The sequence below is a fragment of the Henckelia pumila genome, chromosome 4 (genome assembly GCF_033568475.1).
Source record: "Henckelia pumila isolate YLH828 chromosome 4, ASM3356847v2, whole genome shotgun sequence".
Lineage (NCBI taxonomy): Eukaryota > Viridiplantae > Streptophyta > Magnoliopsida > Lamiales > Gesneriaceae > Henckelia > Henckelia pumila.
In genome coordinates, this window is record NC_133123.1 from 126,807,122 (window position 1) to 126,879,210 (window position 72,089).

Sequence of the window (72,089 nt, forward strand, 5' to 3'; positions counted from 1 at the left end):
CGAGGAAATAGTTAAGTTCCCCCATCATGCTCATCTCAAAGTGTTTCTGCATCAACTTAGAGAATTCTTGACAAAGAGTTTCATTAGTAGAACCAAAAATTATGTCATCAACATAAATTTACACAATCAATAATTCATCTTTGACATGTTTGGTAAACAAAGTAATATCAATCTTTCCTCTTGAAAAATAATTTGAAATAAGAAAAGTTGATAGTTTTTCATACCAAGCTCGAGGAGCTTGTTTCAAACCATACAATGCTTTGTTTAGTCTATAAACATGATCAGGCAATAATGCATCAACAAAGCCACCAGGTTGTTCAATATAAACTTCTTCTTTCAATTCACCATTCAGAAATGCACTCTTAACATCCATTTGAAACAACTTAAAATTTCTAGAGCAAGAAAAAGCAAGTAGCATGCGAATGGATTCTAGTCTAGCAACAGGCGCATAAGTTTCATCATAATTTATGCCTTCTTCTTGACTATATCCTTTCGCTACAAGCCTAGCTTTATTTCTAGTGATTGTTCCATGCTCGTCAAGTTTATTCCTAAAGACCCATTTAGTTCCAATAATAGATCTATCATGCGGCCTAGGAACAAGAAACCAAACATCATTGCGTTTGAATTCATTCAATTCATCTTGCATAGCAATAATCCATGCATCATCTAACAAGGCATCATCAATGCATTTAGGTTCAACATTAGAAACAAAAGCAAGATGATTGCAAATATTATTAAGAGAAGATTGAGTGGTTACTCCATTCGAAGGACTTCCGATAATAAGATCCATTGGGTGATCTTTGTGAAGTGTCCAATCCTTTGGAAGTGGTGTTTTCTCAATAGAAACATCTATATCATTTAAGCTTGAGGAGGCCATCTCTTCTTCGAGTAATTCTACATTATCGTTAGTAGTACGAGAAACTATAGACATAGATTCATCAAATACAACATGCATAGATTCTTCAACTAATAAAGTACGTTTATTAAATACTCTAAAAGTATTATTTGAAGTAGAATATACGAGAAAGATACCTTTGTCGGATTTGGCATCAAATTTGCCAAGGTTGTCCTTACCATTGTTGTGTATGTAGCATTTTGATCCGAAAGATCGAAAGTAAGAAATGTTAGGCTTTATCCCTCTCCATAATTCATATGGAGTTTTCTTGAGAATTGGCCTTATTGATACCCGATTGATAATGTAACAGGCAGTGTTCATTGCTTCAGCCCAAAAATATTTTGGTAGAGAATGCTCACATATCATGGTCCTCGAAATCTCCACAAGTGTCCTATTTTTCCTCTCAACGACCCCGTTTTGTTGAGGAGTCCTAGGACAAGAAAAATTGTGACCGATGCCTTTATCTTCACAAAAATTTGTAAAACTCTCATTTTGAAATTCAGTTCCGTGGTCACTACGGATCTGTTTTATTGAAAGATTTTTCTCATTCTCAACTCGTTTGACAAAAGTTTTAAAATAATCAAAGGCATCATTTTTGTAGGCTAAAAACAATGTTCACGTGAAACGTGAAAAATCATCCACAATGACAAATGCATAAAGCTTCCCTCCTAGGCTAGAGTTCCTCAAGGGACCACATAGATCTAGGTGAAGAAGTTCAAGGGGCATAGAAGTTGATACAAAATTTTTGCTTTTAAAAGATTTCCTTGTGTGTTTGCCGAGTTGACACGCATCACAAACAGAATCTAATTTTAAATTGAGTTTTGGCATACCAACAACTAGATCAAGTTTAAAAAGTTTTTCTATGGTACTAGAACCAACATGACCTAATCGTATATGCCAAAGAATGTTATCATCAACATTCACGGATACAAGACTTTTGATATTTGATAAAGATAAATTATTTAAAAAAACCTTGTATACATTTTCACTTCTATATCCTTTGAAATTTATGGATTTATCAGATGTGAGTGATATAGTGCAGTGTTGGGGAGTGAATTTGACTTCATAACCTCTATCGCACAATTGAATTATGCTTAGTAAGTTATGCTTAAGTCCTTTCACAAGGAGTACATCATCAATCAAGCAGGATTCAGAAATACCTATTGAGCCGATTCCTTCGATGACTCCTTTGTTGTTGTCTCCAAAGGTGACAGTTCCCTTCTCCTTTGGTTTGATCGATTGGAGTAACTCTTTGTTCCCCGTCATATGTCTAGAGCATCCACTGTCTAGATACCATATGCTAGGGAGAACAGTTTTCCTATTTCCCTACAAGAATAGATTTTGGTACCCTTTAGTTCTTTTGGGTCCACAGTGTTAGAAAAGAGAAATACAAAACAGATTTCTAAGAGTTCAGTCTCTCATAGCAACATCATCGCCAATTTCTAAGAGTGCTCCCAGTAGTAGGTAGGACATATGACCTCTTTAAAAACCTATTTTCTTGGACAGAGCAGCATTCATCAGTGAGACCAGTCACAAGTCAAGGCAATTTAAACCGGTCTATGATGAACTCCCTTAGATCATGATCTCATAATGCCGACTGATGAGTTGTTAAGTACTCTTAAGCCTCAATTTCATATAGCTCTTTTGAACATATTGATATTTCAAAGATCTACATTTATGTCTAGCATGACCTATTTTACAGCACTAAGAAAATGTAGGGGGTGATCTCATTTTTGCTTTAACAATTAGGCTAGTAAAGTCTATTGATTTCTTACCATACCCTATTCCACCCTTATCAAAACCACATTTCTGCAAGCTTAATAGATTCTTCAACCTATTTCTACTAACATTGAATTTATCAAATGATTTTTCTAAGTGAGCTATGTCATCTTTTAATCTTAGGTTTTCATGCTCCTTAGTCTCTAATTCATTTTTGAGGTATTTGTTTTCCTTTCTAAGTGACTTAGCCATATCAAACATTTGTTTATATGCATGCAATAATTCATCATAGGAAGATACCTCGTCATCGTCGTCGGAGACGATGTCATCATCCTTAGCCATGAGGCAATTGTTGGCTTCCTCCTCATTGTTATCTTCATGGGCTTCCATCTCAAATGTCTCATGTTTGAGCTCTAGGAGGTCAATATTTGTTTTCTTGACGTTGTTGGTTTCCTCGTGGTCCATCTCTAATTTATCCCATATCTCTTTTGCGGAGGAGCACATCGTCCATTCCCTTAGGAACTTCAACCCCATCAACTATTTTCATAGGTGTATAGGGACCTTTCACCATCACTTTCCAAAGATCATAATCTATGGATTGGATATATAGGGACATTCTATTTTTTCAATATCCATAGTTTATGCTGTTGAAAAGAGGAGGACGATTGATTGATTGCCCTTGAGCATAGTCGCTCGCTAGATTTGCCATAGAGCCTTTTTGAAAATATTTTAAAAAAAAGGTGGCTTTGATACCACTTGTTAGAACCTAATGGGGGGGATTTAGGTTCTATTGGCAATTTTAGCAATTTAAAGCAATTATGCAAATACGCAAGCGGAAGACTTAAAGCAATCATAAATAAATGCGGTAAAAAATGCGTAAAAGAAATAAAGCGATAAATGAGATAGAATATGTTTATGGAAGTTCGACGATAAATCGTCTACGTCTCCCCTTCTTGGTTAAGTCGATGAACCAAGGATCCACTAGCACTTCGAACGTCTTGGCCTTGATGGCTCCAAGGATAGCCTTACAACTTGACACGATCACCGCACCGATACAACTCAACACTCTTGGTCTTAAGGGCTCCAAGGATAGCCTCAACACAACACTTGGCTTCACACTCAAGTGCTTACAATGATAGCACAACACACTTGGCTTCACACTCAAGTGTTTACAACAATAGCACAACCAACTCACAAACTATTTTTACAAACAACTCTCAAATGTTGATTGAACACTTTGATATATAGAAGATAGCTTGCAAATGAGAGAAGAAATGAGTTGGGATGTCTTGGGATATCTCAAAATAATCTTGGATGGTCTCTATTTATAGTTGGGAAAGATTTTAATCTGATTTTGGTGCTTGGAGCGTGTGTTGGGAAGACAAGGAGTAGACAAAAAGTGTTCGGCGCCGCTGTCCCCTTCAAAACAGCACTGAGCGGATTTTGTGGAAAAATCATATCTCTCAATCTAACCGTTGGATTGATCTGAAATATGGCTGAAGCTTTAACACATCATAATATTTAATCAGGACGGTGAAGATTTGATTTGAAAGAATCAATCATGCCCAGTATTTTCCGGAAATTACTTCATCATGTTTTCGAACTTGTTCTATGCAACAACTTTGAAAAATTCATATCTCTTAATCCATCCGTTGGATTGATCTGAAATTTGGACATAAGTTTTATAACATCCTAAAATAAAATATGGTTGGTGTAGATTGGATTTGGTGTACTCAAACATTCACAGTTATTTTCGGAAGTTGAATCTTCATTGTTTTGTTCCTTGCAGAAGTGGGTACTGTGCAGCATATTTGAAAAAATCATATCTCCCATTATAGCCGTTGGATTGCTCTCAAATTTGGACAACAGGTTAAGAACATCGTCATCTACATTATGATTGGTGGAGATTGTATTTCATTGCCTAGAAAATTCTCAGTAATTTTCGGAAGTTTCTGCTCCATACTTTGGCTTCTTCTTGTCCTTTTCTTCATATCCTCATAACAATGTTCCATATCATCCACATAACATTGTGTTCATTATATGAGCAATATGAGACTTCATAAATACATTTATAGCTTCAAAATAGCTTTCAAGAATTTATTTGTCAATAAATCTAATCTGCAAAATCTCACTTTAAATGGTTAGTAACAATTAACCGAGTTTTGTAATCATCAAAACATAATATTATGAGACTTGTTAATGCATTAAAAACATTAATCTCATAACAAGAGATTTGTATGTATTTAAGGCGTAACAATAACTTACAATAGTAACACACTATTAAAGTAAACTTTTGCGAAAGTCTAGCATAGGTCGGAGGGATTTTCTATGCCCGCATCGCAGTCCACTCGATTGTTCTGCCCCTCGATCTCATCAATAATCAAACCTCTGCACCAAGCAAGCGTAGTGAGTCTAATGACTTAACAAGTATAAACTTTTTAATAACAATGGTTAAAAGTACCAGCAGGAATATTTAAAGTACTGTACATATATTACCTTGAAACTTAAACTTATTTGAGAATTATTTGAATTACATGATTTTGTGATTTAAATTGTAAAGCATGAATTATCTGAAGTACGGACTTTAATTGTTCCTGTTTTAAATTCGTATGCTTCTGAGATTGAATGAATATGAGAAAAGAGGTTGAAGGACACCTGATAAGTGTGTTTAGTTTGCATTATTTTATAACATTTTATGTTTAGTTTACATGCATTTAAGTTATTTTCGTAAGTTTTATAATGTTTTATGTTATATGTTTGCATTAGACTCACCTGGTTGAATTTTGTAGGAATTTAAGCTAAAAATGGGAATTCTGTGCATCGAGGGGCTCGCGCGCGCGCAGAAGGAAAGTCCCGAGGCCAGCAAAAAGACGTGCGCGCGGGCGAGCTAATGCCCCGCGCGTGCGTAGAAGAGATGTCCCGAGAGATGCAGGGAAGCCGCGCGTGCGCGCGAGGCATTTGGTGTGCACTGTTTATTAAATCTGCGCGCGCGAGCTATCCTCCTCTCGCGCGCGCGTGTCCGTGTGACCTAAGTTTTGAGATTTTTAATTTTAAAGGGATTCCAATTTTGCGCGGCCCTATAAATAGAATATTTATGCCCTCTTTGCGGATTTTTGAAGAATTTTGAGTACGGGCAAATCTTACGACGGCTAGAGAGCGAAGTTCTTCATATTTTCTTCTATTATAGTATTTTTATTTTTATGATTTTAAACTTGAATTATTGAATCATGTTTATTAGTGAGTAGTAGTTTTCTTTTGATCAAGGCTACGTGATTGTGCCAGACAGTTTATGTAAAAACTTGATTTATTTATTTGAGATTGTCAGACTTAATTGATTTTATTGATTATCAAATTTATCTTCGTCTTACAAATTTCTTGGCCAGTTATTTGTTTGCTTGTTAATCAATTCCAAGTCGACAGAGGAGGTCTCGAATTCGATCACTTTGATTTTTAACATAGTGTAAAACTGACTAAAAATAGAATTCGGTTTCATTATGCGGTTTAGGTGTTAACTGAATTTTCACAGTGATTATGCATTCAAATTTGATTAGAATTACGAAAGATTAGTTCATCAATATTTGAATAGGTTTGATTGTTCTAGAAATAGTCCTTCGAACAAATTAGGAAAATTCCCGTGAATTATGATTAAGTCTGATATCTTAGATCGATTGTTTGTTGCATGAATTGTCTGGTACCTACGTGTGTCCTTGATCGAATTTTTCCCATATTTGAATTAATCCAAAGTTTTCTGCTGCGTTTTAATTAATTTTATTGTAATTGCAATTAATTATTAGTTTAAAAATCTGAAATCCTTATTTTTAATTAGTTTAGATTAGGTAGAAATAAATATATTTTGGTAATCATTTTTTATACAGTCCCTGTGGGTTCGACACTTGGACCTTTGTCCACTATATTATTACTTGACCTGGTACTCTTTCCAGTTGAACTTATTCACACCGATTAACGTGGTCAACACCAAATTGTTGATTTGAGGTATATGTGCCCTAATCTCTTGAATATCAGATATGAAATCTCGACGGGTTTTAAACCGGGAACGACCGACAGTTACTCCTCCTAACAAAGAGGCTAGTACCAAAATTGATCAGATGGATGTCAAAGAGATGCCAATGGAAACCTTATTGAAGAATTTTTCATCTTTCAGAACGCCAAACTTGAAAGGTACCGAGAATGCAATTGACTGTGAGAGTTGGTTGGAGGAAATTGATCAGTTGCTCGATTCTTGACTATTCATATGACCGCCGAATCAGGTTAGTAATTCATCAGCTTCAGGGTGTTGCAAAGAGCTGGTGGATTTTGATGAAGAAGGCTATAGAGAATCGAGGTACAATTATCATTTGGAGTTAGTTTAAAACTGAATTCTATAAGAGGTTCTTCCTAGTGTCTTATAGAAAAGATAAAGGGACCGAATTTGATACCTTGAGGCAAGGGAATTTGAATTGAGGAATGCGTGGCCAAATTTGATAGCTTGTTGAAATTTGCACTGCACATTGCCGAAAACAAGAAAGAAAAAGCCGATAAGTTCATAAATGGCTTGAACCCCAATATATTTACGTTGGTAAATACTGGTAGGCCCAATAATTTTTTCGATGCTATGAACCAAACCAAAGGACCCAAAGCAGGGTTAATGATACAACAAGGATCTCAGTTTGTAACTCAGCAGCCGAGACAGTTTTAAAATCAGCCATCTCAGTTTCAAGTCAGTCTCTGAGATCTGAGGGATGTAGCAGTGGAGGTAACAGAAGGGATTAATTTCGTTCGAAGGGGAAAAAGTTCAAGAAGCCAGGGAGCAGTTCTTCTAGTTACAGTGGATCGAAAAAATTTGGTTTAGGACAGAGTTCTGGATCATCTGGTATGTCTTGCAGCAAGTGTGGGGGGTCGAAACCCCAGTGATCAGTGTAGAGGAATCTATGGGAGCCATCATATCTGTCTCCAGACCGAACACTTTTCCATAGCGTGTCCTCAATGTGGTTCTGAGCGAGCACAAAGTGGGAGTTATCTGAGACAGTCAGCTCAGCTTGAGAGGCAAGCTTCTGTAGTTCACTCTTTCCAGCCGCAACAACAAAACCAACATGGAGCTAATCAGAATGCAAATCAGCCTCCGAGGCAATAGGCGAGAGTGTTTGCTCTTACTAAGGATCAGGCTCAGGTAGCACCTGATGATGTTATAGGAGGTAACTGTTTGATCTTTGGTTACTCTGCTCATGTTTTGATACATAAAGATGCATCTCATTCATTTATATTTGAGAAATTTGTTTTGATGCATTCATTGCCTTTAGAGCAATTTCCTATTGTAGTTGCTATTACTTCACCTTTGGGTGGAGGAATTGTTTCTGTAAAATTGGTTCAAAATTGTGAACTTTGTTTTGAAGGAAATTTGATCGAAATGGATTGTATTGTGCTTGGGTTATCTGATTTTGACTGCATTGTTGGTATACATTCTTTAACTAAGTGCAGGGCTACAATTGATTGCTTCCAGAAAATAGTTTGATTCAGGCCTGAGATGGCAGAGGAGTGGAAATTTTTCGGTAAAGGTTCTCGATCCAAGATTCCTTTGATATCTGTTTTGTCGATGACTCGTTTGTTACAGAAAGTAGCAGAGTGATTCTTGATTTATCCGGTTGATGCCCTGAAATCTAGCCCCAAATTGGTTGATATACCAGTGGTTAGAGAATTTTCTGACGTCTTCCAGATGAGATTCCTGGATTGCCGCCTATTTGTGAGGTTGAATTCAGCATTGAATTAATGTCAGGTACTCAACCGATTTCTAAAGCACCTTATCGAATGGAACCTGCAAAATTGAAGGAATTGAAAGAACAGCTTTAAGACTTTATTGCCAAGTGATACATTAGACCTAATGTGTCGCCTTGGGGCGCTCCTGTTCTCTTCATGCAAAAGAAAGATGGATCTATGCGACTCTGTATTGATTACCGCTAATTTAACCAAGCTACGGTAAAGAACAAGTATCCATTACCTTGAATAAATGATCTTTTTGATCAATTTCAGGGTTCTTCTGTTTATTTAAAGATTGATCTGAGATTGGGATATCATCAACCGAGGGTTCGTGAACAAGATGTGCCTAAGATTGATTTCAGAACGATTTGACGAATTCTCCAGCAGTTTTTATGGGTCTTATGAACCAAATCTTTCAAAAGTATTTGGATGAGTTTGTGATTATTTTCATTGATGATATTATTATCTATTCAAAGAGTCGTGCTAATCATGCAGAGCATTTGAGAGTTGTTTTGCAGACTTTGCGTGTCAAGCAGTTGTTTGCTAAGCTGTTAAAGTGCGAGTTTTGGTTGTATTGGGTTGTCTTTATAGGTCATATTATTTTTGGAGATGGGATTTTTGTTGATCTCAGCAAGATCGAAGCAGTTATGAATTGGCCTAGACCGACATCTATGCCTGAAGTTCGAAGTTTTATGTTTAGCGGGTTACTATCGCAGGTTCATCGAGGGATTCTCATCTATTGCGAAGCCGATTACTTAGCTGACTGAGAAGAATGCGTCTTTTTGTCTGGACTGAAGAGTGTGAGGCCAGTTTTATTGACCTGAAGAAGAGATTGACAAGTGCTTCGATTCTATCTATTCCTTCAGATACTGGTGGTTTTTCAGTTTATTGTGATGCTTCTCACCGAGGCTTGGGATGTGTTCTTATGCAAATAAAGCACATTATAGCTTATTCTTTGAGGCAGTTGAAACCGCACGAGACGCGATATCCGATTCATGATCTTGAGCTTGCAGCGATCGTATTTGTTTTGAAGATTTGGTGACACTACCTTTATGGTGATACATTCGAAATATTTTCTGATCATAAAAGCCTGAAGTATCTGTTTTTGCAGTCCGAACTGAATATGAGACAGAGAAGATGGTTGGATTTGCTGAAGGATTTTGACTGTAAAATCAAGTATTACCCGGGGAAAATCGAATGCACCAGTTGATGCATTGAGCCAAAATCTTTGTTCGCTATCTCTATCGACTATTGGTGTTTCTCAGTTGAAAGATTATTGCTGCATTTTTGGTTTAGAGTTTGAGATATATAGGAGATATATCAGAGTGTTTGCTATTCAGGCCAAACCAGAGTTAATCGAGATGATCAAAGAAGCACAAAAATCTGATCCAAACATCCAAAGTTCGATAAAGAAAGTCATATCAGGACAACAGTCTGAGTTTTAGGTCAGTGATGATGCTTTGTTTGTGAGTAATTGTATTTTTGTGCCCGATATTTCTGAGTTGAGAAAGCGTATCTTGTGAGAGGCACATTTCAGTCGATTCAGTATTCATCCATGTGGCCGAAAAATGTATAATGATTTAAAAAATTAGTTTTGGTGGAAGAAGATGAATAGTGATGCCACGAGATTTGTGTCCCGATGTTTGAACTGTCAGCAGGTGAAAGCAGAGAGGAAGCAACCGGGGGGGGGGGGGGGAGGTCTATTGCACAGTTTACCTGTTCCAAAGTGGAAATAGGATCACATTTTGATGGATTTCGTCACGAAGCTACCGCGTTTAGTCCGAGGTTGCGATGCTATCTGGGTAGTTATTGACCGGTTGGAGAAATTTTCCTGCTTTATTTCGTACAGGATGACGTATCGACATGATCAGATGGTTGAGATTTATGTTTGAGACGTTGTGAGATTGCATGGTGTGCCAAAGTCAATTGTTTCAGACTGAGACCCTCGGTTTACTTCTCACTTTTGGCACAGTCTTCAAGAGGAACTTGGTATTCGATTGCATCTGAGTACAACATATCATTCTCAGACCAACGAGCAGTCAGAGAGGACGATTCAGACTTTAAAGGATATGCTGCCAGCCGTAGTGCTTGACTTTGGAACTAGTTGGCAGGATTTGTTACCTCTTGTTGAGTTTTTGTACAAAAACAACTATCAGATTAGTATCGGGATGACACTTTTTGAAGCATTGTACGAAAAGAAATGCAGATATCCTTTGTACTGGGATGAGATATTTGAGTCACCTGATGTGGGATCGGATATGATTCGAGATATGGCTGAGCAGGTGAAGATTATTCATTTGAGAATGAGGACGACACATGATAAACAGACGAAGTATGCGAATATCAGACGCAAAACTCTATATTTTGATTAGGGAGACTGAGTATTTCTGAAGATTTCTCCTTTCAGAGGCACAATCAGATTTGGGAAGAGAGGAAATTTGTCTCCGCGTTTCATTGGTCCGTATGAGATTCTGAATAAGATGGGAGATCTTGCCTACAGACTTGCACTTACTCCATCTCTATTTGGTATTCACGACGTCTTTCACGTCTATATGTTGCGGAAATATCAACCAGATCTTTCTCATGTTCTTTAGCCAGATAAGGCCAAACTGGTTGAGACGTTCAGCTATTTTGAGCGACCAATTCAGATTCTTGACAAAAAAGAAAAGCAACTCAGGAACAAGTCGATTCCATTAGTGAAAGTTCAGTGGAGCCGACACGAAGTCAAAGAAGCAACTTGGGAGACAGAGTCCGATGTGAGACAACGATTTCCAGAGTTATTTATATGACGTGAGTTCTTATTTAAGTTTTTGGTTCTTTATTCTCTATCTTATGTGATTGAATCGTATTTGATTTTGAGGACGAAACCAGTTCTTAGAGGGAGATAATTGTAAAGCCCCAAATTTAGCTTAATTGAAATAATCGAAGATTATAAAATTCGAGGGCTAAATTGATATTTGATTAGGGACTGTGATAACGGTGTTTTATATGTGATATTTTGTGTGAATTTTGCATGCATTATTATTTTTTTATTGTGTTTTTGTTAGGTTTTATTTAGTTTTTATTTATAGTGGTTGCATTTTACGCCCCGTTTTATTTTTGTAGGCATTTTAAAAATTTTATGGAAGAAAAAGAAATTAAAAGTGGTGTTCTGGAAAAGGAATCGCGCCCCAGCGAGTTTACATCTTGATCCAGCGCGAGAGGAGAAATCAGTGGCCAAATAAAGGAGGAGCGCTCAAGCGAGATCACCGTTCGCTCGAGCGGGAGTGCCAAAATAGAGATCTTTACATAGAAGACGCGCTCGAGCGAGATTCTAACTTGCTCGAGCGAGATTCTAACTCGCTCGAGCGGAGGAGAGAAAACAAAGATATGCCTATAGAAGGCGCGCTCGAGCGAGATCCCAGTTCGCTCGAGCGCATATCGCCGTTCAAGAAAAATAAAAAGGGTTCCGCTCGAGAGAGAATCCTACTCGCTAGAGCGCGTGTGGTGGAATCAGTTTTAGTTCGAGAGTCCTGATTTGAATAGGAATTTAATTGGTGCGGGATCCAAACTCTATAAATAAAAGTGTTTAATTATTTTTGAGGATTGAATCTTTTTGATGCAGAAAACGGCTACGCGTACGCTTGGAGTGAAGAATTTTAAAAACTTTTCTTCTTTTTCTTAGTTTTATTTTTTAAAACTCTGTTTAGAATTATGTCTATTTGTGAGTAGTTTTTCCATTTCGATCAAGGCCACGTGATTGGGCCAGACGATTTATGTAAAAAACTTGGATGTTTATTTGAGTTTTTTTAGACTTGATTTTATTTTATTGATTATGAATTTATATTTGTCTTGTGAATTAGTTGGCCAGTTATTTTTTTGCATGTTAATTGATTACAAGTCGACATAGGAGGTTTTGATTTTGATCACTTTGATAATCAACATATTGTAAAATCGAATAGAAATAGAATTCGGTTTCAGTGTGCGGTTCGGGTGTTAACTGAATTTTTACTGTTCGTCATGCATTCAAATTTGATTAGAATTACGAAAGATTAATATGTCAATATTTGAATAGGTTTGATTGTTCTAGAAATAGTTATTTGAACAAATTATGAGAATTCCCGTGAATTAAGATTAATTCTGAGTCTTGAATCAACTACTTGTTACATAAATTCTAGTACCTACGTGAGTTCTTGATCGAGTTTTTCCACAATTGAATTTAATCCAAAAATTCGCGTTTTCATTGAGTTAAAGTTGAAGTTTATTTTCAATTTAATTTTTTAGTTTAAAATATGAAATCACTCTTTTTGATTAGTCTAGATTAAGTAGAAGTAATTATATTCTGGTAGTCATATTTATACAGTTCCTGTGGGTTTGACATCTGGACCTTTGTTCACTTTACTATTACTTGACCTGGTGCGCTTGCCAGTAGAATTTATTCACACCGAATTAAGCGGTCAAGTTTTTGGCGCCGTTGCCGGGGACTGTTTGATATCAAAATTTTTATTTCACTTGAGTTTAAACATTATTTATTTTCTTAAATTCTGACTCTTATTTCTTAATGATTTTCAGGTACCTTCTGTTGTGCATGCATAACATTAGATCTATGGAATTATTACCACTTGATTTGGAGATCGAACGCACGCTCAGCAGGATCCGAAAAGCCAAGAAATCTATCAATCTTGAATTAGAGTCAGAATCTGAATCAGAAGTTGAGATGGCGGACAACAAAAATGTTCTAGACATCATTCGTCCACCTACTGAAGGCTATGGATCTAGCATCGTTCACCCCACTGTCAAGGCAAATAGTTTCAAGTTGAAGCCTTTTATCATTCAGATGATCCAGATTCAGGCATGTTTTGGGGAAACATCTATGGAAGACCCCTACGATCATCTTGAGTGATTCTTGTCGACCTGCGACACGTTCAAGTTCAATGGGGTAACATCTGATACAGTGCGACTGCGGTTATTCCCATTCTCTCTACAATGAAAAGCTATGGAATGGCTTGATGAATTGCCTGCGGGTTCCATCACTACATGGACCCGACTTGTTAAAACTTTTTTGAACAAGTATTTCCCTCCTACGAAGATGGCAAAATTATTTTCTGACATCATCTCATTCAAGAAAAAGAAAGCCAAATCTCTACATGCGGCATGAACCAGATTTAAAAAGATGTTAAGGGTGTGTCCTCAACATAATCTTACTCAGAGCCAGCAGACTCATACTTTCTACAATGTGGCTGATCAATCTGTTCGATCCATGTTGGATGCTGCTGCTAATGGAAGCCTATTCAGGAAAACATCAGCGGAGGCATGGGAAATCATTGGAAACATGGCTGAAAGCAACATTGGATGACCAGATGTTAAGAAGGAGAAAAAGGCTGGAGTACTAAAAGTTGATGCATTAACATCACTGAATTCCATAATCGATGCTCTTACTCATCATATGGCAATCATGCAGATAGCTCCAGCCAATCAAGTGCAAGCTCAGCAGCCCAAGGAAAAACAAGTATTTGAGATTGATGCAGCCAACTTCATGGGAAACCAAGGGAGATAGCCATATAATCCTTACATCAATACCTATAATCCAGGCTGGAAGAATCATCCGAACTTTGCTTAGAAGCCTGAAGATCCTACTGCAAACACATCCAAGCCTGTGGATAAAAAGCCCTCCTTTGAAGAAATCATGATGAAGTATGTAGCGGGTACTGAGAATCGCCTGCAGAATCAGGAGGAAATGTTGCAAAAGCTAGAAACACAGATGAGCCAGATAGCTACTCACACAACTGTCAACTAGGCCAGCAGGATCGTTGCCTAGTAATACTGAGAATAATACAAGGGATGTCAATGCTATTCTGGCGGTTACTAGAGCACAAGAAGATACTGCGGAGAAGAAGACTGAGGATGAGGAAGAAAGTGAGCTAATCAAGGATAAAGGGCTAGAGGAAGCACCAAAGCAGTCAGACTCGACACCTATGGGCAAGAAAGGTAAGTCCTCTAATCCAATTATTAATAAAAATATTGATTTGAGTAAACTTCCCTTTCCCCAAAGAGAAAAACAACTGCAATTGGATAATCAATTTGCAAAATTTTTAGAGATTTTCAAAAAGCTTCATATTAATATTCCTTTTGCAGATGCTTTGGCTCAAATGCCAGTTATGCAAAATTTTTGAAAGAGATTTTTTCTAACAAAAGAAAACTGGTGTATTTTTAAACTGTGAAGTTATCGGAGGAATGTTCTGCTATTTTACAAAATAAACTCCCTCCAAAACTTAAGGATCCCGGTAGCTTTTCAATTCCATGCACCATTGGAAAATCATTTTTTAACAAGGCTTTATGTGATTTAGGTGCAAGTATTAATCTCATGCCTTATTCATGTTTTGAAAAGCTAGGAATTGGTGAAGTTAAGCCAACTACTATCTCCTTGCAATTAGTTGACAGATCCATAAAATATCAAGGGGGATTGTAGAGGATGTATTGGATAAGGTTGATAAGTTCATATTTCCAGTGGACTTTTTTGTGCTTGTTATGGAAGAGGATCGTGAGATACCTATTATTTTGGGTAGACCGTTTTTAGCCACTGGAAAAGCATTAATTGATGTTCATAAGGGAGAATTGATATTGCGTATGAATGATGAGAAAGTGATATTTAATGTTTTTCAGGGCATTCGATATTCTGCAGACAATTCTGATTGTTTCAGAATTGATATTACTGATGATTTGGTTGAGTGTTACCTGCAGGAACAGTTGTCTGTGGATCCATTAGAAATATGTTTGACAGGTACAACTGATGATGAGCATGTTAGTAAGGAAGTTCATGAAGTGACACGATATTTGGATTGGAGTCTGCCCTTTGACAGACTCATCAATACCAAGATGGGGGAGCTTGACAATAATCCAAAACCAATGAAGCCATCAACCGAGGATCCCCCTACTCTTGAGCTTAAACCACTCCCTTCTCACTTGAAATATTTATATTTAATAATGAATGATAAACTTCCAGTAATCTGTTCATCTTATTTGACAGGTTGTGAGGACGAAAAACTATTGCGGGTGATTAGAGAACACATAAGAGACATAGGATGGAGCTTGGCTGACATCAAGGGGATTATTCCAACCATGTGCATGCACAAAATATTGATGGAAGCGGAGCACAAGACTTCTACTCAATGACAGAGGCGACTCAACCCGGCTATGCAAGAGGTAATGAAAAAGGTGAGTCCAATTCAAGTAGTGCTTAAAAAGGGAGGGATGACAATTATTAAGAATGAGAATAATGAATTAATCCCTACTAAAACTGTTACGGGTTGGTGGGTTTGTATTGATTATAGAAAATTGAATGATGCCACTCGTAAGGATCAATTTTTCCTTTCTTTTATTGATCAGATGGTTGAGAAACTAGCAGGGCATGCGTTTTATTGTTTTTTAGACGACTATTTTGGATATATGAAAATTCCTATAGCACCTGAGGACCAACACAAAACCACTTTTACTTGTACTTATGACAATTTTGCATATAAACGGATGCCATTTGGTCTTTGTAATGCCCATGCCACTTTTCAGCGATGTATGTTGGCAATTTTTCATGACATGGTTGAAAACTTTATTGAAGTGTTCATGGATGATTTTTTTGTGGTTGGGTCATCTTTTGATGCATGCCTATTTAATTTGAAAAAAATATTGCAGAGGTGTGAGGAGAGTAATCTTGTGCTTAATTGGGAAAATGCCACTTTATGGTGAGAGAGAGCATTGTGTTAGGACATAAGGTTTCCGAGGTAGGTGTGGAGGTGGACCGGGAAAAACTTGAAGTAATTGAAAAACTTCCACCTCCCACAAATTTGAAAGGATTCGGAGTTTTCTTGGGCATGCGGGTTTTTATAGGAGATTTATTAAAAAAAATTCTTCTATTGCTAAACCCCTTACTAATTTTCTAATCAAAGAGGTGCCTCTTAATTTTTATTCTGAGTGCTTACAGGTTTTTCAGATCTTGAAGCAGAAATTGAAAACCGCACATGTGATAGTAGCGCCTGACTGGAATCTGCCGTTTGAATTGATGTGTGATGCGAGTGACACTGAGTTGGGAGCCGTGCTTGGAAAAAAAGGGGACAAAGTTCTTCATGTGATTTACTACGCCAGTATCACCCTGTCAGCCGCTCAACTGAATTATGAAACTACGAAAAAAGAACTTCTTGCGGTAGTGTTTGCCTTGGATAAATTCAGGTCATATTTGGTGGGAAGCAAAGTCATCGTTCACACGGATCATTCGGCATTGAAGTATTTGATGAGCAAGAAGGATGCTAAACCCAGGTTAATTCGTTGGGTATTGTTATTGCAAGAATTTGATTTGAAAATTATTGACAGGAAGGGCTCGGAGAATCAAGTCGCGTATCATCTTTCCCGTTTTGAAAATCAAGGAGCTGAAACGCAAGTAATTCATGATGATTTTCTAGACGAACAACTGTTTGAGGTAACGAATTTACCATGGTATGCAGACATCATTAACTATCTCTCCAGTAAGTTTCTTCCCTCGCATTTAACTTATCAACAGAAAAAGAAATTTTTCTCAGAGTTGAAATAATTTTTGTGGGAAGATCCTTTTCTGTTTAAGATCTGTGCAGATGGTATAATTCGTAGGTGTATTCCAACAAAAGAGGTAAGTCCTATACTCTCACACTGTCACGCAGGTCCGACTGGAAGTTACTTTGGTGCGGGTCATACCGCTGCTAAAGTACTTCAGTCGGGATTTTATTGGCCTTTGTTGTTTAAGGATGCATATGCATATGTGCTTGCTTGTAATGCTTGTCAGAAAGTTGGTAATATTTCAAGGAGACATAAGATTCTCTTAAATAATATTTTTGTGTGTGAAGTTTTTGATGTGTGGGGTATAGATTTCATGGGATCGTTTCCTGCGTGTGAAGAGAACAAATATATTTTGGTTGCGGTCGATTATGTGTCTAAGTGGGTTGAAGCACTTGCATGTAGGACAAATGACTCTAGGATGATTGTGAAATTTTTGAAAAAATTCATATTTGCTGGATATGGTACACCTAGAGCCATAATTAGTGATGGAGGAACCCACTTTTGTAATCAGCAATTTGATACACTTTTGACAAAATATGGGGTAACTCACAAGGTGGCAAAAACTTATCATCCCCAAACTAGTGATCAAGTTGAGATTTCGAATAGGGAGTTGAAGAGAATTTTAGAGAAAACTGTGAATTAAAATAGAAAGGAGTGGTCAAATAAATCGGATGACGTGTTATGGGCATATCGTACTGCTTTTAAAACACCTATAGGAACTTCTCCCTTTAGGTTGTTATATGGTAAAGCGTGTCATCTTCCTGTTGAACTTGAGCATAAAGCATTATGGGCTACTAAATTCTGAATTTTGATGTGCAGGATATGGATGAAGCACGTTTGCTACAGTTAAATGAACTTGAGGAGCTTAGGTTGGATGCCTATGAGAATGCCCGGATTTACAAAGAAAAAACAAAGAAATGGCATGATCAACGCATCGTTTCACGTGAGTTCGAGGTAGACCAATCTGCTTTATTATATAACTCACGCACTACAAGAAAAATGCACAAACACAACACTTAAAAGACAACGCTTTTAGTGAAAAGTGTTGTATTTTTTTAAAAGACAACGCTTTTAGTGAAAAGCGTTGTGGTTATATGTTTTTTATTCATCAAAGACAACGCTTTTTTTAAAACGCGTTGTCAATAAGCGTTTTTTTTGATCAAAGACAACGCTTTTAAAAGTGTTGTCTATGAGCGTGTTTTTCCTATGTACAACAACACTTTTTAAAAAGTGTTGTAAAAAATATTATTTTTATTTAAAATAAAACTTAAAATAAATATTTAAAATAAAACTTAACAAAATATACCCAAAATCCCCAAACCCCTTCTCGGTCACCTTATCGGCTTCTCCAATCCCTTTAGCCTTTTTCTCTCTTTCAAATCAAAATCTGCTTGTCCATGTCGATTTTTGCTCGTGTTGCTCGATTCATCAACGATTTTTCATGTGAGCTCCGAGAAGCCCATCTTAAGATAAAAAAAATCATTCTCTCGTGCTCTCACGATACCACAAATACCCAACCCTAGCCACCCATTTCTTGTTGTCGATTCGCTGCGATGGGCATCGAAAATCTGTTATTGGAGCTAGAATTCGGTTAGAGCTCATCCTAAGCCTCGTTTTGATGCCAATCTAGCAAGAAATTGTGACCTGAAGCTTCGAAGACCATACTTGTGCGAGAAAAGCCTTACAACTGCAAGAAAAGCAGTGAAAAAGAATTGTTTCCAGAAGCATCGAATTAGTGTTCTAATAACAGGGTGCTTCGAGTTTTCCTCAGGCTTAGGCCAATTTCTCGCAAAAAGCTCCGACATTCGTTCGGATCTGTGTTCCAGTGAAAGGGAAGGTATGTACTTGTAATCACCAGTGATGTAACCAGGTACCATTATCAATTATTTCCTAATAACAACCTATGTATTGTGATGCTATTTGATGGATTCTAGGAATGAGGTAGAACAAGAGATAATTGGGTTGGAAGCAATCTGAGTCATAGATGTTTCTGTTGTGGCTGATTTTTGTGCCCGTCATGCCATTTGAAAATTGCAAGTTACTGAATTATATTTGGAGGAAATCCTGGCTGACACTATGAATCAAATGAAAATGAGGATTTCTTACTTATTAATGCACGATTAGAGTTCCAACAATTTATATATTTTAGATGGAGTATCCAATCTCCTTATTTTTACAGCTAAGATCCCAAAATTTTGGGAACAAATTTTTTAAAAAAGATAATGTTATAATTGAGGAGGTAATCCAAATTCCTTAAATATTGTACAAAAATGTTCACTCATTCTATGGTCGAGGGACTAATTTTATATTTCATACCAAGCCAAAAAAGTTGTCCCAACGGAGTTAAGTTTGAGCGGTGAATTGTCTTAAGCATTTCATCTTCAAAACAACAATTTAACTGTTTGCACCTTAAATTTGGTATAACATTAATGTTTTCCTCTTTGGATGATATGATAGATCATATGTATTTGTTTTAAACTTCAGTTTCTTCGCTTCAACTAATAACCTTTCTGATTTAAGTTTTAACCGATGTTTGCTAAACATCTTGAATTAGCTTTCAGAGAGAAGTTTGGGGATATAGCAAGCACTTCAATTGATCAGGTTAATGGTCTCATGCCATCTTATCTTTAGTCACATGCCACTTTCTCGCAGCCCTATTGAGTATTGTGGCAGATAGTTTCATTGGCGACTAAAGATAAATGGGGTTTATTATTAAGAGGCTTCTTTCTTAAATATACTGTAAATGATTCTCCATGTGCATAACCAAAACTGATCTCTACATTCGTGTTACTTGTACACTTGTAAAGGACATAATTATTTATGATTTCTTTGCTGATTCCTAACATGGCCCCCAAAAGTGGTACTGGAGCATATTTTGCAAAATTTTGTGGTTGATTTTTGGTGGCAATACCTTGTTGCGATGTCTTCAATTCTCTTGTCATGGATTTTCCAAAGAAGTTGTTAATGGCTATTGATGAATTATGATAGATTGATCTTTACCACATTCATGTTCTATTACTGGATAGACTTCATAATGAATGTTGTGAGAGGCCACGAGTCACTTTATAAGAATGGGAACAATACAAAACGTCTGTCGTCTGTATGTAATCTTGGAATATAAATTCGAAAGTACTGTGTGTGTATATGTAATCGACCTGCCTTTCTATATTTGTGGTATAGACTATTCTTGTATAAATTTAAGACCGAACGGCTTAACATTTGATGTGAGGTGGAGTTCTGAATTACTTATACACCGAATCATGCTAATCAATTCTGTTCTAGGCCCAGTACGAAATCTTATTTTTCAACCATGTTCTTGTTTGTGTCTATTAGGTAGGATTAGCTGCTAGTGCATCTGTCTTCACACATTTTCTTGATATTTTCTATTTAGGATCTGATATAAATATTAGTGAGTGTTACTGTTTAAGGCGATTTTTTTAATTGTTAGCCAAATAATCCATTCTATTATGTGCTGATGATGTTTGGTGTTCCTGGAATAATTGATTATTGTCAAACTTTTTACCAGCTACTTCTTCCACTGCACTACATATGGTTGGGCTGTGGAAAGAAATCTCCTATTTTTGCAAAATTGTTGAATGAGCATCTTAAAACTCTATGAACATTGTTATTATCCGCACCAGTGTATAGTCGCTCTGTGCCATTTTTATTTTATGTTATTTTGATATTCTTGTGCATTCTCATCTCTAAATCTCTCATTTTTACTTCCTCCAGGACGCGTGTCTCAAGATATGCAAACACATTCTCATTTGGGTGGAGGAGCAAACATATTGGATAGCTTTGCGTTTCCTCATGCTTGGCTTTGAGTTGGAGCTATATTCTCCGAATGAATATTGCATGGTGTATTGGTACATTAATGTTATCCTTATCAAACTTGCTGAGAAAACACATCTCAAAATGATGTTGGGAAATGACTCTGGTGAGTGTCCGTTGTTTTTTTTTTTGGTTTTTTTTGAAACTATCCGTTGTTTATTTATTAAAGTATTTGTGGGTGGGGGAGTGGCATTTGCATTTGAACTCATGCTATCTGCAGGTGGCCTATGTTTTCCTTTTCTAACTGCATTAAAAACAATCTTAATTTTTGTCCCCTGTACCTCACAATTCTTCTCGCTCGACGAAGAGTAAATGAGAGAGTATCTAATTTTTGAAAATAAATGACCAATGTTTTTTGTTGTGAAGTGGGTATCTTCGCATGACCTACATTTAAATAACCAAAACAAAATCTATAAATAGTAAACATATACTACTATGCTTAAACTAGTTGTTTTGCACAAACCTGTTTTACAAAATTATCTACCAAGTGCTGCAGACAATATGCATGATGACTTCTTGGAAATATTAACTCAACCGCCTTGATTATCTCGGGATGCCTATCGGAGAAAAAGGTAAACTCATAGAAAACCATACAGTGATGTGAAACTAGAGCACCTTTCAGTTGGAAACAAAACCATCCCCAATTACAATCATTTTCAGCATCCACAACTACATATGCTAACGTAAAAAGATCATCGTTAGCATCCTTTGCAACGACAACCAAAATATTTCCCTTGTATTTATTTTTTATGTGAGTGCCTTCTTTAGAATTTTAATTCAAAAAAAATTTGTATTGATTTGAGTTTTCAGATTTGGTTTGGGATTTTCGAAAATTCCAGCTTGTTTAATTAAGAATTTTCAGATACATTGTGTTGGAGAAATGATTTCGGTACCGTAGAATTTTATATATGAAATTTATGAATGTTAATCACTGACAAGACCTTGGTATGTCATTAATTATGGTTCTCTGTTAGGCTTTGTTCAGTGTTGATATTGTATTCTTCAAGAAATTACTGGTACAAATTGATCTACAGGTGCGTAAGATTTCAGCTTGTGAAACTATGAGATCAACAACTACCACTTGCAGTGATAAGACAGGAACTTTGACATTGCCGAGATGAACATGAAGAATTCGATTATTTGTTATATTTGAATGATTTTTGTATCTTTTAAATGATTTATAATATTGAAATATTGTATATAAGATTTAATTTTCAAAAATTTTGAATATTGAGTGATAATATTGAAAATTTGTGAATTATATTTTTTTTTGTTTTTTATTTGAGAAAATACAATGCTTTTTAAGCGTTGTCGTAGGTGGAAAAAGCGTTTTCGTTACTAAAAAAGACAACGCTTAAAAAGTTTTTGAACTACGACAACGCTTTTTTGTGACAAAGACAACGCGAAAAAAGCGTTGTCGTTTTTAGATACGACAACGCTTTAAAAAGCGTTGTCTTTTTCAGAAACGACAACGCTTTTTTCGCGTTGTTTTTGAGCGTGGTCTTTTACAACACTGGCTACGACAACGCTTTTTCGGGGACATTAACAACGCGGAAAAAGCGTTGTCTTTGGCCGTTTTTCTTGTAGTGACGTTTGAATCTTATGCCAGGAAAGCTACGTTCAAAATGATTAGGACCGTTCACTATCAAGCAAGTGATGTCATATGGTACTGTGAAAATTTATAGTCCTGCAACAGGAGCATTCAAAGTTAACAGGCAAAGGATAAAAATTTATCGAGGTGGTATCGTGGATCAAACACAGACCACCGTCGACTTGTAGGACCCGACAAAATAAAAGGGAAGTACAGTCGGGCTATAGACTATAAATTTAGCGCTGACTAGGAGGCAACCCAGTGTTCTTTCCCTTGCTTTTTAATTTGTTTAATTTTTTTTCGTTTTTTTCTGATTTTATTTTGAAAAAAATAGTAAATAACGCGCTCGAGCGAGAGCTTCATTCGCTCGAGCGAGCCATGAATTCCAGAACTTCTGTTCGGACGGATGCGCTCGAGCGAGAACACTATTTGCTCGAGCGCGAGAGGCATTCCAAAAGCTTGAATAACAGGGTCCGCTCGAGCGAGATTTGCACTCGCTCGAGCGCGACATCCCCTGCGCAAAAATAATAATAATAATAATACGACAGAGTTTTCAGAGTTTCTTCTTCATTCTCCCTTCGTATTTCTCTCTTATTCTCTCAAATCCCTAAACCCCCAATTCACCCCAATCAAATTTTCTTTGATTTTCATCTTCCTCTCCCCAAATTGCAGGTGAAAGAGAGGTGGATATTATTCATCTCTCTTTGAATTCAACATTTTGGTGAATATTTTTGATCGGGAGTGCATACACACGCCGGTTTTGTGCACTTTGTCTTCAATATTCATGGCACCGTAGTGCTTCCGGACAGCTGGATGTGGTGGCGCGTCTTTATCTTTATCAGCCGGCCACTCCGCAATTTTTGTCTCGGCCAAAGCTCAATAAAGGTATGACCATGTTAAGCTTCATCGCAACCCCATCCCCGAGCGTGGTATATTGCCTAATTGTCATCCTAAGATTGCGGCTGTTATTGAAACGAGAGGTTGGAATACTTTCTGTGCTAAACCTAAACCCGCAATTATTTCGGTAGTTCGGGAATTTTATGCGAATGCCGCTGCCCGTCAAGAAGATAAGGCGATGGTAAGGGGGCATCTTGTTTCTTATGATGGTGAAATGTTGAATAGGTTGTTAGACACCCCTGATGTGGATGATCATGTTTTTCTTGCTTTCAAGAGCAGTCCTTATTACAATGCTATTATTCGTGAATTATGCTATGATGGTGCCCAGTGGTTTAATCCTATTACGTTCAAGCATTTTCTTGAAAGATTTTTGAAGATTGAGCCGTCGTTGTGGTATGCGTTTGTGTCCAAGAGTTTGTTGCCGATTTCTCATACTAGTGATGTCCAGGATATACGCTCTCTTATGTTGTATGCGTTGGTGAAAGAGTGGCCCATTAATGTGGGTGGTTTCATACACAGTCAAATTTTGGCTATTCTATACATACTTCGTCGGTGGCTCTGTTCTTCCCGAGTATCATTACCGAGCTCTGCCGTCAAGTGAGGGTCCCAATTTGCCCGGATGAAGAATGGCTCCAGCCCTACAAAGTTATCGATGAGGCACTCGCCGTAGTCAATCTTGCAAAGCGTAACAAAGAATTTCCTGCAGGAGTAGCCGGGTTGATCCATCTGCTGGCCCCAATCATCCACCATCTCAGCGCCGCACCATTATGGATATTGTCACCGAGTCCTTCTACTCATCTCCACAATGTGGAGACTATGCTTCGGAGCATGACCCATCAGCTTGGTTTGGATGCTTCTCAGTATCCCCCCACACCGCAGTACCCACCGCCATTTCCTTTCAAGTATGACATGCCATCTCAATATTCTCCGCCTACAGTCGCACCTGAGGACGCCGAGGATGATGCCTAGACCAGGGGAGTCTTTGTTTCTTTTTTGCTTTAAGTTTTTTTTTTTCGTCCAAAGTTGTCATATGTTATTGTGTTAAGGTTTTATGTGTTCTAAGGCATTGAGGGCAATGCGTTAGATAAGTATGGAGGAGTAGGTCATTTTGTTTTGCATCGTTTGCTTTTGTTTGTTGCGTCCATCTTATGTTGTTTTTTTGAACCTCGTTTGTTAGTATTTTTCTATATTATTGTGTTGTTTCGTTCTGTGGTGTTTGTATCTTTTTTCTTAAGTAGGATGATGCTTGATAAGCCAATGATGAGGAAGTAGTAATTAAAAATTGTTTTTATAAAAATTGTTTCTCTTGAATGGACATGAGAACCGTAAGTTAAGTTGTGAATAACTTTAAGCACACATGTTAAACCGGTGAAATGTAGCGATGTATTGGATGAAGTTCGTGTTTTCTTGACCATTGCACGACAATAGATGTTTGTTGATCATGATAGTGTCTTTGGATTCTTGATGATTTTAGACATTGCATGTATGATCTTGGGCTTACCTACAAAATTTTTGGAACATTTTTGATTGAAACTAAAGTTAATTCCATTCGGGTTACGAGCGAGGGATTTAAATTCTAATCCCTTGTTCTTGACTAAGTATGCGGAATCCATGAGGTTAACAATTTTGAAACTTTTAAAATAACAATTTCATCCGGGCTTGGAAAATGATTGAAATTCTAATCAATTTTTCATAGCTAAGTTTGCGGGCTAAATAAGATTGTCTCTCCATCCGGGCTATAGAAGAGGGGATTGAAATTCAAATCCTATTTTAGTTATAGCTAAGTGTGCGGGTAATTATTGTGGCATAAAAACGCCGGGTGCAAAATCCAAAGGTACGTAATTATTCTCAAGAGAGTGTATGTTTTTGTTTGGGATTGCTGGGATGAAGAAGTGCTGGAATATGACGCTTGCATTGACTTGTCATAGGTCTCTAAGCATTCTTAGAACAGATTCTTTTGAAGTTGCATGTAATTTGAATAACATGGCACACACACACATTCACACTTGACTGAAGTTTTATTATGAAAAATTGAGAGTGGTTGTCACTTTGTTTTGAAAAGTTGAAATCTTCCCTGAGGCAAGGGTATTCATGATTCATCATTTCTGATGTTTTGTTTGCATTTTGTTTTTGCATGTCTTGCTCGAGGGCGAGTAAGATTCAAGTATGAGAGAGTTGATAACGGTGTTTTATATGTGATATTTTGTGTGAATTTTGCGTGCATTATTATAAGTTTATTGTGTTTTCGTTATATTTTATTTAGTTTTTATTTACAGTGGTTGCATTTTACTCCCCGGTTTATTTTTGTAGGCATTTTAAAGATTTTATGGAAGAAAAAGAAATTAAAAGAGGTGTGCTGGAAAAGGACTCGCGCCCCAGCGAGTTTACATCTTGCTCCGGCGCAAGAGGAGAAATCAGTGGCCAAAGAAAGGAGGCGCTCTCGAGCGAGATCACCGTTTGCTCGAGCGGGAGTGCCAAAACAGAGATCTTTACATATATAGAAGATGCGCTCGAGTGAGATTCTAACTCGCTCGAGTGGAGGAGAGAAAATAGAGATCTGCCTATAGAAGGCGCGCTCGAGCGAGATACCAGTTCGCTCGAGCGCGTATCGCCGTTCCAGAAAAAGAAAAAAGGTTCCGCTCGAGCGAGAATCCTACTCGCTAGAGCGCGTGTGGCGGAATCAGTTTTAGTTCGAGAGTCCTAATTTGAACAGGAATTTAATTGGTGCGGGATCCAGAATCTATAAATAAAAGTGTTTAATTTTTTTTAGGGTTGGATCTTTTTGAGGCAGAAAACGGCTACGCGTACGGCTTGGAGTGAAGAATTTTACAAACTTTTCTTATTTTTCTTAGTTTTATTTTTTACAACTCTGTTTAGAATTATGTCTATTCGTGAGTAGTTTTTCCGTTTCGATCAAGGCCACGTCATTGGGCCAGACGATTTATGTAGAAAACTTGGATGTTTATTTGAGATTTTCTAGACTTGATTTTATTTTATTGATTATCGAATTTATATTTTTCTTGTGAATTATCTGGCCTGTTATTTTCTTGCATGTTAATTGATTCCAAGTCGACAGAGAAGGTTTTGATTTCGATCACTTTGATAATCAACATATTGTAAAACCGATTAGAAATAGAATTCTATTTCAGTGTGCGGTTTGGGTGTTAACTGAATTTTCACACTTTGTCATGCATTCAAATTTAATTAGAATTACGAAAGATTAATCCGTCAATATTTGAATAGGTTTTATTGTTATAGAAATATTCATTTGAACAAATTAACAGAATTCCCGTGAATTAAGATTAATTTTGAGTCTTGAATCAACTACTTGTTACATAAATTGTCTGGTACCTACGTGAGTCCTTGATCGAGCTTTTCTCCAATTGAATTTAATCCAAAAATCTGCGTTTTCATTGAGTTGAAGTTGAAGTTTATTTGCAATTTAATTTTTTAGTTTAAAATCTGAAATCACTCTTTTTGATTAGTTTAGATTAAGTAGAAGTAATTATATTCTGGCAGTCATATTTATACAGTCCCTGTGGGTTCGACATCTGGACATTTGTCCACTTTAATATTACTTGACCTGGTGCGCTTTCTAGTAGAATTTATTCTCACCAAATTAAGCGGTCAAACTGATTCACAATTTTCGAAGATTTCAAGAACTAAAGTGCAAAATGGGCAATTTGACTTGGTCATTTATATTATTATTAGCATGACAAGGCTCATTTCCTTTCCTACTTCTCCTTCCTCACGCCTTCTCTCCTCCATTGAAGATCCAAACGCCTATTTAAAGTTTTTTAATTTTGGGTTTTGTTTGATCCATCCAGTAAAAATTAAATCTGAAGGCATATTCGCGATCACGACATCAAAGGCTCCGTTGTACCGTAAGTTTTTCTTCGATCGGTTATACTTTGGTTTTCGGATGTCGATGGAATTTGATTATTTTTGGATATAACGTGCTTGAGCAAGCATAGGTTATTTATTCGAATTCAGATCGAAAAAATAGCGGCATTCGGATTTGTTATGATTTTTTTTAGTGATTTTAAAAAATGGGGGATTTTGAATTTCTGTTTTTGGGCGTGTTCTTGATAGAATTGATGTTATGATTAGAATTTTGAGTTGAATATATTAGATATGCTGAGTTTGTTGGTTTTTGGTTGTCCGTGTATAAGTCGTTATGCCGTCGGTTTGAGTTTTGGAATATCGATTGGTTTGAATTGTTTGAGACGTATTCCGTTGAGTTGAATGTTGATTTCGATCCTATATTACTTCATTACAGATTGGTTTGAAGGCTGTTGGGCTCGAAGTTGATAGAGTTTGAATTTTCGACGAATTGATCGTGAATTGGTAACTTGATTAACTTGTTGATTTGAATTGAGGTTGGATTAGATTGTGATTGTATCTTCTACCTTTGCATCTTATCTTGAGTTGGAGCTTCGAAACGAAAATGGTATAAGTCGACATCGAATTGAAATGGGACGAATACTTGAATCCGCGTTGATTTTTGAATTTTCCTGAAACCACATACTTGCATGTTTAATTTTTAATCACTTGAATTATGTTTGAATGTATTGGATTTGCACTTGCATTCATCTTGAGCCAAATGATTCGATTTCATTTTGAATTAGACGTTTTGGGGACTATAATCGAGTGTTATTGGTCATCGAATTAATCTATTTTTCCTCATCTGTAGCTTTTCCTTTATTGATTATCTTAATTCTTAGTTAATGAACCTACCCTCCACCGCTATATGGATTTCTTAGCCCATTGGAGAAAATAATATTGCTCCCGCTCCCAAACCTTTGAAGAACCAATTTGATATCCTGCATATATAATTATTATATAGATATTTTACGTTTACCATATAAAGTTTGCATTAAAATAATTTAATAAATTATAAATAGAAACTAATATAATTACATGGCCTCAGTAATAACTAATAAGTTGTGATCCAGTGAGGTCGTTGTGGAACACCGAATTTGCCCTTGCAATCCTCAATGTATTGTGTTAAATTGAAGGGCGATGGCATTGTCAATCGGTATCACCATTTCACAACAATTCTACGAAAAGTTTAATTGACCCATCATATTAAAGTTATCAAAAATTATTTAATTTAATTTTAACTTCATAGTAAATATCGCCAAAAAAATAATGTTAATACGGATCCTCACTTGCCATCGCCATCCTATACGTGTTTCCGTGGAAGCACTTGCAGTATTGTAACAAGTTCGATTCCCTTTATAAGAAACGACTCTGGTGAAGATCCGGTCGATTATATCAGTCCCCTGACCCCTTGGGAGCTCCGTCGATCCCGCCACAAATCATCGTCACCGGATAACTTGGCGGATGATTATATTGAGCAGCCCTTACATACAATCGATTCCAAGAAATCCTCTAGCTCGTAATAAAAATTCAACTGCCTGAATTTGCAAACAAAAAGGGAAAGAAAAACATCGGTGAGCCACACTTCACGTTAAGTTTTAATTCAATCTTGTTTTCTACAATTTGATTAATACATGCCAGATGTGATTATTAGTAACTTATATTAGAATAATGTTAATAATTTAATTTGTTTTAACATACCATAATTTTTTTAAATTAATTTTTGGTAATTAGACATGAAAAAGGTAAAATAAAAATCTAAAATATATATTAATTACTCGCCAAGTATTGAATTGTTGAGTAAGATTGGAGAGGCCATTGGTTGTGGAGGCAACTCTTTCAATTTCAGACCACGACTCTTGAATAGTTTGGAAACACGTTTCACTAACCTCATGTTGGATATATGCCCATAAAACAGATATTTGTTATTAATTGTTAATTTTAAATACAAGAATTATCTATTTTATTGTTTGATTGTGTTTATGAATTTTGCTTAAAAATGAATATCTATATAATAAATTCCATAATATATTATAGTTGCTGTGATTTTAATATAAAATTGTTATATACACGAGGATTAAAATCATAGATAATATATTTAAAATATCCATGATTGATTAAAGTATGGATCTTTAATTGGTAATCATTAATGCAGTCTACTGATATTTTGAACGTGAAAGTTTTATCCGAACTATCAATGTGGTGACATTAAGTAAAGACATTTTTATATTATTTTATTATATAGGACATGGACCATATGTAATTTTAGAGTATTTGTTTAAGTACCGTTATAAAGACTATAATCAATATCATTAAGATGATCTTATGTAGATCAATCTAAATCCTGAGTAATCATAGACTCCTTTGTTAGAACATAATGGGGGAGATTTAGGTTATATTGACAACTTTAGCAATTTAAATCGATTATGCAAGTACGCAAGCGGAAGACTTAAAGCAATCAAATAATAAGTGCGGTAAATAAATGCGTAATGTAAATAAAGCAGTAAAAGGGATAAGAGATGTTTCTGGAAGTTCGACGATAAATCTTCTACGTCTCCCCTTCTTGGTTAAGATCGATTAACCAAGGATCCACTAGCGCTTTGAACGTCTTGGCCTTGATGGCTCCAAGGATAGCCTTTACAACTTGACACGATCATCGCACCGATACAACTCAACATTTGGCCTTAAGGGCTCCAAGGATAGCCTCAACACAAACACTTGGCTTCACACTCAAGTGCTTACAACAATAGCACAACCAACTCACAAACTATTTTTACAAACACTCTCAAATATATCACACAAACACTTTGATAGTGAGAAATTGCTTGCAAAGAAGATAAGAGATGAGTTGGGATGTCTCCAAATGAACTTGGATGACCTCTATTTATAGTTGGCAAAGATTTGAATCTGATTTGAGTGCTTGGAGCGTGTGTTAAGAAGTCAAGGAGTGACAAAAAGTGTTCGGCACCGCTGCCTACTTTTTCTCAACACTGAGCGGATTTCGTGGAAAAATCATATCTTCCAATCTAATCGTTTGATTGATCAGAAATTTGAACTGAAGCTTTAAAACATCTGGATCTTCATTCTGAATGGTGTAGATTTGATTTAAACGAGTCAATCATGCCCAGTAATTTTCGGAAGTTGCTTTATCATGTTTTCGAACTTGTTCTGTGCAACAAATTGGAAACATTTATATCTCACAATCCATCCGTTGAATTGATCTAAAATTTGGACAGAAGTTGAAAAACATCCAAAACTTGAATAGGAACGGTGGAGATTTGATTTGGATGCATCAATCATTCCGAATTAGTTTTTGAATTTTATTCTTCATCATTTGCTTTATGTTCTGCAGAAACAGGTACTGTGCAACCTTTGTGGAAAAATCATAACTCCATATCTAGCCGTTGGATTGATATGAAATTTTGATATAAGTTTGAAAACATCCTGATCTTAATTTTGATCTGTGGAGATTTGATTTGGATGTCTCAAGCATGTCCAATAATTTTCATAATTTGATTCTTCATCCTTCGCTTCAAGTTCTGCAAAAATAGATACTGCACAAATTTTGTGGAAAAAATCATAACTCCATATCTAGCCGTTGGATTGCTCTCAAACTTGGACATTACATATAAAACTTACTCATCAAGATTATGACTGGTGAAGATTGGATATCAATGTCTAAAAAATGCCCAGTAATTTTTGGAAGTTGCTGCTTCGTACTTTGGCTTCTTCTTGTCTTTTTCTTAATATCTCTTAACAATGTTCCATTCATTCAATGAGCCATACAAGACTTTATAAATACATGTATAGCTTCAAAATAGCTTCTAAAAATTTAATCATCAATAAATCTAATCTGTAAAATCTCATTATATATGGTTAGTAACAACTAACCGAGTTTTGTAATCATCAAAATATAATATTATGAGATTTGTTAATGCATTAAAACATTAATTTCATAATACGAGATTTGTATGCGTTTAAGGCGTAACAATCTCTCCCTTTTTGATGATCACAAAACTTGGTTAAATAGGAGAAATAAATGTACAATATTAAATAAACAATTTAAATTTGCACAATATAATTGCATAAATAAAACTATGAAAAAACTCCCCCTCAATTAAACAGTTAGTTAAAAACAATTTGTTTATCAAATAACCAATTTTATTCTCCATGCAGTTAATTATACTAACTCTTCCCCTTAGTTAAAGTATTTAACCAAACTAATTCTCTCTCTTTTTGTGATAATCAAAAAGACTGGAAAAGTAAATGCAAAAACATGATAATTGAAATATGATTTCTAAAATAAAACACATAAATAACAAAATATGAGCGTATAATATTGAATAAATACAATTAATTTGTATTATCCAACATTAAATTGCTCGAATTTAATATTAAGCTCCCTTAATATGACATTATCTTTAGAATATGTCGACAAGTGATTACAACTCAATCATGCCAATTTCACCACGCAAACGAATAAAAGTATTTTCATCTAGTGGTTTTGTAAAAATATCGGCAATTTGATTTTTAGTGTCAACATATTGAAGTTCAACTTCATTTCGTGCGATGTGATCACGAATAAAATGATGACGAATGTCAATATGTTTGGTGCGCGAATGTTGAATCGGATTCTTTGTAAGACATATGACGCTAGTGTTGTCATAGAAAATAGGGATTTTTGAAAAAGATACACCATAGTCGAGAAATTGATGCTTCATCCAAAGAATTTGCGCACAAAAACTACCGACAGCCATATATTCGGCTTCGGTAGTTGACAACACAACACAATTTTGTTTCTTTGAAAACCAAGAAACTAAATAATTTCCTAGAAAGAAACAGGTTCAACTAGTGCTTTTCCTGTCCACCTTATATCCACCAAAGTGGGCATCGCAATAAGCATTTAAATCAAAGAAAGAATTTTTCGAATACCACAAGCTGAGATTTGCAGTATTTGAAAGATATTTGAAAATGCGTTTTAAGGCGAACAAATGTGATTTCTTTGGACATGATTGAAACCGTGCACACAAGCAAACACCAAACATAATGTCCGATCTACTAGCAGTAGCATATAATAAGGAATCAATCATATTACGAAAGAAAGATTGATCTACAGATTTACCATTTTCATCCTTGTCGAGTCTGATTGTTGTGCTCATCGGTGTAGATGATGATTTTGTGTTCTTCATCCCAAATTTTTTTAGAATTTTCTTGATTATTTTTGCTTTGGTTCACAAAAAACCCATCTTTGCACTGTTTGATTTGCAATCCGAGGAAATAGTTATGTTCCCCCATAATGCTCATCTCGAAGTGATCCTGCATCAACTTAGAGAATTCTTGACAAAGAGTTTCATTAGTAGAACCAAAAATTATGTCATCAACATAAATTTGCACAATTAATAAATCATCTTTGACATTTTTGATAAATAAAGTAATGTCAATCTTTCCTCTTGAAAAACCATTTGAGAGAAGGAAAGTAGATAATTTTTCATACCAAACTCGAGAAGCTTGTTTTAAACCATACAATGCCTTGTTAAATCTATACACATGATCAGGCAAAGAAGGATCAACAAAGCCATCAGGTTTTTCAATATAAACTTTTTCTTTAATTCACCATTCAGGAATGCACTCTTAACATCCATTTGAAACAACTTAAAATTTCTAGAGCAAGCAAAAACAAGTATGTAAGGCCCGAAAATATTAAATTATTAATTATGTTATTTGAGAATTAAATTCCATATTATGGGCTAATATTGATGTGAGAAGTTAAAGAAAGGATAGATTTAATTTTCGAGCTGAAAATATTTAATTTGAGAATTTATGGATTTTGAGAATTAAATTTCGAGAATTCTTAAATTAAAAGAATAAATATTTGATTTGAATATTTAAGGGATTTAAGATTAAATTCCATGTTTCGGGAATTAAAGAAGATTAATTTTGAAGATTCAACCCAAGCAGAGACTGATTTGAAATATCGACGTTTGAAGGGCTAAAGTGCAAAAGGCCGGGATTAATTGATTTAATCCGAATTTAATTTATTTTAATCCGAGTATATTTAATTTGGGAATATTTGGAGTTTCGATTTAAATTCTAATATTTTTAAATTATTTTGGATTGAAATTGAATTAAAAAAAGGCCGAGAACTGAATTTCAATTAATGAAGACTTGAGGGACTAAATCGCAAATATGCAATACATATTCGATTTTCTGAAGCTTAATCAGCTTGCAACGTGTAATTCCAAATTAAACTCAGAAAGTTAGAGAATTCCGAACAGAGAGCCGAGCTTCTCTTCATTTCATTTTGATTCCGATTGTTCAAATCCCCGTAACTTTTGATCCGCTCGTCCGATTTCTATTCCGAAAGATGTTCTGGAATCCTTGCAACGAGGGCTTCGATCTTGTGTAAGTATTTTGATGTGTATGATAGATTTCAAAATCAGTTATGAGCAGACATCAGAACTTGATGTTAGTTTTGTGTTCTTGAGTTTGTATTCAAGTTAATTTCGAAACCGGGTCGAATATGAATTAAGGAACGAACTTGTTATGATGTCCAACTTGTATTTTATATATTTAGATGCTGTTATGAGGATTAAAATGATGTATTAATGATTTAGATGCACATGCGATATTTATATGAAGTTAAAGAAGTTAGCTTCGAAGTCGATATTAAGTCGGTTTCCGATTTTCAATCGTTACACGCCGGTTGAATTTTTGACATCGTTTTGATAGCCTATAACTGAATTGAGATAGTTGTTTAGACGTTATGAATGTTATGGTATTTGTATTTCTCGATTTCAGTTGAATTTCAAAGGCTAACGATTCACGACTCCGAGTTGTACCGAATAATAAGAAGTTGAAGTTTGAAATGATGTTGATTGAATCTATATTGATGATTTTGACTCGATTCTGAAATGATTGAATAGAATGAGGTTTATATGCATATTTTGATGTTATGTTTCAGAGTTTAATAGGAGACTATTGACTCAAGAACCTCAACTTGAAACCAAAGAAGAAGTGATCAAGATGGAAGTTAATGTGAGTGAATATGATTGATGTTTGAATGATCAGATTCTTGTAGGAGTTGTGGTTGTACTTCCTATTCGATGTGGAACATGACAAACTCGAGAATGAAAGGTATAAGACGATATCGAGATTCAGGACTATGATACTCAAGATTTATGAATCTTGAGTAGTCCGCCAAATCACATACTAGTTATGTTTATTTTGATTATGAACTTGTTATTGTTCTTGTCGATCCATCACAGGTAGTGGATCTTTATTGCTTTTGATATGATATGATGATATTGAGTTGATTCTATGCCAAGGTTGCGGTTAACCTTATTTGCGAGTCGTTTACGAACTCGTTAGATGGATATCCATGTCAAGATCATTTACGAATCTTGATGGCAATGAAGTGATAAGAATCAATTATTGAGATAAGCGCGCTATATAAATTGAAGTTTTGATTTGAAGTTTGAGTCGATATATGCATTATGTTTACTCTATTCTTGAGTTGATATGTTAGAGTTGATATGAATTTATTTAACGCATTTATGTGTCAATTATACTGAGAATGATTTCTCACCGGAGTTTATCCGGCTGTTGCTTTGTTTTGTATGTGTGCATTGCAACAGGTGGGGCAGGAGCTTGGTTGAGATGACATTGATAGCTCGGGAGAGAGATGTAGCAAGTGTGGACTCGAGTTTACAAGTTAAAGCATGTTATAGTGATAGCATCAAACATAGCAAGAACTTAAGATTTGAAGTTGTTTATGCTATGTTGAATAGCTTGTAGTTTTATATTTTTTAGCTATTCATTTGATGTAATGCATGCATGATTTGATGATAGGAACTTGGTATATGAATGTATGCATGTTCTCAGAATTTATAATATGTTTAGACTTGAATTTGATTGAAGAATCATGCTTTGGTTCCAAGTTTTGACAGAAAAAATCAGCAGCAGTTTTTGAGCGGAAGGTAGCTCGCTCGATCGGGTGAAAGTTACCGATCGAGCGAGGCTAGTATTCTTGGGCAGAAAATGTGATTTTTATTGCCCGCTCGATCGGTAGATTTTGGCCTATCGATCGAGGCCAATGTTTGTGCAGACCCGAGAATTTGATATTTTTGCTCGCTCGATCAGCTGACTTTGCCCGATCGAGCTAGGCTCCGAAATTTTAAAAAAAAGTTTTTTTTTCTGCCCTTGATTTCTTATTCTTTAATTGTTTGATTAATTGTGTAATTAATCATTAGTTGCCCTAAGACGAGATTAGCAACCCGAGGTCCCCACAACAGGTGGTATCATAGCGTAGGTTCTGGACTGAGATAGAAGTTGAGCGGGGTAGAGTGAGTCACATGGATTTATAGTATTGCATGATTATGCAGTAGTTGATTCGATGATTTAATAAATTGCATGTACTCTTGATCTACTTTTGAAATTGAATTGATTAATTTACTGATTTGTAAATTTTTGAATTCTTATTGATGTTATTATAAGAATTTTCCCGGGTGATGTAAGCACCCAGAATCGAAGAGAACATTGTTCTTTGGGTGATGTAAGCACCCTAGACTGACAGAGTTATATGGCCAGACTGAACAGAATGGTATGGTCAGATTGAACAGAACTGTATTATTGCTCAGCTGAATGAAGTATCTCTGATTGAACAGAACAGAATATCAGCGAATGAATAGATGTATTGCAGGTAGAAGTTGTTCTGAAGAACTGATCAGTCGTTCAGATACCTAAAAGATACATATGACGTATCAGATTGACTGTCTACCAACTTCAAGACCTAGAAATCAGCTGATAGATTTTGATGAAGAAATTCTGACAAAATTGAGGTATATTTATTTGGTGGTAAGTGCTTAGAATAAGGTTTTAATTAACAATTCTTTGCCACAACAGATAGAAATGATGAGAAAAAGAAGAATATACCAATCAGAAGCGGAGTAATTTGAATATTGAAGCATGAATTGTTAGATTTCAGGCCTACTACGATTCTTTGAATTGTAAATGATAAGAAGCTGAAGATATGGCTTGAATTAGAAGATTATGTCCGAATAAATGTTGATGATTGAAATATTTTTTTTAAAAAAGACATAGCTTTGTCTAAAAGAACTGAAGTTGAATGACGAGGCAGAATGAATGAATTTGTAGATATGTTGTAGTATGTGAGATAATCAGTACTTTGGCTGCAATTTTGACTCTAGAGAAGATATGAAGTAAACGATATAAAAGTAGTTTCTTTAACTCTAGCTGACAGAAACATATTTATTTAAGTCTGAATGCGGAATATGCTAATGATTATTACACTCATTGTGAGAGAAGATATCCAAACGATCAGTGTAAAAACAATTTAGGCAGATGTGCTAGAATATGTTCGAAGAAACATAGATTCTAAGAAGATTCGAAATAAAAAAACTGTTTCAGAAGTATACAGCGGATCAGAATGAAATTGCACTTGAGAATGAAATTACAGGTAACAAATTTAATTTGTTTTGACCTGTTCATTATTGGTGCAATAGATACATGATAATTGAAAGTTTAGTATATGATCACCTCTGTATCATAAAAGAGACTGTGTGAATTGAACTGAAGAATGGAATTATTGCTTCAATGAACTGAAACTGAAGATGATTTTGTTCGTATTAAAATATCTGTTTATGTTGCATGATAGATGATGATGCAATACTCGAATACAGATGAGTAGAAGAATTGATGATAAGAAGCTGTTAAATTAGATCAGTAAGAACATATTGTGCAAGTGAATATGATGATATAGAATCTCGAATTAAGATTATGTGATTTTGGTTAAATATATGATGTTTGATTACAGAAATAGTCTGAAATCAGTATATTCGATGCACTAGATATGTTCAAGATCTAAATCAACATTGATATGTATGTCAATGAATAGAGATTACAGATATGTTCCAGTAAGATTTCTGACGTTAGTTTAAGTTGTGAACTGGAATTCAATAAAGAATTGATGAATTGATGAATTGATGAATTACTGACGTGATGAGATTATGAACTGAATAGTGATTTTGAGGTTTAGAAGATAGAGGATGATATGAAAATCAGTTACAAATGAGTCTTTTCTTTGATTATGCTGACTCGATTACATCAATTGGACATATGATTCTTGAAATGTTTGATATTGAGTGGCTCTATTTGTTTTGTTCATAGAGCCTGAGTTGATTTACTCATTCTGAGTTATGAGATGCAAGTGAGTTGTTTTCACTTTGCAGAGTTTGTTATCCAGAAAAATTGATTTTTGGATGACCTTGATTGAGGGATTTTCTCAATCTTGATTTATTTCTTTTGATTTTGAGAATTATTGATCCTTTGATGATATTTCAGCGTATTTTAAGATTGTTGGCTCGTAACTGATAGAAGAATTTGAATTTGATCTCTGAATTTTTGGGTTAGATGATATGAATTGTCTGTATTTGGAGATAGAAATGAGGAATAGAATAGACATTCGATGAATTGATTTTAGATTTCTGTGTATTCTGGTTTAAATATTCAGATGAATATATCATCAATCAGAATGATTTTTGATTGGAAGTAAGCCGGAATTGTTCAGAAGAGGAAAGAAACACAGAAAGTAAACTGAAGCGATGAGAATTTAGTACAGAATGCCAGATTGAGATATGAATTGAAGCCTCAGATCAGAATGAATGAATTCTATTATGATTGATTATCTGGTTGTGCTTGTTATGTTCAAAAAGAAATATCAGAGTTTGAAGAAAATGCACGACAATGAATTTAGGATTCATCGAATAATTGTTTTATCAGAAGATGAAGCAAATAGAAGTAACCAAATTAGTACATTTTCGAAGTTAAATGTACAGAGAGTTTCTGATGAAGTTAGAAATCATTGACTAGATTAGTTCAGTGATAGTTTAGAAACTCCAGAATTGTTATGAGATCATGACCTGAAAGAGTATTTTGTGAAACTACCAAGATGAAGCCGTTTATATGATGTAAACAGGTGGTAGTTATGAACAGATTGATTGGAAGTACTATATACGTTGATCTGTCTGTATGATTAAATCACTAAATTATGATTAGATTCGTTGCAATATGAACAGTAAGCCAAGAGTTGTTGTCTCTATTGAAACATTGGGTTTACTAGTATATTGTAATACACATGATCAGAGGATTTTGAGTACTTTTGTGGTAAAGGTACAACATATTATCCTTGAATTGGAAGAATAGTCAGAGAAGATGAATTGAATTTCGAGAATGAAATTTTATCTGATATGATACCAATTATCAACAGCTCTGAATATCAGATTTTGCAGAATATACTATATGAGATGTGAATAACAGTTATCTATTCAGATCTGTGAAAAAGATAGAGATTTGATGAATTACAAGAATGATTAAAACCTATAGTCAGGATTAAGACTTTAGATTTATTCGACAGAATGTGGCATCGATTGATGGATTATTTGAGTTGATTTTTCCGATATAGAGACTATTCTCATAACTTTAATATTTGATTCGGTATTACTTGACTTGATGTGTTGCCACTTGATGATTATAATTCCTGTAACAGTTGATGAATCAATTTTGAGATAATATTGTGATGATATAATGAAAAGAAATCAGATTTCTTTGTATTGAAATGATAATACAGAAGTATCTGATATCAGATTAAACATGATTTGTCGATATCAGATCAGATTTGATTTGAGACACACAAAGATTTTGAAGATGAATCTGTACGAAATGAAAACAGAGAAAAAGCAGAGTTTACTTTACAGATTCAGAATATGAAGTTGAATACTGATCTTGAAGCGATAAATTGAATAACAGTGTAGACTTGATTTATGTTCTATACTCTGTATAGAATGATACTGAGAAAGAATCAAGTCGTCACAAAAGCTGAATTTCACTGAATGAAATGTCAGACAGAATTGATGATTTCAATAAATGAATGCATTATTTTATGTTTGATAAGTTCAATATCTAAGTAAAAGAAGTATCAATAGATTCTTCTTATGTACTTTATTCAGATGAGATAGATATTGACGAGAGTCTGAGTTAAGTCGATTATTCGACAAATCCTTGATTGAAGAAAGAAACAGCTCAGAACAAAGTCGTTTTAATGACTTAAAGTACAACTGAATAGATACCGAATACAAGAGAATAGAAGCAGATTCGAAGTAATAATCTGACAAGAGATTGAAAAATGAAGTGAGATATGAAATGCAGAGGTGGATGATTGAAGTGAGAATCACTTCAGATAATCATTCAAACTATCAGATTTGATATTCCGGATGAATACGATTCGAGGACGAAATCATTCCTTAGAGGGGAGGAATTGTAAGTCCCGAAAATATTAAATTATTAATTATGGGATTTGAGAATTAAATTTCATCTTATGGGCTAATATTGATGTGATAAGTTAAAGAAAGGATAGATTTAATTTTCGAGCCGAAAATATTTAATTTGAGAATTTATGGATTTTGAGAATTAAATTCCGAGAATTCTTAAATTAAAAGAATAAATATTCGATTTGAATATTTAAGGGATTTAAGATTAAATTCCATGTTTTGAGAATTAAAGAAGATTAATTTTGAAGATTCAACCCGAGCAGAGACTGATTCGAAAATATCGACGTTTGAAGGGCTGAAGTGCAAAAGGCCGGGATTAATTGATTTAATCCGAATTTAATTTATTTTAATCCAAATATATTTAATTTGGGAATATTTGGAGTTTCGATTTAAATTCTAATATTCTTAAATTATTTTTGATTGAAATTGAATTAAAAAGAAGGCCGAGGACTGAATTGCAATTAATGAAGACTTGAGGGACTAAATTGCAAATATGCAATACATATCCAATTTTCTGAAGCTTAATCATCTTGCAACGTGTAATTCAAAATTACACTCATAAAGTTAGAGAATTCCGAACAGAGAGCCGAGCTTCTCTTCATTTCATTTTGATTCTGATTGTTCAAATCCCCGTAACTTTTGATTCGCTTGTCCGATTTCAATTCCGAAAAATGTTCTGGAAACCTTGAGACAAGGGATTCGATCTCGTGTAAGTATTTTTATGTGTATGATATATTTTTAAATCAGTTATGAGCAGAGATCAGAACTTGATGTTAGTTTTGTGTTCTTGAGTTTGTATTCAAGTTATTTCAAAACCGGGTCGAATATGAATTAAGGAACAAACTTGTTATGATGTACATCTTGTATTTGATAAATTTAGCTGCTGTTATGAGGATTAGAATGATGTATTAATAATTTAGATGCACGTACAATATTTATATGAAGTTAAAGAAGTTAGCTTCGAAGTCGATATTAAGTCGGTTTCCGATTTTCAATCGTTACGCCGCCGGTTGATGTTTTGACATCGTTTTGATAGCCTATAACTGATTTGAGATAGTTGTTTAGACGTTATGAATGTTATGTCATTTGTATTTATCGATTTCAGTTGAATTTTGAAGGCTAACGATTCACGACTCCGAGTTGTACCGAATAAGAAGAAGTTAAAGTTTGAAATGATGTTGATTGAATCTATATTGATGATTTTGACTCGATTCTGAAATTATTTAATAGAATGAGGTTTGATATGCATATTTTGATGTTATGTTTCAGAGTTTAATAGGAGACTTATTGACTCAAGAACCTCAACTTGAAACCAAAGAAGAAGTGATCAAGATGGAAGTTAATGTGAGTGAATATGATTGATGTTTGAATGATCAGATTCTTGTAGGAGTTGTGGTTGTACTTCCTATTCGATGTGGAACATGACAAACTCGAGAATGAAAGGTATAAGACGATATCGAGATTCAGGACTATGATACTCAAGATTTATGAATCTTGAGTAGTCCGCCAAATCACATACTAGTTATGTTTATTTTGATTATGAACTTGTTATTGTTCTTGTCGATCCATCACAGGTAGTGGATCTTTATTGCTTTTGATATGATATGATGATATTGAGTTGATTCTATGCCAAGGTTGCGGTTAACCTTATTTGCGAGTCGTTTACGAACTCGTTAGATGGATATCCATGTCAAGATCATTTACGAATCTTGATGGCAATGAAGTGATAAGAATCAATTATTGAGATAAGCGCGCTATATAAATTGAAGTTTTGATTTGAAGTTTGAGTCGATATATGCATTATGTTTACTCTATTCTTGAGTTGATATGTTAGAGTTGATATGAATTTATTTAACGCATTTATGTGTCAATTATACTGAGAATGATTTCTCACCGGAGTTTATCCGGCTGTTGCTTTGTTTTGTATGTGTGCATTGCAACAGGTGGGGCAGGAGCTTGGTTGAGATGACATTGATAGCTCGGGAGAGAGATGTAGCAAGTGTGGACTCGAGTTTACAAGTTAAAGCATGTTATAGTGATAGCATCAAACATAGCAAGAACTTAAGATTTGAAGTTGTTTATGCTATGTTGAATAGCTTGTAGTTTTATATTTTTTAGCTATTCATTTGATGTAATGCATGCATGATTTGATGATAGGAACTTGGTATATGAATGTATGCATGTTCTCAGAATTTATAATATGTTTAGACTTGAATTTGATTGAAGAATCATGCTTTGGTTCCAAGTTTTGACAGAAAAAATCAGCAGCAGTTTTTGAGCGGAAGGTAGCTCGCTCGATCGGGTGAAAGTTACCGATCGAGCGAGGCTAGTATTCTTGGGCAGAAAATGTGATTTTTATTGCCCGCTCGATCGGTAGATTTTGGCCTATCGATCGAGGCCAATGTTTGTGCAGACCCGAGAATTTGATATTTTTGCTCGCTCGATCAGCTGACTTTGCCCGATCGAGCTAGGCTCCGAAATTTTAAAAAAAAGTTTTTTTTTCTGCCCTTGATTTCTTATTCTTTAATTGTTTGATTAATTGTGTAATTAATCATTAGTTGCCCTAAGATAAGATTAGCAACCCGAGGTCCCCACAAAGTAGCATGCGAATAGATTATAGTCTAGCAACTGGCGCGTAAGTTTCATCATAATCTATGTCTTCTTCTTGACTATATCCTTTCGTTACAAGTCTAGCTTTATTTCTTGTTATAGTACCATGCTCGTCAAGTTTATTCCTAAAGACCCATTTAGTTCCAATGATAGATCTATCATGCGGCCTAGGAACAATACACCAAACATCATTACGCTTGAATTCATTTAACTCATCTTGTGTAGCAATAATCCATGCATCATCTAATAAAGCTTCATTAATACACTTAGGTTCAACATGCGAAACAAAAGCAAGATGATTGCAAATATTATTAAGAGAAGAGCCAGTGGTTACTCCTTTCGAAGGACGTCCAATGATAAGATCCATAGGATGATCTTTGTGAAACGTCCAATCCTTCTGAAGTGGTGTTTACTCAACAGAAACATCTATATCATTTAGGCTTGAGGAAGCCATCTCTTCTTCGAGTAATTCTACATCATCAATGTTTGTGCGAACAATAGTAGACATATATTCATCAAAAATCACATGCATAGATTCTTCAACAAGTAAAGTACGTTTATTAAAAACTTTAAAAGCCTTATTTGAGGTAGAATATCCGAGAAAAATACCTTTGTCGGATTTGGCATCAAGTTTACCGAGGTTGTCCTTACCATTATTATGGATGTAGCATTTTGAACCGAAAGCTCGAAAGTATGAAATGTTAGAATTTCTCCATCTCCATAATTCATATGGAGTTTTCTTGAGAATTGACCTTATTGATACACGATTAATAATGTAACAGACAGTGTTCATTGCTTCAGCCCAAAAATATTTTGGTAGAGAATACTCACATATCATGGTCCTCGCAATCTCCACAAGTGTACTATTTTTCCTCTCAACGACCCCGTTTTGTTGAGTCCTAGGGCAAGAAAAAATATGACCGATGCCTTTCTCTTCACAAAAATTTTTAAAACTCTCATTTTGAAATTCAGTTCCGTGGTCACTACGGATCTGTTTTATTGAAAGATTTTTCTCATTCTCAACACGTTTGACAAAAGTTTTAAAATAATCAAAGACATCATTTTTGTGGGCTAAAAACAATGTCCACGTGTAACGTGAGAAATCATCCACAATGACAAATGCATAAAGCTTCCCTCCTAGGCTAGCGTTCCTCGAGGGACCACATAGATCTAGGTGAAGAAGTTCAAGGGGCATAGAAGTTGATACAAAATTTTTGATTTTAAAAGATTCTCTTGTATGTTTTCCAAGTTGACACGCATCACAAACAGAATCTAATTTTAAATTGAGTTTTGACATACCAACTACTAGATCAAGTTTAAAAAGTTTTTCAATGGTACTAGGACCAACATGACCTAATCGTCTATGTTAAAGAATGTTATCATCAACATTCAAGGATACAAGGCTTTTGGTATTTGATAAAGATAAATTATTTAAAAAAACCTTGTAAACTTTTTCACTTCTATAACCTTTGAAATTTATGGATTTGTCAAATGTGAGTGATATAGTGCAGTGTTGGGGAGTGAATTTGACTTCATAACCTCTATCACACAATTGACTTATGCTTAGTAGATTGTGTTTAAGTCCTTTCACTATGAGTACATCATCAATCAAGCAAGATTCAGATATACCTATTGAGCCGATTCCTTCGATTACTCCTTTGCTGTTGTCTCTAAAGGTGACAATTTCTTTCTCCTTTGGTTTGACTGGATGAAGTAGATCCTTGTTCCCCGTCATATGTCTAGAGCATCCACTGTCTAGATACCATATGCTAGGGAGAACATTTTTCCTATTACCCTGCAAGAATTGATTTTGGTACCCTTTAGTTCTTTTGGGTCCATAGTGTTAGAAAAGAGAGATACAAAATAGATTTCTATGAGTTCAGTCTCTCATAGCGACATCATCGCCACTTTCCAAGAGTGCTCCCAGTAGTAGGTAGGGCATATGGCCTCTTTAAAAACCTATTTCCTTGGACAGAGCAGCGTTCATCAGGAAGACCAGTCTCAAGTCAAGACAGTTTAAACCGATATATGATGTACTCCCTTAGATCATGATCTCATAATGCCGACTGATGAGTTGTTAAGTACTCTTAGGCCTCTAATTCATATAGCTCTTTTGATCATATTGATATTTCAAAGATCTACATTTATATCTAACATGACCAATTTTACAACAATAAGAGCATGTAGGGGGTGATCTCATTTTAGCTTTAGCAATGAGGCTAGTAAAGTCTATGGAGTCTTTTCATACCCTAAACCACCTCTATCAAAGCAACATTTTTGCATGCTTAGTAAGTTATTCAATTTATTGCTACTAACATTGAATTTGTCAAATGATTTTTCTAAGTGAGCTATTTTATCCTTTAATCTTAGGTTTTCATGCTCCTTAGATTCTAACTCATTTTTAAGTTTTTTATTTTCCTTTTTAAGAGATTTAGCCATATCAAACATATATTTATATGCATGCAGTAATTCATCATAGGAAGGTACCTCGTCATCGTCGTCGGAGACGATGTCATCATTCTTAGCCTTGAGGCATATGTTGGCTTCCTCATCATCGTCATCGCTATCGCTCCAAGTGGCTATGAGTGCTTTCTTCTTGCCTTTGTCATTTTTCTTTTTAAGAGGGCACTCATTTGCATAGTGGCTTTGTTGTTGGCAGTTGTAGCAAGTTACTTCTTTGTCCGGCCTCTTGTCCTTCTTGAAGTTGTTTCATCGCATAAATCTTTTGAACTTTCTTGCGAACAGTGTCATATCATCATCATCATCTTCTTTGGATTGACTAGATAAGGCAATCCCTTTTGCCTTGATCTTCTCATCTTCTTTCTTTAAATCCTTTCTTGTAGACAATTCCAACTCATGGGTTTTTATGGTCCCATGGAGTTGATCAAGATCATAGGAATCGGTGTCGCCTTTGTTGGATTCTATGATGGCCGTCCTCTTTGCATCCCACTCCTTGGGTAGGGCGCGTAGAGCTCTCCTCCAAACTTGGTTAGAAGGATATTGTTCTCCAAGTTGAGCTAACTCATTTATGATTTGAGTAAGCCTTCGGAACATTGTGTCTACGTCTTCATTGGATTCCATCTCAAATGTCTCGTATTTGAATTGGAGTAGATCGATCTTTGTCTCCTTGACTTGATTAGTTCCTTCGTGGCATATATCCAACTTGTCCCATATCTCTTTGGCGGAGGAGCACATAGAGATCTGGTTGTATTCGTTCATATCTAAAGAACAATGCAAAATATTCATGGCTTTAGCATTTTGTGAAATTAATCGCATGTCCTCCTTGGAAAAGTCGTCCATTCCCTTAGGAATTTTGACTCCCTCAACCTCTTTCATAGGTATGTAGGGACCTTTCACAGTAACTTTCCAAAGGTCATAGTCTACAGATTGGATGTATAGGGACATTCGATTTTTCCAATACCCGTAGTTTAAACCATTGAAAAGAGGAGGACGATTTGTTGATTGCACTTGAGCATAGTCGCTGGCTAGATTTTCCATAGAGCCTTTTTTTAAAAAATATTTTTAAAAAGGTGGCTTTGATACCACTTGTTAGAACCTAATGAGGAGATTTAGGTTCTATTGACAACTTTAGCAATTTAAAGCTATTATGCAAGTATGCAAGCGGAAGACTTAAAGCAATCAAATAATAAGTGCGGTAAATAAATGCGTAATGTAAATAAAGCAGTAAAAGGATAAAGAGATGTTTATGGAAGTTTGACGATAAATCGTCTACGTCTTCCCTTCTTGGTTAAGATCGATTAACCAAGGATCCATTAGCACTTCGAATGTCTTGGCCTTGATGGCTCCAAGGATAACCTTTACAACTTGACACGATCACCGCACCGATACAACTCAACACTTGGCCTTAAGGGCTCCAAGGATAGTCTCAACAAAAACACTTGGCTTCACACTCAAGTGCTTACAACAATAGCACAACCAACTCACAAACTATTTTTACAAACACTCTCAAATATATCACACAAACACTTTGATAGTGAGAAATTGCTTGCAAAGAAGAGAAGAGATGAGTTGAAATATCTCCAAATGAACTTGGATGGCCTCTATTTATAGTTGACAAAGATTTGAATATGATTTAAGTGCTTGGAGTGTGTGTTAAGAAGTCAAGGAGTGACAAAAAGTGTTCGGCGCCGCTGCCTACTTTTTCCCAGCACTGAGCGGATTTTGTGGAAAATTATATCTTCCAATCTATCCGTTGGATTGATGTGAAATTTGAACTGAAGCTTTAAAACATCTGGATCTTTATTCTGAATGGTGTAGATTTGATTTGAACAAGTCAATCAAGCCCAGTATTTTTCGGAAGTCGCTTCATCATGTTTTCAAACTTGTTCTGTGCAACCAATTTGAAAAATTCATATCTACTAATCCATCCGTTGGATTGATCTGAAATTTGGACTGAAGTTGTAAAACATCCTTAAATTGAATATGAATGGTGTAGACGTGATTTGGATATCACAATAATTCCCAGTTATATTTTGAATTTGATTCTTCATCATTTGCTTCATGTTCTGCAGAAATAGGTACTGTGCAACCTTTGTGGAAAAATCATAACTCCATATCTAACCGTTGGATTGATATGAAATTTTGATATAAGTTTGAAAACATCCTGATCTTAATTTGTATTGGTGGAGATTTGATTTGGATGTATCAAGCATGTCCAGTAATTTTTAGAATTTGGTTCTTCATCCTTCGCTTCAAGTTCTGCAGAAATAGGTACTGCACAATTTTTGTGGAAAAAATCATAACTCCATATCTAGCCGTTGGATTGCTCTCAAATTTGGACAGTACATATAAAACTTCTTCATCAAGATTATGACTGGTGAAGATCGGATTTTAATGCTTAGAAAATGCCCAGTAATTTTTGGAAGTTGCTGCTTCATACTTTGGCTTCTTCTTGTCTTTTTCTTAATATCTCTTAACAATGTTTTATCCATTCAATGAGAAATAAAAGACTTTATAAATAGATTTATAGCTTCAAAATAGCTTCCAAGAATTTAATCATCAATAAATCTAATCTGTAAAATCTCATTTTATATGGTTAGTAACAATTAACCGAATTTTGTAATCATCAAAACATAATATTATTAGATTTGTTAATGCATTAAAAACATTAATTTCATAACACGAGATTTGTATGCGTTTAAGGCGTAACATCCTTGTTTGTATTAATTATTCTCTTGATTTGTTCGTTAAAAGTTATTTTAGTAATAAACTTAATACTTACTTTTTGGAGACTTGTAAATACATTCAGCTGGGAATATGATTTACAGATACATAATCCGTAACTTTCGAAAGGATGCTAAAATGGTTTCCTTGAGTATTGGTTCTAGCACTGAACAGTTTGAGCTCTCTAATTCATAATTAGTTTATGATTTAACTATTCACTAGTGGATCAATGATACTTAAGTTTTTAGATATAAACAGAGGGTAAAACGATAATTTCACTCAGATCTAATTGTGAATCGTTAACGGAGGATTGATTAACATGTTCCATATTTCTCAAGAGTGCACTTTTGGGTTTTAAGTGGAGTAATCTTGGAACTAATAAATTAGATAATTAATTAAAGAGCTTTAATTAATTTTATCTAAATTTATTGGAACTTGAGATTATGGGTCCATGGTTCCCAAATCATTTTCATGCAATCACGATGGATACACTTAAGTAATTAATATGATTAATTATTAATACTCACAAATTGATTAAATAATAAATTGTTTATTATTTATAGAGATATATATTTTATATTTGTAATTTTATTAAAAATATAATTTATTTTGGAAAGGAAGAGAATAATTATTTTAGATAGTTTTGAGATATTTTGACCACACTACTCAAGTCAATTCAATTTGACTTTTAAGGCTCAATGTGAATAGGAATCAATACCATTTGTATACCCCATATTCACCGTTATGTTCAACCATCATGAGCCTATTAAAGTACCATAAAACCAAGGTTAATGATCTCATTTAAGAGCCATGAAAACCCCACCATAAAGGATCATTAGGGCCATGATTATAAGGACCTTTATGACCAATTAATGGGCTAAAAAAGTATGTCTCTTCAGCTTCCCAAGACCACTATATAAGCACCTTAATCTTGAATGAAAATTATATACCATAAAACTTGATACCTTCAAGTTTTATAAGTTTCATTTTCGAGCAAGAGAAAGAGTTGTGGTTCTTGTGTATTTCAAATAGCTATCTTATTCTCCCTAGTGAGTTTATAATTTTTCTGAAAAATTCTAGCAAAGAATTTAGTGATAGAATTAAAATATTTAGCCCACACTTTCGTTCATTGGTTGATTCGAAGATTACTGAGGAAGGTCGTGGAAAAGGAGAAATTCCTGAGAAGTATATTGCATACAAGAAGTCTATAATCCATACAACTGTGGTAATGATTCTTAATTAAATTGTAGAATTTCAGTATTAAATTTATTATAATATTTTGCATGTTTAGTTTTTATAGAACTTGTGAAGTTCTAATAGTTAAACAAGATCATTTGTTCGATCTATACAAAATTGTTTTGTCGTGAAAAATTTTAAAAGTCATTTAATCTTATTTTTTCACATTTTTCCGTTGCGCATCGAACAAAAAAACCAACAATTGATATTAGAGCCAGATTTTTGTAAAATATTATAATAAATTTATTCATCTTTACTCATGTTTATATTTGAATGAACTATAACATGCAAGACATATAATTGATTTCATAAAATTGTTTAAGTGTATTATAAAATGCATGATCTGAATTAATTCGACTAATTTGGAATTTTTTGTTTCTAAAATAATAAGATTTTAGTACATAAGAATTTTGTATAATTGAGATTTTTATTAAAATTTTAAAAACCCTCGGTTTTTATGACATATGATGTCTGTTTAATAATATGATTATTAAAATCTATAATGTATTGGATAATTAGTTATAAAATAAAATAAAATACCCATTAAATAATGAGTAATTATTTATTGGTCTTCTTCGTTGGTCATGCAACGTGAGAGTTAGAACGATGTATTTTAATGCTTTTATTTTATTACCCAACGGGTGGAATCCATTTTTTTCAATATCAAGGCTAGATCTCTTATGATAGAATTTTAGATGTATTTTAAGTTTGACCGTCCTTACGGCGGCATTCTTAAATTAAATCTAAAATTTAAAACGAAGGGTTCTACTCATGAAGATATTAGATCAAATGTGTTGATTATATCTTTGACCAATGTTTATTTTATTTTTAGGTAGTTAATATGTGTGTAAATAAGAGTTATTTTTGTAGTACATGCAATAATCAAGAATCTTGGTTTAACTAAGAAAAATATGTGACCGTCCCAACGGCGGCATTATAGCGTGTGGTTAGTTGAATTATCGACAGAATGCTATTTTGGTATTGTGCTTATTATTTACATTCATGCATCAGCTTACTATTTCGAAATGTTCATATAGATAGTTTTTTTCAAACAATTTAATAATTATGTTTTATTTAAATTCATCAATAAAATGGCAATGGGAAATCCTATTATGTCTTTGCTTGCAAACAATACTTTAAATAGTGAAAACTTTTCAAGTGGAAAAGAAACATTAATATTGTGCTGGTTAGTGAGAACACCAGGTTTGTTCTAAATGAAGAATGTCCACCGGTACCACCTGCCAATGCCACTCGTGCTGCTAAGGAACCGTATGACTGTTGAATTGCGTCCAACAACAAGGCTAAGGCATATATGCTTGCTAGAATGTCTGATGCACTAAGAATCAAGATGGAGCCCATGAAAACTGCTTTAGAGATTATGTATGTTTGGGCAACAATCTGAGCAAGCTCGCCATGAGGTAACAAGGATGTACACGAATGTTAGGATGGCTCTTGGCACTCATGTTCGTGATCATGTCATGTAGATGAAAAATCATTTTTCTGAGGCTGAGATGCATGGAGCAGTTGTTGATGAGGCCACACAAGTGAGCATTATTATGAATAAGTTGAATTATGGGATTACTCAATTACTGAATGAACTTCAAACTTTTGAAGCCATCTTGAGAATATTGAAAAATAAGGCTGAAGCAAATGTTGCAGATAAGCCATCTTCTTCAAAGGGTTTGAAGAAAAAAAAGTCTAAGGGTGGAAAGCCAGGTGGTAAATTCGAATAGCCCAAGATTGGGGTTAAGATCATCAAACACAACAACAAGAAGGCCGAGAAGAAGCCAAAAATAAAGTGTTTTCACTGCGGAGTAGATGAAACTGGAAAAGAATTTTTCCGCGATACCTCGTGGATCTGAAGGAGAAAAATAACGGTAAATCTGATTTACTTGTATTAGAAGCTTGTTTAGTGGAGGATGATTCCTCCAACTGCGGGGCAACTAATCATATTTGTTCTTCTATGAAGTTGCTTAGTTCTTCGAGGGAGCTTGTTAAAGGGGATTTGACACTAAGAGTTGGCAATGGGGCATTAGTTTCTATCAAGGCAGTGGGAGTCGCCCGTTTAAATTTTGAAAATAAATATTTGATTTTGAACAATGCTTATTTCATTCCCAATTTTTGTAGGAATTTGATTTCTATTTCAAAATAGCATGAACAATTGTTTGGGATTTCTTTTTATAATAATGGAATTACTATTTCAAAAAATGGTCTCAAAATTTGTCATGCATGTATGAAAAACGGGTTGTATGTCCTTAAGCCTTGCAAACGTTTATCTCTAAATACTGACTTTTTCAAAGTAGCTTATCCGAAGTCTAACAAAAGGCAAAAGCTTGCAAACAATGATGAAACATATCTATGGCATCTTAGATTAGGTTATATCAATCTGGATAAGATTAATAGACTAACAAAGGATGGTCCTTTGAGAGAGTTAACTATTGACACATTACCAGTTTGTGAATCTTGTCTAGAAGGCAAAATGACTAAGAGATCTTTCTTGTCAAAGGGTGAAAGAACCAAAGGACCACTTGAGCTAGTACATACCGATGAGTGTGGACCATTAAATGTACAAGCAAGAGGAGGTTATGAATATTTCATCACTTTTATTGATGATTATTCAAGATATGGAAATGTTTATCTAATGAAAAATAAATATGAAAATTTTGGAAATTTCAAGTAATTCCTAGCTGAAGTTGAAAAGCAATTAGGAAAATCACTGAAAATACTTCGATCAGATCGAGGTGGTGAATATCTTGATACTGAGTTCAAGAATCACTTAAATGAGAAAGGAATCATCTCCTACCTCACGGCTCCTAGAACTCCACAACAAAATGGTGTTGCTGAAAGAAGAAATCGAACTTTGTTAGACATGGTAAGATCCATGATGAGCTATGCCTCACTACCTACAATTTTTGTGGGATATGCATTACAAACAACAGTTTACATTTTTAATGTAGTACCATCAAAGTCTATCCCTAAGACCCCAATAGAATTATGGAATGGGCATAAACCAAGCTTACTTCATTTTCGTATCTAGGGATGCCCAACTCACTTGTTAAAAGAAAGTATTTGTATCTACAAATGCTCCTTTTCTTGAGAACGGCTATATGATTAACTTCAATCCTCATAGTAAATTTGTACTAGAGGAGTTTCTAAATGATCAGATCATTCCACAACCAATGTCTGTAGAAGACAATCGGAAAGCAGAGGAAACCACTGTTCCTAATCTGGAAAGCTTGGTACCTAGACGTAGTGGGAGAGTTATTAGAACTCCTACTTGCTATGGACAAGATGATGAAACAAATGTTGTTGTAGCAGATACCAATGATGATGATCCATTGACATATCAACATGCAATGAATGATCCTGATAAATAAAAATATCAAGAATCCATGAACCAAAAGATGGAGTTGAATTACTCCAACTCAGTCTGGGAACTTGTAGATCCACCTAAAGATGTTAGGCCCATAGGGTGTAAATGGGTCTTCAAGAAAAAGAGAAGTGTGGATGGGAAAGTAGATACTTTCAAAGCTAGATTAGTGGCAAAGGGTTGTAAACAAAAAGGAGTTGATTATGAAGAAACTTTTTCTCCGGTTGCCATGATAAAGTCTATCTGCATTCTCTTGTCCATTGCCACTAGTCTCGACTATGAGGTATGAAAAATGGATGTCAAGAAGTTTTTTTGAATGGCCATCTTGAACAAAGCATTTATATAATGAAACTAGAACGATTCATGGTTAAATACCAAGAGAAAAAATTTGCAAGCTTCAAAGGTCCATCTTTGGGCTTAAATAAGAATCTAGGTCTTGGAACCATAGGTTTGATGAGATCATCAAGAATTATGGGTTCCAACAGAATATGGATGAACCTCGTGTTTACAAGCACGTCAATACAAATAGTGTGGTTTTCTTGGTCTTTATGTCGATGAAATTTTACTAATTGGAAATGATGTAGAATTGTTATATGATGTAAAGAGATGGTTGGATGAAAAATTTCAAATAAAAGATTTGGGAGAAGCGAGTTATGTTCTTGGAAACCAAATTATTCGGAATAGGAAGAATAGAATTTTAGCTTTGTTTCAAGAAAATTATATTGATAAAGTGCTAGCACGTTTTTCGATGCAAAATTCTAAGAAAGGTCTCTTGCCAACCCGACATGAAATCACCCTTTCTAAGGAACAATGTCCTGAGACACCACAAAAGGAAGAGCATATGAGACGTATCCCATATGTATAATCAATAGGGAGCCTAATGTACGCTATGTTATGCACTAGGCCTGATATTTGCTATGCAGTGGGAATTGTTAGTCGATATCAGTCAAACCCAGGATTGGATCATTAGGTTGCATTACAACACATTCTCAAGTATATTTGAAGAACCAAAAACTATATGCTTGTCTATTCATGAGAAGTATTGAATCCTTTGGGATATACTGATTCTGATTTTCAATCAGATAAAGACTCTCGAAATTCGACGTCCGGATCAATATTCACCTTTGGTGGTGGATCAGTCGTGTGGAGTGTAGTGACCCAAAATTAATCAAAGTGATTAAGCCTACAATTACTAAAACTTTATTGAAATGGTCCAAGATATATCGGACGGTCCGAAGATAAGTTTGGAGGATCCTAAGTTGATCGGAAGCTTCGAAGCTAGAATCGGAGGCTCCGATCGAGATCGGAAGCTCCGTCGGCAAGATTGGAAGGTTCGATTGCGATCAGGGCACACATCATCACTTATGTCAGCAAGATGAAGTCATGGATGACGTAATATAGGGGGATAGGAAGCTTCGAAGATGGGATCGGAGGTTCCGATCATGTTCGGAGGGTCCGAACCGGGTTCGGAGGTTCCAAACGCCGTCTATAAATAGGGGCCGAGAAATTCATTTCTAGGCGCACCAAATTCCCTTATCTCTCTGTTTCCTAGGCTTCTAACTTGATCTAGGAATTTCTATACTTCCTATGGGGATTCCGGAAGTGGCATAGCGATCCAGGCGTCGTAGCGGAGCTGTGGCCTAGTTTTGAGGCAAGCGACAGCAAAGGGCTGACGACAGACGCAGGTATAGCTATGGTCTCCTTCAATTATTTAGGAGTATGCAATAGCTTAATAAAGGCTTTTAGAACTTATTGAATGATGCATGGGTATTTGAATTGTAGCGTTGGTGATAGGCTTAGAACCTAGAGTGGGACTGCTAGGAGTCTGGCTTAGAAAAGTACGTAAGTACTATCTGAGATAGCCAGCGGGTATGCATGCTTATGTGTTTCATTTATGTGTCATATTTTGCATGGATTATTATGCGGCATGTGCATATCATATTGTATCTGTACATCTTTTGAGATAAGCCATGGAGGGCCGCTCAGCCCTGTTTGGACGGTTGATGTCGAGTGCCCCGTAACCGACGGGTTAGTTGGCACTGGCATCAAGAGGACACAGTCCACGTCCGGTAGGAATGAGCAGAGTACGCAGGGTTTGCTCCCCGGGTTGTTCCACTCATGTCCTAGGCTCCAGTCTGAGCAGTTCTATACAGTTATCCCAGAGACGGATACCCAGACATATTCATTTGCATGCATCATGTTTGTATGTTTTACCCGTGCTTTCATATTGAGCTTAAAGCTCACGTTCAATGTTTTTTGTGTATCTGGATACCCCATTAAATTGGGAAGGTGTAGGTGCAGGTTGGAGCACCAGGAGCTTGGAGTGGCCAGTGACCTTGGAGACAACGGGATTAGCTATAGGTCTTTGCCCTTAGGGATTATTTAATTCGATTGGGTTGTATAATCAAATTTTGTTTATTTTAACCGGTTGTATTTTGCCGGTATGCTTTTATTTTAAGTCTTTCGCAGCAATTTATTTTAATGCATGATTAATTATGATCTTAACTCTGATTAGGTAGTGGATCCGGGTTGGGTCGCTACATGGAGAATTATTAAACAACACAACATAGCAGACTCTACCATGGAGGCAGAATATATAGCAGCTTGTGAAGCCGCTAAGGAATCAGTTTGGCTCAAAAAGTTCTACACTGATTTGGAAGTAGTTCCAAATATGGATAAGTAATTAACCTTGTATTGTGACAATAGTGTGGCTGTGGCAAATTCAAAAGAACCAAGGAATCATAAAAGAGGCAAGCATATTGAAAGAAAATACCATCTCATTAGGGAAATTTTACATCAAGGAGATGTCAATGTTATGAAGATAGCGTCAAAAGAGAACCCTTGCAGATCCGTTCACCAAGACGTTACCTGAAAAAATGTTTATGGGTCACTTAGAGGGAATGAGTATTAGAGATATGCCTCATCTGATTTAGGGCAATTGGGATTTTGTTGGAAATATTCCCATAAAACTGATATTTGCTATTAATTGCTAATTTTAAATAAAAGAATTATTTATTTTATTGTTTGATTGGTTTATGTTATTTTGCTTAAAAATGAATATCTATATAAAATTCGTAATATATTATAGTTTCTATGATTTTGGTATATAAAATTGTTATATACACGAGGATTAAAATCATAGATAATATATTTAAAATATCCAAGATTGATTAAAGTATGGATCTTTAATAATCATTAATGTCATTTACTGATATTTTGAATATTAAAGTTTTATCCGAATTTTCAGTGTGGTGACACTAAGTAGAGGCATTTTATATTATTTGATTACATAGGACAAGAACCATATGTAATTTTAGAGCCTTTTTTTAATTACTGTTACATGAACTTATCAACACCATTAAGATGATCTTATGTAGATTAATCTAAATCCTGAGTAATCATAAATTCCTTTTTTGTATTAATTAGTCTTTTTAATTTGCTCGTTAAAATTTATTTTAGTAACAAACCTAATACTTATTTTTTGGTGACTCATAAATACATTCAGTTGGGAATATGATTTAAAGATACGGAATCCGTAAATTCCAAAAGGATGCTAAAATGGTTCACTGAAGTATTGGTTCTAGCACTGAACAGTTTGAGCGCTCTAATTCATAATTAGTTTATGAATTAACAGTTCATTAGTGGATCAATGATACTTAAGGTTTTAGATACAAACATGGGGTAAACTGATAATTTCACCCAGCTCTAATTGTGAATCATGAACGGAGGATTGATTAACACGTAATAATATTTGTATAAGCACGTTCCATATTTTTCAAGAATGCAGTTTTGGGTTTTTAGTGGAGTAATATTGGAACTAATAAATTAGATAATTAATTAAAGAGCTTTAATTATTTTTGTCTAAATTTATTGGAGCTTGAGATTATGGGTCTATGGTCTCCAAACCATCTTCATGCAATCACGATGGATACTCTTAAATAATTAATATGATTAATTATTAATACTCACAAATTTATTAAATTCTTTTATTATTATTTAATAGAGATATATATTTTATATTTGTAATTTGATTACAAATATAATTTATTTTGAAAAGGGAGAGAATAATTATTTTAGATAGTTTTGAGATACTTTGACCACACTAATCAAGTCAATTCAATTCGACTTTTAAGGCTCAATGTGAATAGGAATCAATACCATTTGTAAACCACATATTCACCATTATGATAAACCATAATGAGGATACTTGTAACGAGCCATTGTATCAAGACGGGTCTTTCCAGCGTGCTTATGTCCTCACTCACACGCATCCTGAGAAACTTTCCAGGGGATCACCCATCCTATAATTGCCCCAAGTCAAGCACGCTTAACTTTGGAGTTCTTATATGATGAGCTCCTGAAAAGAAGATGCACCTTCTTGATATGAGTAGTACATATGAAATCTTTTAAGCACTCTTCAACTATGCAGTCTCATACCTACACAGTCTCAGAATCCTTTTCATTCCGGCACGAGATCGGTTCATTCATGTCTTTCTCTGCTTATAAACCTACCATAAGCCGTTCATTGTCCGTGCAACCTCTTGGCACCAGCGATCACTCCCCGCTTTCTCAGCCCCGGGTGTCACATGCTCACCAGCTTCCGCTTGGTTCGTCCCCAAACCATATCGTACTAAGAGAACTTGGCTCTGATACCATTTGTAAGGACCCACTGTATCAAGACGGGTATTTTCAGCGTGCTTATGTCCTCAATCACACGCATCTTGAGAAACTTTCCACGGGATCACCCATCCTATAATTTCCACAAGTCTAGAACGCTTAACTTTGGAGTTCTTATATGATGAGCTCCCGAAAAGAAGATGCACCTTCTTGATATGAGTAGTACATATGAAATCTTTTAAGCACTCCTCAACTATGCAGTCCCATACACACACAGTCTCAGAATCCCTCTCATTCCGGCATGGGATCGGTTCATTCATGTCTCCTTTTACTTAGAAACCTACCAGGAGCCGCTCATTGTCCGTGCAACCTCTTGGTACCGGCGATCACTCCCCGCCTTCTCAGCCCCGTGCGTCACACTATTAAAGGACCATAAAACCAAGGTTAATGACCCCATTTAAGAGGCATGAAAACCTCACCATAAAGGATCATTAGGGTCGTGATTAAGGACCTTTATGACCAATTAATGGGCTAAAAATGTATGTCTCTTCAGCTGCCCAAGACCACTATATAAGCACCTCAATCTTGAAGGAAAATGATAGAACATAACACTTGATACCTTCAAGTTTTATAAGTTTCATTTTTGAACAAGAGAAAGAGATGTGGTTCTTGTGTATTTCAAATAGTTATATTATTCTCCCTAGCGAGTTTAGAATTTTTCTGAAAAATTCTAGCAAAGAATTTATGAGAGAATTAATAGAGTTAGCCCACATTTTTTCCATTGGTTGATTCGAAGATTGGTGATGAAGATCGTGGAACATAAGCAATTCCTGAGAAGTAGATTGCATACAAGAAGTATATAATCCATACAACTGTGATAATGATTCTTAATTTCATTGTATAATTTCAGTATTAAATTTATTATAATATTTTGCATGTTTAGTTATTACAGAACTTGTGAAGTTTTTATAGTTAAACAAGATCATTTGTTCGATCTATACAAAATTGTTTTGTCGTGAAAAATTTTAAAAGTCGTTTAATCTTATTTTTTCACATTTTTCGATGTGCATCGAACATAAATAACCAACACCTCCTGCATCATGAAAGAAAAAATATAAATTTATTTATTATAATTCTTAAAAATTTAAAATATTTGCGTAACCTTGAAATCTTTGGTGACAATGGAAAAGTATCCAGTATGTGGAGTGATGTCATCAAAATAAAGAATAGGTGCGGATCACGCTCATGCGCAAATTGCGATATGTGGATACTTAAGATCATGTTCAATAATGAGATGATGTTGGTGAGATGATGTTGGTAACTTCATTGTTTGATGATGTCAGCGAACTTCATTGTTTGGTTCTACGAGGATGAGTAATGTTGTAGAGAGAATGTTAAAATATTAATTTTTTAATCTATTAAATATATTTTTATTGAAACACAAAATAAATTTGCACAATTAAAAAAATTAAAATTACACATAATTAAAATTTTAATATTACAAAAATCTAAGAAATATACAAAATTAAATAAATTTAAAATTACAAATAATTTAAACAAATTACAAATTAAAAAATAAATTACTTTTTATTTTTTACAAGATCAAATTAATATTTTTATTATTAATTTTTAAATTTTTAATTTTTAAACTAGTTTTAATAATTTAAAAAATAAAAAAAGGATATAATAAAGAAGAAGACATAGATTATGATGAAACTTATGCGTCTGTTGCTAAACAAGAATCTATTCGCGTGCTACTTGCTTTTGCTTGCTCTAGAAATTTCAAGTTATTTTAAATGGATGTTAAAAGTGCTTTTCTAAATGGTGATTTAAAAGAAGAAGTTTACATTGAGCAACCTGATGCTTTGTTGATTCTTTATTTTCTGATCACGTGTATAGACTAAACAAAATATTATATGGTTTGAAACATGCTCCTCGAGCTTGGTATGCAAAATTATCAACTTTTCTTCTTTCAAATGGTTTTTCGAGAGGAAAGATTGATATCACCTTGTTTAGCAAACATGCTAAAGATGATTTATTGATTGTGAAAATTTATGTTGATGATATAATTTTTGGTTCTACTAAAGAAACTCTCTGTCAAGAATTCTCCAAGCTAATGCAGGATCACTTCGAGATGAGCATGATGGGAGAACTCAACTATATTCTCGGATTGCAAATCAAACTATGCAAAGATGGGTTCTTTGTGAACCAAAGCAAGTACATCAAGGAGATTCTGAAAAAGTTTGGGATGAAGAACACAAAATTATCATTTATACCGATGAGCACTGCAATCAGACTCGACAAGGATGAAAATGGTAAATCTGCAGATCAATAATCCTCCTTTCGTAGTATGATTGGCTCCTTAATATATGCTACTGCTAGTAGGCCGGAAATTATGTTTAGTGTATGCTTGTGTGCATGATTTCAGTCATGTCCAAATGAATCACATTTGTTCTCCTTAAAACGCATTTTCAAATATCTTTCAAATACTCCAAATCTCGGCTTTTGGTATTTGAAAAATTATTTCTTTGATTTAAAGCGTATTGTGATGCCAACTTTGGTGGATATAAGGTGGACAGGAAAAACACTAGTGGAACTTGTTTCTTTTTAGGAAACTGTTTAGTCTCCTGGTTTTCCAAAAAAACAAAATTGTGTTGCGTTGTCAACAATTGAAGCCGAATATATGGCAGCCAGTAGTTTTTGTGCGCAAATGCTTTCGATGAAGCATCAATTGCTCGACTATGGTGTATCTTTTTAAAAAATCCCTATTTTCTGTGACAACGCTAGCGCCATATGTCTTACAAAAAATCCGATTCAACATTCGCGCACCAAACATATTGACATTCTTCATCATTTTATTCGTGACCACATCGAATGAAATGAACTTGAACTTCAATATGTTGACACTAAAAATCAAATTGCCGATATTTTTACAAAACCACTAGATGAAAATACTTTTATTCGTTTGCGTGGTGAACTTGACATGATTGAATTGTAATCGCTTGTGGAAATAAATTGAAATTTAATGTCATATTAAGGGAGAGCTCAATAATAAATTCGAGCAAATTAATTTTGGATAATACAAATTAATTTTATTTATTCAATACTACGTGTTCACATTTTATTATGTGAATTTATGTGTCTTTTCTTTGCTAATGAAAGTTTTATTACTTTGAGTTGTTTCTTTATTCTTGTGCTTTTTAATTATCACAAAAAGGGCGGAATAAAAATGGTTAAATACTTTAACTAAGGGGGAGAATTAGGAATATAAAGGGGAGAATAAAATTTGTTATTTTATAAACAAATTGTTCTTAACTAACTGTTTAATTTAGGGGGAGTTTTTTGATAGTTTTATTTATGCAATTTTATTGTGAAAATTTAAATTGTTTATTTAATATTGTACATTTATTTCTCCTATTTAACCAAATTTTGTGATCATCAAAAAGGGAGAGATTGTTGCGCCTTAAACACATACAAATTTTGTGTTATGAGATTAATGTTTTTAATGCATTAACAAGTATCATATTATTATGTTTTGATGATTACAAAACTCGGTTAATTTTTAATAACTGCTTAAAGTGAGACTTTGAAGATTAGATTCTTATTGACAATGAAATTCATGTGCGGAATATTCTAACGATGAATATGAGAAAAAGTAAGAAAAATTATGGAGCAGAAACTTGCAAAAATTACTGGGAATTTTTTAGCCAACCAAATTCGATCTCCGCCGGTCATAATCAAGCTGAGGATTTTTACACTTGTTGTCCACATTTCATCAACATCCAACGTCTAGATTATGAGTTATGATTTTTTTCAAATATGCCAAGCAGTACCTACTTCTGCAAGGATCGAAAAGATGAAGAATCAACTTCAGAAAATAACTGTGAATTTTTTAGACATTACTTAATAATTAAGCGTAGGATGTTATAAACCTTTTGGAAAAATTTTAGCTCAATCCAATTGATATATTGGGATATATGATTTTTTCAAAAGTGTCGCGCAGAACAAGAAGAAAAAATATGATGAAGTGACTTCCAAAAATTACTGGATGTGTTTGAGTCCACCAAATCCAATCTCCACCGTTCACACTGCAGTTTATGATTTTAAATCTTTTGACAAAATTTCAACTCAATCCGACGGTTAGATTGTGAGATATGATTTTTTCACAAATTCCGCATAGTGCTGGTTGGAAGCAGACCGCGGCGCTGAACACTTTTTTGTCTAAAAAAAGTCTTCCCAACATGCGCTCCATGGACCAAAAGGAGATTTAAATCCTTGCCAACTATAAATAGAGACTTTTCAAGGTCATTTGAAGATATTCCAACTCATCCCAATTCACTTCTTACCTCTTTCAAGATTCTTCTCTCATTCAAGTGATATATTCGATATATTCAAGAGTTGTTTGTAAAAATAGTTTGTGAGTTAGTTGTGCTATTGTTGTGAACACTTGAGTGTGAAGCCGAGTGTGTTGTACGATTGTTGTAAACACTTGAGTGTGAAGCCAAGTGTGTTGTGCGATTGTTGTGGCCATCCTTGGAGCCCTTAGGGCCAAGCGTGTTTAGTTGTATTGGCTATCCTTGGAGCCATCAAGGCCAAGAGACGCGGTGATCGTGTTGTTATTCGAAGCTTCTGAAGTGCTTGTGGATCCTTGGTTAATCGATCTTAACCAAAAAAGGGAGACATAGACGATTTATCGTCAAACTTTCATAAACATCTCTTATCCCTTTTACTGCTTTATTTACAATATCGATTCGATCCGTCATCAAGGTATATAAATGATATTTTTTTATTACAAATACTATATAATGATTAGAAATTATTAATAAAATCCGCTTTATATATATGACGAAAACACTTCAATATACCACAAGTATTTAGATATACCAAATAAAGATGAATATGCATCTACTATCAAAATAGACAAAACGATTTACATAAAAATTGAATGTTAATATTTTTAATTAAAGACATTCATAATTTAATCAAAAATTTCAGCACGAAATCATTGTAAGTAAAAAAATATCAGTGAATTTTGAAAAACAAGAAATTAAAAAAAAAAGAAGATGTCCAACAAATACATATATCGATTGTTAAAGATATTGACGTACAAATAACAGAAGATGATAATATACTAGAATTTAGTTGAGAATGATGAATTATTCTTATTATTGCAAGTAAATATTTTTAGAATAAAAAAGAGACCGTTCAACAAAAGAATAATATAATAACTATTAAAAAACGCAAATGATTGATGGAGAAAACATCACAAGAATTGTCATTAATATTGATGAGAATATTTATTCTTTCATAGAGAATAACAACGGATGATAAATGAAAAAATCGTGAAATAAAGAAAAGTCCAAAATATAAGAAAAAATATATTTGACTCAATAATTTAAATTAACGTTTATAATGTATTATGTATATTACATATTTTTTCATCAATAATTACAAAATAAAGAATCAACATATAAGATAAAAAATTACAAAATCAATGTTTACTTTAATTTGATTAACGTATCTCACTTATTAACAAATACAGAATAAATCATATTTTTCAAGGCATACATACATGAGATCGAAAATAATACGAATTCATGGTACGAAGCATGTCATAATTACTCATGATTAATTAATCAACAAAATACTGGAAAATCCGAGTTGTAATAATTGCATAAGTTTCGATATCAATATTGTGTCAAGGTTAAACTACATTAAACCCTATATTTATAAGCTTACATAAGTTATTGATAATGTTTTTTCTAAGCTATTTGTATATATATAATAATGATGACCGTAAATGATCAAAACATTGAAATTGCAAGGGTTACATTGTTTGAAAATATTGAAAATGTTTTTATTAGTTGCAATGTTGAAAATTATATTGATTACATCACTAAGACATGTAATAGTTTTTTTCTTTCAAAGAATATATATTATTAACAATTATTAGTAAAATTTAATTTATCTAAAGAACGACAACACTTCAATAAAAAAATTGTAATAGTTGAACAAATATTGTTCGCACTTATTTTACAATACATATTGTATATTATATTACATTAAATTTTAATATTTATAACTAGAATACCATGAAAATCATTATTAACTGCACGCTAATATCTTCTCATCTCAACTTATTTATTTAATAACGTTTATCGATAATAAAAGATATTCCGCACGTGATTTTTACTAGTAAAATTAAAATTTGATAATACAAGAAGATCAAAATCACATTGTGACATGACCAAAAACATTGTTATTTTTATAAATTTTATCATGAAATTGGAAAGGATTTGTTATTTTTTATTATAAAATAAAAAATTTCATAGTGAATATGTAATGAAATATGAAATGAAATTGATTGGTTCTGCTTATGTGCTAGATATCATTATATTGCGCATCACTGATTAATTAAAGTTGAAGAGTTTTTTTTGAAGCCAAGGTTGAAGATTAATATTAAAGCTTACTTCCTCCGTAGAATCCTCCAACAACAATAATTGGTGAATTTTGTTTAGTACAAGTACCATCAAATATCAAATTATATCAAATTACAATACCAAAGAATGAAACATCTCACACAACCGACGAGACTTGAGTTTGGACTCGAGACAAATTAAATCTAACTAAATCTTCCCATAATTGGTGAATTATGGGCAGAGAATTTTTGTTTCACATGTAACAACAACTCCGCACAATCAGCTATGGCTTGGGCTGAATGAAAATACTCTCGTAGAGTACTTTCATTTCTCAAAGCTTCTTCCAATGTTCCCAAAGGGGTTGAACTTCCATAAAATCGATGCTGATTAAATAAATCAAAAGAAAATAATTAATACATGTAAGTATATACAAAAAATGTATGCAAAGTGAATTTAAAAATTAAATAAAGATTTTTAGATGCGATTTCTAGATAATTCCTTGAATTTTCTTTTCAATAACAATTTCTTGATGGATTTGAACTTATTGACTATTTGATCTCTGTAGAAGATGATTTTGATATCTTGATAACGTTAATTCGATGAGTTAAAACCTTGTTATCGAATTAACCTTCAAATTTTGGGAAGAACGCGAAGAATGCCTTGCATCACGCCTTGAACTTTGTTGCTCTTGAATTTGGTGAAGACCAAAATCTTCTTGAAATTGGATGAATTTAGATGTGTTTGAAGAATGACGGATTAATTCCTTGAATCACACATTGATCTTTTCAATTTTGATGAATTTGAAAAAGAACGTCTTGAATTGTGCTATGAACTTCTTGAATATGACTTGAGAGAAAAACTCTTGAATTTTTCTACTACTTTGCATCAGTTTCGTGTGTTGTGTCTTCTTGTTGGCCATCTGCTCCCTATTTATAGTTGAAGGATGCAGATTCCTAACAATTTCATTTGATGAGGTGGTGTAATTTGATTGACTCTTCGTGATTTATTTGGTGATTATCTTCCATAAGTATTAGTATTTTCTTCCATTTGGTTCAATATTTGATTTCAAATACTAAAAATATTAGTATTTTCTTCCATTTAGTGGAAGATGCAATCTTGATTTAAAATATTGGTTTGCTCACAAAATATATTAAAATTACAATTAATTAACTATTTTTTATAGGAATTTAATATTCCAATAAATACTCAATTTTTATATTGATATTTATATTATTCTATATTTTCAATAAATTTAAGGTAAAAAAAATTTAATTGTCTACAAATGCCCCCTCAAAACTTGTTTTTTTACGATAACAACTCGTAATATTATTAATAGAGGATGATTAAAAGTTTATTACAAGTTTTACCAGCCAAGAAGGAAAATTCCCACACTCCCACAAAAACGGGGAGGAGGATAAAGTTGCAAAATGTGCTAGAGCATGAGCAACCGAATTCTCAGAACGTCGAGCATGAAATAATCTAATAGTAGGTCTTGTGTCGAGAAATCGTTTGATGTCTGTTGCAATATCTCCAGTGTAACTATAATTCTCTTTTGGCTAAGTGACTGCTTGCACCGCCAATAAAAAATCAGATATGATCTCATTAAATTCCAAACCTCGGCCTTCTGCTATGTGAATTCCTTCTTTGATGGCAGCTAATTCGGCATACACCACTGAGTGAGGCTTTGGAATTTTCTTCCCAAAAACAAAGATGATTTGACCCCAATGATTACGTATCGCTCCCCCCAACCGAAAAACTATTGGAATTCTCATTAAACACATCATCAACTTCCATTCTATTTTTATTTCTGTCTGGTAAAGAAAAAGTGCAAAAAGGACGATAATCCACTTTACCAATTTCTATTGCGTTCGAATTTATTAGAATTCCTTGAGCAATCTCACACTCCAATCAACATAAGATGAAAAATTATGGCAGCCGCCTTGAACGTGCTATCGTAAGTATTTCTTCGATCAGTTATATTTCAATTTTCGGATGTCGTTAGAATCGTATGAATTTCGGATATGTCGTTGATTGGCCTGTCGTCAGCCAACAAACTTAAAATACCTACTCAACAAAAACAAGTGTAGTAGTGAGTAGGGTCGAATCCACACGGAACAAATATTTATTTATTTCAAGTAAATGTAAATAAAATGGGGGTTTTTTGGTTTTCAGAAATAAAAAAATACTAATGCAAGAATTAACTAAATGAGATGAACAAATAATTAAAAGAGAAATTCTAATATTTTACCAAACTCTGATTCAAGGAATTTCCGTATTTCAATTATATCACTGGTCATCGGCTAACAAATAATTTATTCATGCAGTTTCTAGCAATTAACCTTAAAATCATAGGGATAGCCACTAAGATTATTGTGTTCTCCTATTTTAATTGACCAAACCTAGCATCCAGTCAAAACTTATCAATAACCACTTGGGCACGATATCGTTCCATATTGATTAAAAATAACTTTTCAATTTGTGAAAACAGTTAATCCTAAAATCTAACAATCGAGATAGCTGAAATTGTTAAATCTAGTTCCGTTGATTTATTTAGATCAAACATGTCGTGATAGCACAACACATCTAATCTATCGCTACTCAAGTATCAATCATTCATGACAATTACGGATCACTGAATTCATGGATAGCAGTCAAAAGACGTAAAACAATTAATTTTTCAGATTAATCGAACCACAACTTTCATGAAATAAATCATAAATCAACAAATACTAGAAATAAGCAAGAATATCAATTCAAACTCAAAACCTTGCAGTGATAAATTGAAAAACAAAAATTATTCCTTGAATCAGAAATAAAAAAAACTTATCCAACCATAGTTGACTTCATAATTCCCTAGAAATATAAAAGATTAAACCTAGAAATTATGATGAAAAAAGAAGAAGAAAATTCCCTTCTCTGGCCGTACAGAGCGTGCAGAACGCAGGAACAGAATCTGGAATTCTCTAACTATCCCTAAACTAACGTGTAAAACTAAGAAAAAAGGAACAAAATAAAATCCCAAAAATCCAAAAAGAGATAAAGTCTAACTAAAAAGAGAATGTAGAGATATTGTTTTTAAATAGAAAATCTCTAACTATATTTATTTATCTAGAAGAAAATATTTTCTTCAAAAGTCTTCCATAAATTAAATACCATATTTAGAATTACTAAAATATGGTATTTTCTTCTCAAATTCTGAAATCTTCAATCTCCCACCAGACAGTAAAAACGTAGTAACACAGCGCGCCCACGCCTTGCTCCAAATCCTCTTCTAGTTTACTCAATTCCTCAAAATTTCTCTTGGCAACTCCAAATGTGATAGAATTCAACTCTTTTAGCCCAAATTTTGTTTAAGATCATCAAAATTTCCCCAACTACAAAACACAACAAAAATGCACCAATTAACATATGAAAAAGATAAAAACTCGAGAAATATAACACTAAAAATATAAATATTATGAACCTATCAGTCGTATTTGAGCTAGCATGTATCGTTATTCCAAAGACGGATCGAAAAAAGAACGACGATTGGAATTATTATGAATTTTCTTATGATTTTCGAAATTGGAGGTTTGGAGATTTGTTGTTATTGGATCTTTTTAATTGAGATTGAGATTTATCTGAGATGTATATGATTTTTATGCTGAGTTGTGAATTCTCGGTTGAACAGAAAATAGTCGTTATACCACCGATTTGAATTCTGGAATATCGAACGAATCGTATTGTTTGAACCGAGTCTTCTTTGAATTGAGCATTGATACCTAGACTTCATTACTTATGTACAGATTGGTTCGAGGAAATTGAGTTCGAGGTTGCGGGATTTGGATCGATATAGAATAAGCTGATATTGCATTGAAATGTGTCTTTGAAGATTGAATTGAATGAGATTGAGTTCGATTAAATTTTGAAATGTTTTTTTTTTTGCTATCCAGATTTGGAGCTTTTGGAATCTTCGAGAAAGGTAAACGACGACATTGATTCGAATGAGATTGAATACTTGAGTTGATTAAATCTCGAGTCCCTAAACCACATACTTATATGCTTTTGATTGAGATTGTTATTACATTATTCATATGGCATTCATTTATCAATCTCTCGTTTTGGATATGAACTACGAGGAGTTTGAAGAATTGTATCAAGATCGGATATGAATCTTGATGTCATGATCGGATACGAATCTCGAAAGAAGAAGAAGAATTCATGAACCATGCATTGCATCCACATTATATCATGATTTGATATATGATGTTTGTTTATGTACTTATGTATTTTTACTGGGATTTATTCTCATCGGTTTATTCGGCTGTTGTTTTGTTTGTATGTGTGCATGACAACAAGTGGGGCATGACCAAGTCAGAGATCGCATGGCTAGGTGGTTGTGATGATAGACTGAGGACTTGGAGTTGTTAGAAGTTAAATTTTATTTTCAAACTCTTGTATTGTTATTGTATAACTTAGAATCGAAGTATGTTCTACTAGTTTGAATAAGTACAACTCTAGAATTCTCTTGTTCTGTTGTGATCATGTTGTTTGGATTAATACATGTTAGAAATGAAGTTTTTTAGGTTGGATTGGATTGCATGATTTCATGTCTTCCTTTTATTTTTCAGGAATTTTACAGGGCACGGACCCCGTGCCTAGGTCTGGGTGAGAGTCCGTGAACCTTCGCATTTTGTGTTGTTATGGATTTGTTCATGCACGGACCCCGTGCATAGGTCCGTGCATGGGTTCGTGTGACTTCTACTGAAGACAGTAGCTTGAAGTTTTTCAAAAGTTTGACACGGACCCGGGCATGGAGGGTGAACGGGGTCGTGTATTTTTTGAGGCCTCGAACCCTTGTGCACAGATTAATGCACAGACCCAGGCACGAAGGGTGCACGGGGTCCGTGCATGCTTTTTTTAAAAAAACATTTACCTCTTGGCCGAACTCTTTGTACTTGAGTTCAATGAATTATTTTGAATAGATGATTAGAACCAAGGTCTGCACATTAAGTGGTATCAGAGCTAGGTTAGAACTTGGACTGAATTTAGAAGCGAGCGGGGTAGATCGAGTCCGCTTGAAATTGTTCCTCGCATGTGTTCGGATTATTTAAATTGAGTATTTAAATATCATGAGAGCATGATTTATTGTTGAGAATTACTTGAATTATTTGAATTACATGTTTTGTAATTTATATGATAAAGCATGATTCACGTGAGATATGAACTGTTTGATTTTCCGATTGGAATCCGAGTTCTCTTGAGGCCGTATGATTATACCGGACAAGGCTTGTTGGACACTGAATTGTAGAGATTGAGATATCTTTTGTCCTAATCCTTTGATTATCAGATGTGTCCGAGAAGAATTATTAACAGGAATCAGCCAGCGGTTACTCCTCCGAATGAGAATCCACCTGTAGTTACTCCTCCGAACGAACAGGGCAGTAATGTCACGAATCAGATGGATGCCACCGCTACTGCTATGAAAACCTTATTGAAGAGGTTCCAATCATTCCGACCACCGACTTTGAAGGGTACAGAGAATCTCGTTGACTGTGAGAGCTGGTTGGACGACATTGATCAACTGTTCAATTCCCTTGACTATACTGAAGACCGCCAAACCCGGTTAGTCATCCATCAGTTACAGGGTATTGCTAAAAACTGGTGGATAACGACAAAGAGAGCCATTGAAAATCGAGGTACGACTATTACTTGGGACTTGTTCAAAACTGAGTTTTACAAGATGTTTTTCCAAGTTTTGTACAGAAAGGATAAGGGAGACGAATTTGCTAATTTGAAACAAGGGAACTTGAATATTGAGGAATATGTGACTAAGTTTGATAGCTTGCTAAGATTTGCACCGCACATTGCCGACAACGAAGAGGCAAAAGATGATCAGTTCATAAACGGTTTGAATTCTGATATATTTGTTCTGGTGAACATCGGGAGGACTGATAATTTTGCAGATGCTATGAATCAAGCTAAGGGAGCTGAAGCAGGCTTGATGAGACATAGAGGAAATCAATTTGTGCCTCAACAGTAGAGACCGCAGCAGAATCAGCCGTCTCAATATCAGAACCAACAGTCTCAATGTCAAAATCAGCCATCAAAATTTGAAGGAGGTAGCAGTAGTGGTAATAGAAGGGATTAATATCAACCGAAGGGGAAACACGTTAAGAAGCCTGAAAGTAGTTCATCGAGCTCCAGTGGCTTGAGGTAGTTTGGTTCAGGGAAGAGTTCTGGTTATTCAAGCTTATTGTGCACCAAGAGTGGAGGTCGTCATTCTAGTGACCAATGTAAGGGAACTTTTGGTAGTTTCCGGATTTGTAATTAGACTGGACATTTTTCCAGTATTTTGCCCTCAGAAGGGTACTGAGAGACCTCAGGTTGGTAGTTCCTTTCGACCTACAGTTCAGCCTGAAAGGCAAGCTTCTGTAGTTCACTCTTTCCAGCCGCAATAGCAGAATCTACATGGAGGTAACCATAGTATGAATCAGCCTCCAAGACAGCAGGCGAGAGTGTTTTCTCTTAGTGAGGACCAGGCTCAGGCAGCACCCAATAATGTTATATCAGGTAATTGTTCAATTTTTGGTTATCCTGCTCATGTTTTGATAGATACATATGAATCTAGCTCATTTATTTATATCTGAACAATTTGTATTGATGCATGCTTTGCCTACTGAGCCTTTCCTGTTGTTGTTGTTGTTACTTCACCTTTGGGTGGGGGAGTTGTTTATGTGAAATTGATTCGGAACTGTGAATTGCGATCAGAAGAGAATTTGATTGATTTGTATAGCATTCTACTTTGATTATCCGATTTTGACTGCATTGTTGGTATAGATGCTTTGACCAAGTACAGGGCTACAGTTGATTGTTTTCAGAAAGTGGTAAGATTTAGACCAGAAATGTCAGAGGAGTGGAAATTCTTTGGTAAGGGTTCTCGATTTAGAATTTCTTTGATATCTGTTTTATCTATGACTCGGTTGTTACAGAAAGGAGCCGAGAGATTCTTGATCTATGATATCGATGTCATGACGTCTAGCCCTGATTTGATCGATATACCAATGGCTAGAGAATTTGCTTATGTCTTTCCGAATGAGATTCCTGGATTGCCGCCTATTCGCGAAGTTGAATTCAGCATTGAATTGACATCAGGTACTCAACGGATTTCTAAAGCCCTTAACAAATGGCTCCTGTCAAACTGAAAGAATTGAAAGAGCAGTTGGAGGATTTGATTTCCAAGGGATACATTAGACCTAGTGTGTCGCCTTGGGGTGCTCCGGTTCTGTTTGTACGGAAGAAAGAATAATCTATGCTACTCTACATTGATTACCGTCAATTGAATCAGGCGACAGTAAAGAACAGGTATCTGTTACCACGAATTGATGAACTTTTTGATCAACTGCAGAGTTCTTGCATTTATTCGAAAATAGATCTGAGGTCGGGTTATCATCAGCTAAGAGTTAGTGAAGAAGATGTACCTAAGACTGCTTTCAGAACAAGGTATGGTCATTTCGAGTTTACGATCATGCCGTTTGGTTTGACTAACGCTCCAGAAGTTTTTATGGGTTTGATGAACCGTATCTTTCAGCGTTATTTAGATGATTTTGTGATTATTTTCATTGATGATATCCTTATCTATTCGAAGAGTCGTACTGACCATGCAGAACATTTGAGAACCGTTTTGAAAACTTTGCGTGCCGAACAATTGTATGCCAAACTTTCAAAATGTGAGTTCTAGTTGGATCGAGTTGTTTTTCTCAGTCATGTTAGTTCTGGAAACGGGATTTTTTTCGATCCTAACAAGATTGAAACAGTTATGAATTTGTCTATACCGACTTCTATACCTGAGATCCGAATTTTCATGGGTTTAGAGGGTTATTATCGCCGATTTATCAAATGATTCTCATCTATTGCGAAACCGATTACCCAGCTGACTCAGAAGAATTCACAGTTTGTGTGGACTGAAGAGTGTGAGGCCAGTTTTATTGATTTGAAGAGGGGACTGAATAGTGCTCCAATATTATCTATTCCGTTAGGTACTGGTGGTTTTGCGGTTTATTGTGATGCTTCTCATTGAGGATTAGGATGTAGTAGCCCGTAACCAAGTAAGGTGATTAAGGATTAATCAACGCAAATTAAACAATTTGAGTACTGGTCAGAACGGAAGCTCCGTTGTAGAGAACGGAATCTCCGATGGAGATCGGAAGCTCCGGTGTGCAACGAAAGCTCCAGTAATATTACGTCAGTCATGAAGTGTGTTGCAACGGAAGCTTCGGTCCGAAACAAAAGTTCCGATTTTGTTTATCTGCAGTCAGCCAATGAGATTTTTCCACGTGGTGGATAAGCGAGAACGGAAGCTCCGATGTCACATCGGAGGTTCCGTTTTGGTCCTATAAATATAGGGCCGATGCTTCTCATTTCAATACCAATTTCGCGAGTTCTCTCTCCTTATAAGCTTATATTAGTAGTTCTAGACTTCCTAGTCTTGGCCCGAGGGTCGACGAGGAGTTTGGGAGTCGCAGCAAAGTTGTGCCCAAGTTCTGGGGGCATCGACATCAAAGGGCTGACGACGGACACATGTATAGCTTTTGCTTCATAAAAATATTTAGGAGTATGCAATATCTTAGTTAAGGCTTTTGGAGTAATATAAATATATTAGTATCATTTGGCAGAGTAGAGAGGATTATAGGCGTGGACCTAGAACTGGTAGAGCTTTCCTAGTAGTTGAGGTACGAAAGTACTGTTCGAGATATCCTAATTGAGTATGCATGTATTATGTGACTTCATGATTTATATGACATGATTTTATGCTGAATACATTTGCATATTGAGCTATCTCGTTTGAGATGTCTATTAGTAGGGTTTTACCATATCCTGTTAGTGGATGGACTTTCATCGATTTGGGTTCGGAGTATCCACTGGTATTTTTGGTATGGAAGTCACCTCCTGAAGCGACGACACAACGTGCTAGATACCAGGGCCCGGTTTGTCTTTGTTATCTGATCCTTGGCCTATAGTTCTGTAGGCGGTTCGCTTGCATGCATGTATACTCATACTCTCGTGCTGAGCATTTTATGCTCACGTCTTGTACTTTGTGTGTATGGACACCCTTTTCCATGGGGCATGTTTGAGATTGGACGAGGCGGGTGGTTCCAGGAAGGGATAGGCGACGGTTGTTTAGCCGGATGTTTGCCTAGGTTTT

The 72,089-nt window shown here is 34.8% G+C and overlaps 1 protein-coding gene and 1 pseudogene across 1 annotated transcript; one reads left to right on the forward strand and one right to left on the reverse strand.

Annotated features, from left to right (window-relative positions):
* Nucleotides 1-27,976: 27,976 nt before the first annotated feature.
* On the reverse strand, nt 27,977-57,813 carry LOC140861706 (uncharacterized; annotated as a pseudogene).
* A 10,421-nt stretch (nt 57,814-68,234) lies between these two features.
* On the forward strand, nt 68,235-68,927 carry LOC140861707 (uncharacterized). The gene has a single exon (XM_073264723.1). The coding sequence runs from the start codon at nt 68,235-68,237 to the stop codon at nt 68,925-68,927; it is 693 nt and encodes a 230-aa protein (XP_073120824.1).
* The last annotated feature ends 3,162 nt before the right edge of the window (nt 68,928-72,089 follow it).

Excerpts from the sequence above, each read along its gene's own strand:
- LOC140861707 (XM_073264723.1), top strand. The coding sequence starts at position 68,235 with ATGTGTCCGAGAAGAATTATTAACAGGAATCAGCCAGCGGTTACTCCT.